At 35.7% G+C, this 72,089-nt stretch overlaps 3 protein-coding genes and 1 long non-coding RNA gene across 13 annotated transcripts; 3 read left to right on the forward strand and 1 right to left on the reverse strand.

Moving 5' to 3' along the window:
* Positions 1-15,582: 15,582 nt before the first annotated feature.
* LOC145108993 (uncharacterized) lies at positions 15,583-23,174 on the forward strand. 4 transcript variants are annotated; one of them, XM_079046087.1, is made up of 4 exons: positions 15,583-15,720; positions 19,630-19,856; positions 20,894-20,980; positions 21,115-23,174. In XM_079046087.1, the coding sequence occupies exons 2-4, from the start codon at positions 19,667-19,669 to the stop codon at positions 22,950-22,952; spliced, it is 2,115 nt and encodes a 704-aa protein (XP_078902213.1). In that variant the 5' UTR covers positions 15,583-15,720; positions 19,630-19,666; the 3' UTR covers positions 22,953-23,174. The 4 variants fall into 4 exon arrangements, with proteins under 4 accessions (XP_078902213.1, XP_078902214.1, XP_078902216.1 ...); XM_079046088.1 differs by having other exon boundaries at positions 19,694-19,856; XM_079046090.1 differs by lacking the exon at positions 19,630-19,856.
* Positions 23,175-24,122: 948 nt separating this feature from the next.
* LOC145108994 (uncharacterized) lies at positions 24,123-30,882 on the forward strand. Of its 7 annotated transcripts, XR_013708691.1 has the most exons (6): positions 24,123-24,398; positions 25,203-25,731; positions 28,124-28,235; positions 28,376-29,021; positions 30,010-30,095; positions 30,671-30,882. XR_013708691.1 is itself a non-coding variant. In XM_079046091.1 (4 exons), exons 1-4 carry the CDS (start codon positions 24,209-24,211, stop codon positions 30,701-30,703), a joined length of 384 nt encoding a protein of 127 aa, XP_078902217.1. In that variant the 5' UTR covers positions 24,123-24,208; the 3' UTR covers positions 30,704-30,882. The 7 variants fall into 7 exon arrangements, 1 of the variants encoding a protein (XP_078902217.1); XR_013708688.1 differs by having other exon boundaries at positions 28,124-29,021; XR_013708692.1 differs by having other exon boundaries at positions 28,124-28,716.
* On the reverse strand, positions 25,999-27,918 carry LOC145108995 (uncharacterized). Its single transcript, XR_013708694.1, has 4 exons — positions 27,791-27,918; positions 27,479-27,592; positions 26,694-26,765; positions 25,999-26,473 (listed from the first exon to the last, which is right to left on the reverse strand). It is a non-coding gene; the product is annotated as an uncharacterized LOC145108995 (long non-coding RNA).
* A 7,512-nt stretch (positions 30,883-38,394) lies between the features above and the next one.
* Positions 38,395-43,308, forward strand: LOC145108996 (ALG6, ALG8 glycosyltransferase family). Its single transcript, XM_079046092.1, has 7 exons — positions 38,395-38,604; positions 39,772-40,209; positions 40,518-40,698; positions 41,065-41,172; positions 41,320-41,481; positions 41,745-41,997; positions 42,777-43,308. The coding sequence occupies exons 2-7, from the start codon at positions 39,812-39,814 to the stop codon at positions 43,220-43,222; spliced, it is 1,548 nt and encodes a 515-aa protein (XP_078902218.1). The 5' UTR covers positions 38,395-38,604; positions 39,772-39,811; the 3' UTR covers positions 43,223-43,308.
* The last annotated feature ends 28,781 nt before the right edge of the window (positions 43,309-72,089 follow it).

Raw genomic sequence — 72,089 nt, forward strand, 5'->3', positions numbered from 1 at the left:
ATCTTGCTGCCTACAAGAAACATTACGATGATGCTACCAAAGTGGCGTGCATCATGGTGGCAACTATGTCCCCAGAACTGCAGAGGTACTATGAGGACCACTGGCCTTTCGAGATGAACAAGGACCTTATGGAAAAGTACCATAAGCGAGCTCGTCAAGAAAAGTTCGAAGTAGTCAAGTCACTCATGGCTTGCAAAATGAAAGATGGGGAGTCGGTTGTGTCACATGTGCAAAGAATGCAACGCTACATAGAGCGTTTGGTCAAGCTCAATATTCACTTTGATGAGGAATTGGCCATTGACATGGTCTTGAACTCACTTCCTGAATGTTATGGTCAGTTTATTCTAACTTACCATTTGAACAATACTGAGCAGACCTTGGCCCAATTGCACAACTTGTTGCAGATAGCTGAGGCAGGGATGAAGGGTAAAAGTATACCCTCCACACCTACGAGTGCCCCTGTTTTGGCTATTGGACAGGGAAAGGGTAAAAAGAGGAAAGGTCCTCCCAAGCAAAACTGGAAGAGCAAGGCTCAAGTTGGGTCATCTAGTAATGGCCCAAAGGCTAAGCCCAATGGTTCCACTCCCCATGTTTCTGATCCAAAAGAGGCAGTTTGCTTTTACTGCAACCAAAAGGGGCATTGGAAGAGATCTTGCCCAAAATATCTGCAAGATATCAAGGATGGCAAAGTGAAGCCATCTTCGGCAGGTATTTACACTATTTCTGCTAATAACTCATTATCTTCTTGTTCATGGGTCCTTGATACATGATGTGGTTTTCATATCTGTTCTGATTTGTAGGGTCTAAAGGAAAGTGAGGAGATAGAGCGAGGAAGGATAAACCTGATCATGGGAAACAGAAAGTCTTCACCAGTAACCAAGATCGGAGTTTATCAGCTTCTGCTTAGTAATGATGTTAGATTAGATTTAATAAATTGTTGCTATTCGTCTGAGATGACGAGAAACATTATTTCATTTCATGCATTGTTCAGACAAGGTTTTACATATTCTTTTAATGATTTGAATGGTTCAATTTCTGTTTATAAGAATGGTGTTTTTATGTTTGAAGCTTTGCCTTGTAATGGTGTGTATGAAACAATGAATTGTGTTGATAGCCTAGGAAATAGTGTACTTAATATTGACTTGTCTAATAGTGTAGACAAGGCATGCTTGTGGCATTGTCGTCTTGGACACATTAACAAGAAACGCATAGCCCAACTCCAAAAGGATGGAGTGTTGGAATCATTTGACCTAAAGTCAGATGATATGTGTGAATCTTGTCTTTTGGGAAAGATGACAAAATCACCATTCACAGGGTCTTGTGAAAGAGGTGAAGGTCTGTTGGATCTCATACACACAGATGTGTGTGGGCCCTTCAGATCAACTACAAGAGATGCTAATCGATTCTATGTGACTTTCACTGACGATTATAGCAGATATGGATATATCTACTTGATCAAACATAAGTCATAAACTTTTGAAAAGTTCAAAGAGTTTAAGCATGAAGTCGAAAATCAATTGGGCAGAAAGATAAAGATACTTAGATCCGATAGAGGCGGGGAGTATCTTAGTATCGAGTTTAACGACTATCTGAAAGAATGTGGGATAGTCTCACAATTGACTCCTCCTAGGACACCACAGTTAAATGGTGTAGCTGAGAGGCGCAATCGAACCTTGTTAGACATGGTTCGTTCTATGATGAGTCGGGCTTCGCTTCCTATTCACTTCTGGGGGTATGCCTTAGAGACAGCCGCCCACATCCTCAATCTTGTCCCTACAAAGAAGGTTGCCAAAACACCTCACGAAATGTGGACAGGGAAAGTTCCCTCGTTAGCACATATTAAAGTATGGGGTTGTGAAGCTTTCGTAAGACGAGAGACTCACGACAAGCTAGCAACTAGAAGTGAGAAATGTGTTTTCATTGGTTACCCAAAGCAGTCTTTTGGATATTTGTTCTACAGGCCTAGTGAGAACGTGGTCTTTGTAGCACGAAGAGGAGTCTTTCTTGAAAGAGAGCTCATATTCAAAGAGGACAGTGGGAGCACTATTGACCTTGAAGAAATTCAAGAGTCAGCCAATGAAGGAACCTTAGATGACACTAGCACTCAACCATAGGAAACAGTTCCTGTTGAACCAATTGATAACTCATTACCTCTTAGAAGATCCACTAGGGTGAGTGTGCCACCTGAGTTGTATGGTTTTCATATTACTTCAGATGGTGACACATTCATAAGTGACAGAACACTGGTAAACTTAGATGAACCAGTCACTTATAAGGAAGCAATGGCAGGCCCAGAGGCTTCCAAGTGGAAAGAGGCAATGGACATCGAGATTAAGTCCATGTATGACAACCAAGTTTGGAATTTGGTTGATAGTGCACCAGGTCGCAAGACAGTTGGGTGCAAATGGATCTTCAAGAAGAAGACAGACATGGATGGGAATGTGCACACATTCAAAGCTCGACTGGTTGCAAAAGGTTTCACTCAAACCCCAGGGGTTGACTATGATGAGACCTTCTCACCAGTAGCTAAGATTAAATCTATTAGGATATTGCTCGCCATAGCTGCCTTTCATGATTATGAAATCTGGCAGATGGATGTCAAAACTGCTTTCCTTAATGGGAAGTTGGCTGAAGATGTTTACATGAATCAACCAGAGGGTTTTGTTGATGCAAAGTTCCCCAATAGAGTGTGCAAGCTTGAGAAATCCATTTATGGATTGAAACAAGCATCTCGCAGTTGGAATCTTTGCTTCCATGAGAAAGTCAAAGAGTTTGGTTTCTCTAGAAGTGAAGATGAGTTTTGTGTGTATATCAAGGCTAGTGGGAGTATAGTAACTTTTCTGGTGTTATATGTCGATGACATATTACTCATTGGTAACGACGTTCCAACCTTGAAAGAAGTTAAGTCTTGGCTTGGAAAGTGTTTTGCCATGAAAGACCTTGGAGAAGCTGCTTATATTCTTGGGATTAGAATATTGAGAGATAGAAAGAAGAGACTAATTGGACTTAGTCAGAGCACATACTTGGATAAGGTACTAAAGAGGTTTAGTATGGAAAATTCCAAGAAGGGAGAGCTACCTATCCAGAGCAATACCAAATTGAGTAAGACTCAATGCCCGAGTACAGATGTTGAAATAGATGACATGAGTCGTGTACCTTATGCTTCCGCTGTCGGATCGATCATGTACGCTATGACATGTACTCGCCCTGATGTGGCATTTGCTTTGAGCATGGTCAGTCGCTATCAGGGAAACCCAGGTAGAGCTCATTGGATAGCAGTTAAGAATATACTCAAGTATTTGCGAAGGACAAAGGACTGGGTTCTTGTGCTTGGTGGCAGTGATACTTTGAGAGTAGATGGTTACAGTGATGCCAGCTTTCAGACGGATAGAGATAACTTCCGTTCTCAATCAGGCTGGGTATTTTTACTGAATGAAGGAGCAGTTACTTGGAAAAGTTCCAAGCAAGATACGGTGGCTGATTCTACTTGTGAATCAGAGTACATAGCAGCGAGTGAAGCGTCGAAAGAAGCAGCTTGGTTGAGGAACTTCATCGGAGATCTCGGAGTTGTTCCAACCATCCAGGAGCCTATGGAACTGTTCTGCGATAATGAAGGAGCGGTTGCCTTGACAAAGGAACCGAGAGATCATGGTAAGACCAGACATATCGACAGAAAGTACCATTTCATCAGACATAGAGTAGAAGAAGGCCATCTTATAGTAAAGAGGGTGTCATCTGAAGATAACCCAGCAGATCCTCTCACAAAGGGTCTGAGTAGGGCTAAGCATATTCAACATGCTCGGAGCATAGGACTGAAAGATGATATTAGTTTTAGTAGTTAGATTAGTTTTTGAAACTTGTAACAAAGTAAATGTAATTGACTTTTGGTGATTAAATAATAAAGTATTATTTATAAGTTTGGCTACTACCTTTTGTCAATTGTTTATTATTGTGTTTCATTTTTGCATGTTTTACTTCCTGAATAATGAGATTATTCAAACTCCACAGTCGCTCGTACTCTTGGAAGTAAGTAGTGAATTAAGACTGTCATGAATTGGATTGCAGATTGTCTAAGGATAGAGATGGCAATAGAATTGCTGCAACGTTCATGAGTACTCAGAAATTGAGATTTGAGTATTGGATAAACCCTCGCTCAGAGTATTACTTCATGGAATTCATCACGAGTAATACTGAGACGATAATATCTTATAATCTTGAAACGAAGATATATGAGTTGTAATTTACTAGTCGGTTGTGCATTGGTGATACGAAAACGCATCAGTAACTTGGTGTTATAAAACGTATTGTCATGCATAATTTGATGAGTAAAAGATACAAGCATATGAGTCAACGTTTATTCGTTCCTTTTGCCCTAACAGGAAAAGCGATATCTGTGGGCCCCTCGATGATTTGGTGTTGACTTATGTGTTGGGCCCAGCCAGGACTAAATTGATGGGTTCGATTAGAATCCTACATCATCACAAATCAGGAATCGGGAAACATAGATTATGGACAAACAGATTGATTACATTCCATGTCTTTTTTCTGGGGATATCAAGCAGAACGAAGGGTTATATGATCACTTATCTTAGGACACGTAACTGACTGGGTCAGAGTTCGGCAGCAGCTTTTTGGAAGCTACAATTTGCTGGTCAAATTTAGAAGGCGTACTAGCAATTATAGTTACAGACTTATCCAAGTGGGAGACTGTTGGATTAGGTGTCTAAGCCCATAACTATAATTGGTATGTACTTGAATTGATAGCAGCACAGTCCTTTTGGGTTGCCCTCAACCTAGCAACTGGACAAGGAAATTATGAAAGGAGAGATATTAATTTATAAGATTAATAAATTAATATATATATATATATAATTGATTTATTAATATGTTAATGGATTAATATATTAATTAGAAATCATTATGTTTAATTAATTGTTAGCCAGAAATTAATCAGAATTGATTTTGGGGTTAAAAGAATTAATTATAAAGTGCAGGGACTAGTTTGCAATTAACTGATAGTTGAATGGAAGGATCCAGAACTCCCTTGGAAGGGGGTGGACGAAAACCCTAGGGGAAACCCTAGAGAATTCGTCCAAGGGGTCCAAGATAAGGCCTTGGGTCTTGCTTAGGCCCTAAGCAAAGGATAACTAGGGTTTTCCCTAAACCCTAGTTCCCTCAACTATTTAAGGAGCCTCCTGGCTCACATTTTGGGTACTGATTTCTTTGGAAGAAACCCTAAGGCCGAAATTGCATACTCTCTCCATCCTCTTTCCTCCAAGTTTCCTTCTTGCTAGTTCTTGGGTGTGATTCCATTAGAGGCATTACATTTGTGGTGCTAAGCTTCCAAGAAGATCAAGATCAAGATCAAGAGGATTATCAATTGTTTGCTATAACAATTGAAAGGTATGTAAACCCTAAACCCTAGTTTGTTAATTTCGAAATTAGCCTCTCTCCTCTAGGGTTCTTATTTTGCAATTCAAAGTTGTATGTTCAATAGTTAAAACATAGATCCAAAGTAGGTTGCATGTGAACTTAGGAATTGTTTTCTAGTTTATTTGTTGTACCTAAAACCCATCATAAACATGTAATTGATACAAGATAATAGGCCACAAAACACCAAAAATTTAAAGGAAATAGATGTAGCATGGTTTGTCAAAAAAGAAAAAGAAATGAAGAGTCTAGGGAACATTTATGTAATTTGGATGGTTTGTGAATAAGATATAAAAATATGAGCGTTATTTCTATAAGCTTGATTCAAGAAATTCAATGAAATGTTTGTTCAATATAGTAAAACCTTGAAATCACCTAACAAATTACTTGGTTAGATCATTTTGGACTGTTATACCCCTTATGTTGGGATATATATTTGCACATAATGATTTACCTTGATACGAGTTTGACCTGATGTAGACAATTTCAATATTATCTTCTAGTGTTGCTCCCCAACTCAATGCCTTTGTACAAGGTTTTGCCCAAAATTGAAGTTTTGTGGTTATGGTGGAACGGGTAAAACATTTATATGGAAGACAATATCTAAAACAATTAGATGTGAAGGTCAGATTGTTTTAAACGTTGCTTTAAGTGAGATTGCTTCATTATTATTTTCCAGAGGCAGGACAACACACTCTTGGTTTATAATACCGTTGAATCTTAATGAAGATCATGTTTGTAAAATAAATCCAGATAGTAAACTTGCAAGCTTATTAAGAAAAAACTGATTGAGCATTTGGGATGAAATAACTATGGTCCACAAGCATGTATTTGAAGTTGTAGATCGAAGTTTGAAAGATATATTAAGGTGTGAAAATTCTAGCAACTCAAACATTCCATTTGAAGGGAAAGTGATTGTTTTTGGAGGAGATTTCAGGCATATTCTACTTGTTGCTCCAGGTGGCAGTAGACAAAAGATTGTTAATTCTTCTTTGAGTTTTTCATATTTATGACAACAATTCAAAATCCATAAATTAACAAAAAAACATAAGGCTCACTGTTGGAAGGGATCCATATGTTATTGAGAAAATAAGTGATTTTGCAAATCGGCTATTGGACATAGTAGAAGGCAAACTTGGTGGTCCGAACGATGGCAAAATGATTATTGATGTTTCGAAGGATATTCTCATTAATGAATCACATGATCATATAGGTTCATTAATAGAGTTTGTATATCCTTCGATTTTGGAAAAGTACAATGTTACATTTTATTTTCAAGAAAGAGCAATACTTGCTCCAAAGAATGAAGTTGTTGAGGAAATAAATGATCGTTTGCTATCATTGTTTCCAGGAGACAAAGTTGAATATTTAAGTTCAGATAGTCTTTGCCAATTCGAGTTTGTTCATGATTAATTTGATCCAAATATATACTCACCTGATGTTTTAAATGACATGAAAGTCATTAGACTGCCAAATCATAAGTTGGTTTTAAAAATTAGGGTTCCACTTATGTCGCCGAGAAACAGTGGTCAGAAAACTATGGCTTGTGTAATGGCACAAGACTGTAGGTGATGTGATTGAGAAAACGTGTTATTGAGGGAGTTGTCATATCTAGAAGTAATATTGGAAATCGAGATTTTATTCCAAGAATGTATTTAAGTCCTTCAACAAAAAAATTCCATTCAAATTCCAAAGTAGACAATTTCCATTAGAGGATTTTGGATGAGATGCAAGGATAGGTCCTTGGATTTCAAGTTATGGGTTAGACCGAGTTATGTATATAGTGGTATTCCATCGTGAGGATGACCGCACCCTACGATTGAGTGGAACTGACGTGTTTGGTATTCCAACCCGAGGGTTGATTGGACCAAACATGTGCGTGATACGAGGGTATTCCATCCTAGGGATGACTGGACCCATCGTAGGTATGCCTGGTATTCCAGCCCGAGGCTGATTGGGCCAGGTATGAGTATTTGTGCTTATGAGCCGGTTATTATATGTATGTGGTTCGGAAACTAAAGGATCATAGTTAGCAGTGTGGGATTGCGATTCTGTTTTCTAGTGGGAACCTCAGGTTATCAGAAGACGAGTAGCCAGTTGGGAGTTAAGTGCAATGCATTCGACGATGATCCAGTGTGGGCAGCCTGTCAGGGAGCCAGACCATCTCGAGACTTCAGATTACGGATTGAGTAAATGTGATCATATTGCAAGGGATTCGTTTATTTCCAAGTTTTAGAACCCTGCGAGGGTTGGTTACGGTTTCCTTGGAAAGGCTAGGGTCATGCTCGGGATTGTGGTTCAAGTTGTTTGGCATGTAAGGAATGAGAAGGAACGATTTCGAGGACGAAATCAAATTTAAGTGGGGGAGAGTTGTAACATCCCATTTAAATATAATAATTAAATAATAGACCTGAAACCCCGAGAAGTAATTTTTATTATTATTTTATATTATTATAGCCCAAAAGCAAGTAATAATTATCGGATGTTAGAAGTCGGGGGTTAAAAGTGTAAGTTCCGGATTAGTTTTGTAAATATTTATGAAGGCAGTGACTAAATGGTAACTTCTGGGACTTCATTTGAAAAGATTTTGGAGGCTAAGGGGCTATTGGTAAGTATTAAACTTAATTTGTAAAGAATCTCAGGAGGCTGGGTTTAAAAGGTAAATTTCGGACCTTATTTGGAAAGAATAATGGAAGGAGGGGCCATTTCTGTAATTAGGGGATAGATCTTAAAGGAACCGGGTATTTAAGCATAATACCACCGTAAACCCTAACCCTACTTCACTATTCCCAGCCGTCACCCTCTTCTTCATACCTTCGCAGCCGCCATCTCCGCGCCGTAGCGTGAACTTTCACTGCTCCGGTCACCGGCGAACTCGAGGACGCAAACCACGACCGACCATTGTCGCCGTCGAAGACGAAGGGTCGCCACCGTTGCTGCACTGCCGACGACGAAGACAAGTTCTCTTTCTTCTTTCTGCCAACGCGCCACAGCCACTACTCTCTTCACCGGAAAAGACGAGAGTTAGACTGATAGGGTGGTCGTGGGAGGGGCGGTAGAACCGACTGCTATTGGGTTTCGATGTAGCCGTCGTCTCCATGCGGTTGTTTCGCCACAAGCTGCTGCCGTTCACAAGCTCAGCCCACCGCCACCGTCGTGCGCCGCTAGGTGGGTTGTGGTGTTACTATTCCGGGCGTGGGTGTGTGTATCTTTGGATGTGTTTCAAGTGTAGGTCACGTGGGTATGTGTTGTTTGGACGGAATTCGGAGAAGACCACCACCACCACGTGCCACCGTCGGCCACCACAAGGTGGTTGTGTGTGTGTCATTTATTAGGGTGTGTGTTATTTTCTTGATCAAAGCATTGTAACATGTAATCAGGGATGCGAATAATGAAAAGAAAACTCAAACCACCACCGTGAGGTGGTGGCTGCCGCCACCAGCCGCCGTGTCGGGTGGCGGTGTGCCTTGTTTGTGTATTGGACTCGTTTGGGATGCTTGGACAAGAGTGGACCGAAAGAAACCCTAATGGCCCCAATGAGGCCCAAAGTGACCTAAAAGCCCAACCAATGGACTAATGGGCTAGTATTGGGTTGGAAAACCCTAATGACATAAAACCCTGATTTTGGGAATTGATCGGGACACATACGGGAATTATTTAATAAACTGGAAATATTAAATAATAATCATTGGCAAATTAACCTAAGGCAATATTGGACTTAATGGATTAAGTAAGAAACACTTAATCCTAATCGTCATTTCATGTGAAAACCCTAATCTCACCGGGGCCTTGAATTGGGCCTTCCTAGTGGGCTTTGGTGATTGGGCTATTAATGGGCTTCCCATTAACAAGTAAATGGTCTAAAATAATTAGATGGGATTTAAGGTAAGGCCCATGTGAGGACTTGGGCCCAATTTGGAAAATTGGGCCATAGATGGGCCATAATTGGGTCTTTATGATTATGTGATAATGGGCCATGGGAATTTGATTGGAATAATCGGATGGGCCTTAAGGAAAGACCATGTAGAGGTCTGGGCCCAATTTGGAAAATTGGGCTATATGTTGGGCTTTAGCCCATTGGTTGACTATTGGGCCTTTGGAGTGTGAGTTGGACCTTGGGCTTGGAACCCAATTAGTAATTAGGTGTTGTTTGATGTTGACAGCTTGGGAATCTATCAACCAGCAGCTGCAGTTTTGTCTGCGGGACTTCAGCAGTGCGCCAGGTGAGTTATCCTCACTATATCAACAGGGTCTAAGGCAACAAGGCCAGCCCTTTGGATTGTTATTCTAGTTATAGTATGCTTGTATGCTGTTATGATCTGTTAAGATCGGTATCCTGGTAGATAGGATGTTGAATGCTGTTATGATCTGTTAGATCGGTATCCTGGTAAATAAGATGTTGTGTGCTGTTATGATCGGTTAGATCGGTATCCTGGTAGATATGATGTTGTTATGATATTATGATATGTTAGATTGGTATCCTGGTATATAGGATGATGCTATGTTAGTGACATGGTTAGGTCGGTATCCTGGTTATAGGATGTTGCTATGATTGATGATTTGTTAGATCGGTATGACTGTTATATATATGCAAGAGTATGATATTTATGTACACATGTTTGTTTGATTTGGGGTTGGGTTGAGGCGGTCCTGCTTTGTGCTGAAGGCCAACATACCCAGGGCGACCCGGATAGACTGAAGGCCCTGCAAAGGGATTCAGTCAGACCGAAGGCCCGACGAGCGGTCCGGATAGGCTGTAGGCCCTGCGAGGCGGTCCAAACGTGCCGAAGGCTCGGAGAGCGGTCCAGATGGACTGAAGGCCTGCGAGGCGGTCCAGTCAGGCTGAAGGCTCAGTATGCATGTTGTTTTGTATTTGTTATATGATATGGTTATATTTGTATGACGTTGGTATTTTGGGGGAAACTCACTAAGCTTCGGGCTTACAGTTGTTGATTTTGTTTCAGGTACTTTTGATGATCGCAGGAAGACGAAGGCGTGATCGTGCACCTCCTCATATTTTCATGAATTGATTCTGGGGATACTCTGATGCTTAAACTATTTTGAAAACAAATTGTACTAACTTAATGGTTTTAAATGTTTTAAAAAAAGTTTTAAATTGGCTTGATTTTTATGGGTGTTACAATCAAACTTGGTTTCTACATGCTTAAACCTACTTTATATATATATATATATATATATATATATATATATATATATATATATATATATATATATATATATATATATATATAGAGAGAGAGAGAGAGTAAAGTTCTACTGAGATAATTAACTATTTAAAGATCTTTGGATTAACGAGAAAGCGACATGTGACACCAATGAAAAAGCGACACATGTCACCGCTGGGAAAAAGCCACAACGCGATGCGCTCTTTGCCAAGGTGCGACACGCCTGTCAAAAATGGATATAAATAGGGGCCAAAAACTTCTTCATTTGTTGCTATTTTTCAATCAAAATCTCTCTAGAACCTCTTCCCAAACCCTCGGGACCCGACATTCCTAGTCTTGAGCATTTTAGTGAGGCAATACGACGTCAGAATGCCCGACAAAAAGAATTCAACGTCGAAGTTCTGCTCGTAAAGTTTCTGAGTTTTTGATAGAAAACCTGTAAGTTTAGTTGCACTTACTATTCTTTAAGTGTAACTTATATTTAAGTTCATAGTATTATTATGAACTTATAAATAAGATTTATCAGTAATTCTAGTTGGTATACTGATTGATCTACTTACGAGAGTGATGTCTAGGAAAGATCTTAGTGAGGTCACCTACGTCCACAGGAAGGATGGGATTATTATTTATTTATGAGTTCTCAACCAGAGGTTACAAGTACAACCATCAGAGATTCGACCTATTCAATAAGGATACAAAAGACACTTTCAAATGACTAGCAAACATCCCTATTTATTGTGAAGGAATCAGACCTAAAACCCTAACGGGTCAAGCCCATAAATCCATAGGCCCATGAAAGGTGTTAACCAATCACATTCCACCATGGAACAACTTTTAGAACATTCATCCTTGATATGTATTTCATGAGCATCAACCATAAACATGATAGATCATCATGATCCATAATAGCTCATCATGATGCAAGAGTGACACATCAAGACCACCATGGCTCATCAACCATCATGGTGGCACATCATAAAATAATCCGTGAGCATCTGTAACTTCTGAGCATCCTTGGACAATCTTGAGCATCATAGAGAACATCATCACATAAATGGCTCATAAAGGGATATCATGGCTCATCAAGAACACATATGGCACACCAGGAACATGTGTGGCGCATCAAGCCACCTAATGGCGCATCATGATGCACAAATGGCACATCATGATCATTAGTGACACATCCCTGCTTAACAACACATCAAAAAAATGTCAATACTCTCGGAAACACCATGTAACATCTCAAAAATACAACAAATCTAAACTTTTCAAAACAACCCATTTACAAAAAAAGTGTTTACATAACCATTGTTTTCAAAACATTATTCAAAAACAGAGTCTCCCAAGATCAATAACATAAAAAAACCTAAGATGTGTATGATCACGCCTTCGCCTTGCCACAATCCTCCGAAGTACTTGAAACAAAACTAAAACTGTAAGCCAACGCTTAGTGAGTTCCCCCAAAGTACAACCACATAAACATAACAAACAACAACATGCAGCATGAGCGTACAACCTAATTGGACCGTATCGCAGGGCCTACAACCTATCTGGACCACTCTTCGAGCCTTTGACATGAATGGAGCGCCTCGTAGGGTCTACAGCCTATCCGGACCGCTCTCCGGGCCTTCGGCCTGACTGCACCGCCTCGTAGGGCCTACAGCCTATCCGGACCGCTTTGGGTATCTTGGCCTTCAGCACACAACAGGATCGCCTCAACCCAAAAAACTATAACATATCAACATACACCATAATAGTTAATAGCTAGCAGATACATGTAGTCCTACAAATCTAACAGACCACTACAACATAGCAACATCCTATATACAAAGATAAAAATCTAACATATCACTACAACACAACAACATCCTATATACCAGGATACATATTTAACAGATCACTACAACACAACAACATATGGTAAACCAGTATATAAATCCAATGGGTCGGCCTCGGTGCCTTCGATCCGTAAGTACAGACACATTCAGCAACAGACACATGAACTTGTTTGCTTTCAGCATTATCATTGATAAACTCTAAAAGGTTAATTAATGCAAGCTGAAACATAGATGAAATAGCAGTTAAGGGTCTATATTTGAAGTACAACTGAAAAGGAGTTAGACAAAACATAAATCAAAGGGTGAAGATTAAAGAGACACATAACCTTTAGACTAAAAACTCAAGATTTCTTGAAGATATTAATAGTTGTTGCGCATTCATGTAAAAATGAAGCATTAAAAACCGATTATCTTAATGTAAGCACAGAGGTTTAAGGGAATGGTACCGTCACTAACTGTATGTAGGAGTTCATACAATTAAATTTTCAAAAGCACTTTGGAACCACATCATGTAAAAGGAAGTTTGATCTTAACATAAAATGCAATCAACTCGAGTCGTGTCTAGCATAAAAAGAGTTTGATATCATTTTCTTTTTAAAGGAAATTACGATTACATAGCTCACATAATTGTAAGTGTAGTGAACAACTGTGTCTAATAGACGATCTGCAACAACACATCATCATAGGGCGAGGCTTGGTTTGTTGAGAATAGCATGTGTGAAGAGTAAGTCTGTTTTTTATGGATCATCTAGACCATGTTTTTGAGCCACTCTATCAACCACATCATCATATGTATACAACTTTTACTAATCGATTCATGAAAAATTAGTCAACGAACATCAACATCAGGCTCATTCCACATCATAATAAAAAGCAACACTTCCAAATTTCCCTAAATGTCACAATTTATGATTGTGCTGTTTTCTGAGAAGATCTTCGACAATGACATTTCGATACTGCAGGTCAGGGTATTTACCCGAGTTGAGAAAGAGAGATTAGATTAGAGAAGCTTGATGGTATGGAGTCGAGAAAGGGATAGAAAAATAGTGCCTAACGTAAGTTATATAAATGGGGGAAATCTACAAAAAAGTCCCAAACTTTTGAGAAAAGTTTCAAAAAAGTCGTAAATTTTTTTTGAACAGAAAAGTCTCATTATTTTGAGAAAGTCATATAATCTGTCATTTGTTGTTCAAATATAAAAAAAGACTTTTTTGTTAGTTTTGGCAAAATGTTAAATAATCAGGACTTTTCTGTTAAAAAAAAACTTTTAACACTTTATTGAAACTTTTTCCAAAAGTTTGGGACTTTTCTGTAGATTTTCCATATAAATGGTCCTTACAATTTAGAGGAAATAATTACAAAATACAAAAAGAAATGAAAAAGAAAAATAAAGGGTAAAAATGTCATCTGACAGAAAGTTAACGGTATTCTTTTGATGCCGTGTGTTGGAAGAATCGTTTATGTAATCTTGAAATAGCATAAGGACCGAGTTTGTTCATTTTATTGAAGTTAGATTATAGTTGTCTATTATGCCATACCATATGGACTATTTTTGTAATTTTCTCTATATACTAAAAGAATGTTTGGCTAAACTTATTTAAGGAGGTTTTTGACTTAGTGGTATAAACCAACAAAAGTAGTGTTTGGATGATAAATTTTTAAAAAATAGCTTATAGGTAACATTTTTCATAAGTTGGTAAAAAGTTGCTTATTTCACTATCTATCTTTACGAATTTAACAATATACCCTATTACCCTTACATCTTGTTTTCGAGTTGTAGCTGAGAAAAACAAAGAAGAGAAAAGAAAGCAATGAGAGAAAAGAAGAGAACGGAAATGAAAAAAAATATTTGTGTTTTGTGTTCCCAAAGTTGAAAAGAAGTGAAAGGAAAATTAAACATTTTATTATTCTCTCAAAATCCTTTCAAATCGAAAAGAAAATTAGGGAGGAAAAATGATAATTTTATTTGGGAAAATGACTTAAAAAGGTAACAAAATTTCAAAAATTTACAAAAAAAACCATTGTTTTTTTTAGTACACAAAATACCATTTTACCGGCTATTGTAGGTTACCCGGTTTCCAAATGTTCAAAAAATACCATTGTTGTTTTTTTAGTACAAAAAATACAATTAATATTACTATTTGTACACAGAATACCAACGAAGTACACATGTATTCAACTAAAACATTGTGGTAACCAGGTACTTCAGGTAAACGGAAAAATGACATAAAAGTGTAACGAAGTTTCCAAAATGTTTAAAAAATACCACACTTTTTGTTAATTGTGTTGTTGTCGGATTATGTAGAACAGAATCACCGGAAATCATGAACCGTCATATCAGTTCACAACAATTGTGCAAATCTCTTTCATTCCTTCACTCGATTGTTCTTGTGATAACAAGAGAAGTAAGTGAGTAATAACATTAGTTAAACATTCTTGTTTCTCGATCACATTATATGCCTCAAACCTAAAACATATATACGTTATATAGATGCACATATTATACATCAAGGTTAGCTGTTCATTAGTGTTGCGGCACAAGAGAGACACAAAGGAGAAACGAGTGTGACGTTATGTCATGAGAATTCCTAAATATGGATTTCGATACAAACTGATCGAGTGATGAAATGAAAGAGAGTACACAACTGGTGTTGAACTGGTACGATGATGACTAATCTCCGATGACCGTGTTCTATATAATCCGGAAACAACGAAGTTAACAAAAGGTGCTCTGAAAAAACAACAATGCTTTTTTTTGAACATTTTGGAAATTTCAATGGTATTTTTTATACTAAAAAATAATGGTATTTTTTGAACATTTTTGAAACTTTGTTATATTTTTAAGACATTTTCCGTTACCTGCGGTAACCGGTTACCCATAAGGTTTTATTTGAACACATGTGTATTTCGTTGATATTTTGTGTATAAAAAATATACTTTAATGATATTTTGTGTACTAAAAAAACAATGGTTTTTTTTATATATTTTTGAAACTTCGTTGCTTTACTTTAAAAAAAAGTCATTTTCCTATTTTATTTGATTCCATTTCCTGCTTTTTTTTTTTTTAGTGAAACTTTTAAAAACACAATTTCTTTTAATTTTCTTTTCACTTTTTGTTTTATTTTCTCTCGGTTGAACTCGGAACGGGGTATTCGTCGGCTCCTCAAGCGATTCTTCGCTGCCGATTGCTCTCTGCGATTGCCATCGCCGTAGACCGTCGCACCCAACAGCACCGGCGACCGTCGAACTCCACAAATTCGATTCAGGTTCGATATTCTTCAATTTCGTTCAATTGCATTTTGCTGCTCTCGGTCACTTCCTTTTTTTCCCCTGATTTTAGTTGAAATCGAAATCATATGAGTTGTAATCGAAATCTTTGTGATTTTCTTCAATCCTCTACTGCTTTGGATTTACTTCAATCGTTTTAGATGTATATGTGAAACTGCAATGTTCATAACTGTGCAACAGGAACAATAATCATAGCATACATTTTTTTTTGGTAGTATTTGCTATATCCTAGGTTATCTCTATATTCAAATAGGTTATCTCAGTGTGAAACTGCAATTGCTACTGTTAATAACAGGAACATACAGATTGTGTTCATAACAGTGTAACCATCTTGTCCTCCATTTTTGCTACACATTTGAACATATACATATAAATTAAGTAGATGTTTTTACTGGTTCATTTACAACCGGTTTTTTCTGGTGGATCCAATTGGATCCGGCTTTTTTCAAAACACTGAAAAGCTATGTCCATTACAATATTACAGTAACTTTAGCACAAACTCCAAATCAAACCAAATTAGCACCAAAAACATAAAGATCGAACAGAAACAGAAAATCCATTGTAAAATAACCACATATTTGGTTTTGAAACAAAAAATGAAATAATATTTGCTAACAATCTGAGTGATTGACTATATATCATAGGATCAAACAGAATGTAGTTTTCATTCTATATAATTTATTTTTTAACATTATCTCCATTTGTAGTTTTCATCACCAAGTTATCATAATTCTATCACTAATTTCGTTGACAGGAGAACACAACAGAATGTAGGTTTCATTGACAAAGTTAATATGTTAAATGCTGTTGAAACATTAGATATTTTATAAAAAAGTTACTAATTTAAACAAAAAATCTTATTTGTAAAAAAAATCTTATTAGAATTAAATTAAAGATTTTTTTTAATACTATGGATGTAAACATAATAAAAAACAATTATTATTAGTTTTCGAAAAATTGTTAGTTATAATAAGAAAAATAAGTCATAATATAAAAGGAAGTCCTTTTTGGTAATTTTACACATATTAGTTTTTTTTCCCAAACACTAAAAATGGCTTATCAGCTTATAGCGGTTTAACTCTGGATAAGCTAATCCAAACACTTTTTTAACAACTCTGTTTTGATACTGATATAAGCTAATAAACTATAAGTTAAAAGGTAATAAACATTTTTAATAAGCTTAGCCAAACACCCTCTTAGTATTTGGATGAGAATGCTCACTCTTTGATGTAGTAGTCAGTCTGGTAGAAATGATTGTTTTGTTCTTTATTTTAGGTTGAATTTAACAATGCAAATGTGAATAATTGATAATCAAGCTAAATATGCTTTCAGTTTCATTAAGAGTTTGTCCCCTTGTACTTCAGTATGAACATTTTGAGTTGCAAAACATCATGAGAAGGAAGTTGCTGAGTTTATATAGAAGTAAAAACCTAGGAGTCACTAGCCACTTAGTATAGATGGAAATGATATAAGATAAGTTAAGTAAGTAACCCTTACTCTTTGGAGATATCACCTCAAAAATGTAAATTCAACAAGACAAGTAGTTCTAATAGCATCAAAAACCTTTGAATATTGATATAAACCTTTTTGACTTGGTACAAAAATGAGTCAAACTGAACATATGTTTGTTATCCTTAGAAACACTCAACTTTTTTAGTTCATGCAATGTATTTTAAGAAGTCATCCTTCATTTTTAAACAAAGTTACAACTTTAAAAGGTACTATAATTGCCAACTTTTGCCCTTCCTCTAGTCATACTTCGATTTTTGTTATCCCCTCTACTATTATTTTGGAGATTAAGAAGCTTTGTAGGGGGTTCTTGTGGAATAAGATAAACTCTTATTCTTCCGATCATTGCAGTCCCTTTTAAACAACTTAGAGACAGAGAGAGGAACACCTAAATACTTCACAAGAAAATTTCCCTCTTGAAAAGGATGATACCTATAATCATGCTCTTCATTCTATCACTCAAACCACTGAAGAAAATTTGACTTTTGGGCATACTAACACACAATCCAGATACCTTCTTGAAATCATCAAGGGACTGATTAATAGTTCTAGCAGACTCACAATTGCCATAACAAAAACCAATAGATCATCTGCAAAACATAGATGAGATATATGAAAACAACCAAGATTATTATTTTACACTTTCTGAACCCCTGTTGCTCCTATCTCAGCTGAAATGGATACGTTCAAAGGATGCGAAAAACTTTCTACATTGAGGCATATCTACAAAAATTTGGACAATGGGTTTAAGGAGGCCGTTAATCGGAAAATTGGTAACAATGAGAGTGGCTGTTATTTGCTGAGATTGTTGCGGCTGACAACAGACGGTATCCAGACTCCAGGTGGGCTGCTACACCCATTACTGAATAGATATGACTTGGATAACCACTACTTTAATATTAATGGACATATTCTAAACATCACACTAGAGGATGTTTTGTATATAACAGTTTTACACATTAATGGTCGGGCAATAATCTCATCAATAACACGGGATAATAAGGCATTCAGTAGAGTTTTCACATTTCTTCTCAGCATCTAAAACTTTGTTTGTTGACATATCTTTCATCGACATCATCCAATAATTCAATAATGGAGCATTTTGGTTCTCCAACTCGATTTCAAATCCAAGATTTGTAGAGAGTTTTGGAATGCGTGTACAGAAAAAAACCTGCAATAGAAAAAACAAAAAAATAAAAAAATATATTATAATCTTATATTGAGATGCAAAAATATGTCTTACCAAAAGAGGCCAGCAGATGCCATCAACTCTCTTTTTGGAATTTAACTTATATTTCTCAATCCCAACGTACAGGGTAGCCAGAAACGCTGCTCCCCAAGAGTAAGAATTTACTTTATCCATGTGTTCCACAAACTGTACAAGATATTCATGGACCACATTATCCTCATAGACTAGGGAAACAAAGAAAACAATGACGAGCAGAAGCAAGGCAGTCAGCCGTTCCGTTTCATGTTTTCTATCGTCTAATGCTACTTGTTTCAAATAGGGTATGGTCACGGGCCCGGGAGGAAGATTTGTTAAAACTCTACTAAATGTCTTATTATCCCGGGTTATTGATGACTTTATTGCCCGACCATTATTGGGTAGCCCGTTATATACAAAGCATCCTCCAATGTGATGTTTAGAATATATGACCACTAATATTAAAGTAGTGGTTATCCAAGTCATATCTATTTTGTAACACGTGTAGCAGCCCACCTGGATTTTAGATACTGTTTGTTGTCAGTCGCAACAATCTCAGGAAATAACAACCACTCTCATTGTTGTCAATTTTCCGCTTAACGACCTCTTTAAACTCATTGTCCAAATTCTTGTAGATATACCTAAATGTAGAAAGTTTTCCGCTTGCTTTGAACGTATCAATTTCAGCTTAGATAGGAGCAACAGAAGTTCAGAAAATGTAAAATAATAATGTTGGTTGTTTTCATCTGTAAAGTCACAATTGCCATAGGAAAGATGAACCGGAACGACTGACTATCTTGCTTTTGCTCGTCATTGTTTGCTTTTTTTCCCCAATTTGTGAGGATAATGTGGTCCATAAATATTTTGCTCGTAATTGTTTGCTTTAACATATAATTAGAAAAAATAAATTTAAATTTTGAAGTGTTCCCTAATATATCTCTTTGACTTGTGGGATGATATTAATGAAGAGTTGTATTAGAGTGACACATGTCAAATGGAGATTAAAACTATTCATTTATTATATATATATATATATATATATATATATATATATATATATTTTGATGATTTTGCTTTTAAAAAATAAAAATGTTATTTACTTTAGGTCAAAGACGTAAGACTTGTTAGGTTTTTTTTTCTTGAATTCATTCTAAAAATGCCGACACTTTCTCAGCCTCTACTCTCTACTCTCGTTCTCGTTCTTGAGCTGAATGATCTTGACTCTGGTTCTCATTCAGTCGTTCTTCAAAATATTGAATGCTCATCAGCTCATGTTCACTTCACGTAACCCTCTTGTGAGTCTTGTTGAGTACTCGAGTTTGCAACATTCTATCCCGGGCAGTTCTTCTTCTTCATCGTATTTTCCTGCTCAATCGGCTCAATCGCATCTTCCTGTTCAAGGTTAGTTCCATGGCTTTGCATATGTTAGATTTTTTTGTCAATGATAGCATCGGTTACTTCCACTCGATTATTGCATATGTTAGATTTTTATGTCGATGATTGCTCGGTTCTATCGCTTTGCATATGTTACAAGAACTTGTTAAATTGTTAATTGTTAACTGTTAATGGTTAACTGAGATAAGTTGGTATTCAATTTCGATTTTCCCCAATTTCAATTTCGAATTTCTCTCATATGAATTGATAACCTGTTAACTGAGATGAGTTGGTTACCTGATGTTGTTAACTGTTAAGCATCTTTAAGCATATGCTACTTCCATTCATTTATGAAGTTTTCTCTAAGAAAAATCTATCCTTTGGACTTCAAGAAGGTTGAAGAACTATATGCTCAAGTGTTTGAGGTTTTGAATAAACTATATAATCATTATTCTAATGTTTCTTCAATAACAAAGAATGATGTTGTTGCTGTTTGGCTTGCTGTTTGCTGTTTTTTGCTTGCTGCTGATGCTGTTTTGCTGTTGTTGTTTGGCTGTTTTATTGTTTCCTGTTGATGCTGTTTTGCTGTTTTTGTGCTGTTTGAAAACTTGCAGAATGTTGTTTGGCTGTTTGCTGTTTTGACTTTTGTTATTGCTGAAAATTGTCATTTTGTTATATTACTTGCTAAATTCCAATTGTGTTGGGATGGTGTTTTGAGATCAAGTTTTTATGATTATTTTAGTTTTCTATATTGTAGTCCTAGTCTCCTATTGTTTATAAAAGTTTATTTCAATGAAATGTATACAATAAAAAGTGTAAATTATCATGAAGCCGGGTACCCGGAACCGGTTCCAATTTTCTAGGAATTGGTGTAGGCGGTTCCGGTTCCAATACCCAAAACCTAAGAACCGCCGGTTCCGGGAGCGGTTCCGGTTCTGGCTAAAATAGGCGGGTACCCGGTTCTGCTCATCCCTAGTTTTGGTGCATTGAATTTCTTAATGCCAAAAAATCAACTTTTTTAGTTAGTAGTTACACAATCTTCATTTTATAATTACTTTGTGAAGTGATGACAAAGACGACGAACATGTCAATCAGTTTACGACGGTCGATCACTACCACGCCTTTTCATTCTGAGAGAATTAAGCAAACAGGTAATGTGCATTGTTCTTTTTGTTCTCTTACAGCTTCAAAGACAGTTCATCATTTTCATTTCATTATCCTATGTTTGCATCATCTCCATCCATCTGTTGTATCTTAAATTGGGCATATTTATTTGTCATTGCAGAAAATGAAATCGTTCAAATGTTCCAGATGTCGCGTCCCAGAGAAGATTCAAGGAATTTGCCCACCAATCAAAGAACATCAAGAAAGAGCTCTGCAAGAATGTTGGATGAGAGATTTATCAGGATTTTGAAGATATTCAAGTGGGGGCCTGATGCAGAAAAGGCTCTAGAGGTACTGAAATTAAGAGTTGATCATCGATTAGTTCGTGAGGTTTTGAACATAGATGTGGACATTAATGTCAAGATGCAATTTTTCAAGTGGGCTGGAAAGAGACGACATTTTGTGCATGATTCCACTACTTACATGACTTTAATTTCTTGTTTATCTGACTCTGAAATGTTCGGGGAGATGTGGAAGATGATCCAAGAAATGGTTCGACAATCAGTTGTCATCGATCCTAAAGATTTATCAGACATTGTGAGACTATTAGGCAAGGCTAAAATGGTCAACAAAGCACTCTCACTTTTTTATCAAGTCAAAGGTCGCAAGTGCAAGCCAACTGCAAGTACTTATAACTCCATTATCCTGATGCTAATGCAAGAAAATCACCCTGAAAAAGTGTATGATCTTTACAGTGAGATGTGTAATGAAGGTAATTGCTTCCCCGACACTATAACATACAGTGCTCTAATGTCAGCATTTGCCAAATTAGGCCATGATAATCCTGCTATACGATTGTTTGATGAAATGAAGGAAAATGGGTTTCATCCAAATGCTAAGATCTACACGACTTTATTATCAATATACTTCAAAGCTGGTAAAGTAGAAAAAGCTCTAGATTTAGTAACAGAGATGAAAGAGAAAGGTTGTATGCCTACTGTATACACCTACACAGAGTTAATAAGGGGGCTTGGGAAAGCTGGAAGGGTAGAAGAGTCATATGGGATATACATAGACATGGTCAAACACGGTTGTAAGCCTGATGTCATTCTCATAAACAATGTCATCAACATATTGGGGAAAAGTGGTCGTTTATCTGATGCCCGGAAGGTGTTCGATGAAATGTCATCTTTTCAAATTGAACCAAATGTGGTGACATACAACACTATGATAAAAGCTTTTTTTGAATCCAAAGCTTCCCATGAAGCTTCTTCATTGTTTGAGAAGATGAAAACTAACAACATTGTTCCCACCTCTTTCACTTACTCCATATTAATCGATGGTTTTTGTAAAACAAATAAAGTAGAAAAAGCATTATTACTTCTAGAAGAAATGGACGAAAAGGGTTTCCCTCCATGCCCAGCTGCTTACTGTAGTTTAATCAACACACTTGGAAAAGCAAAACGTTATGAAGCTGCAAACGAGTTGTTTCAAGAACTAAGAGAGAATTGTGGGAATTCTAGCTCAAGGGTTTATGCTATAATGATAAAAAACTTAGGAAAATGTGGGAAATTAAACGAAGCGAAATATCTTTTTAATGAAATCAAGAAACTTGGATCTGTTCCTGATGTGTATGCATATAATGCACTCATGTCGGGTATGGTAAGGGGTGGATTGATAGATGAAGCGTGTTCTTTAATGAGGAATATGGAAGAAAGTGGTTGTGTAGGTGATATAAACTCGCATAATATTATTTTAAATGGAGTGGCTAAAAGCGGGGGCCCACATCGGGCGATGATTATGTTTGAAAATATGAAACGTATGAAGTTGAAGCCGGATGTTGTCACTTATAATACTCTTCTTGGGTGTCTTAGTCATGCGGGTATGTTTGAGGAGGCTGCAAAGTTGATGAGGGAGATGAGATCATGTGGTTTTGAATATGATGATATTACTTATTCATCAATACTTGATGCAGTTGGGAAGATTGATGATGAACATGGAACACATCAAGTTCAATGAAAATGAACAAATTGGATTGTATGATGTTGTTTACTCCAAGTTTTTGATGAAGGTTTTGTGTGGTTGGAGATAGTGGTCGGCTGCAGAAGAAGATATACTTTATTTTTAACCGTAATAGCAATGTGGTTATATCATTTTTACCCAAAACAGAAACATAATTACATTTTCTTGAAATGTGATAGCAATTCCTTATTCATAATAGCAGTGTACTTTTATCAAGAATAGCAATACGTAACAAATGTACTATGCCCATATAAGTAGTGAAATGTAAGTATGTTGCTTTTATAGGTAAACATAAAGTAGATTGCTATTATCAGTAAAGAAACATAAGTATGTCGTTATTGTGGGTAAAAGATAAAGCACATTGCTCATATCGGTAGCAAGAGTAAAGGATGTTTTGGTTAGGGATGAGCAGAAAAAGCGGGTACCTGCTTTCGGAACCGGAACCGCCTCGGAACTGCCAGTTCTGAAACCGGAACTGCCTTAAGCGGTTCCGGTTCCGGTTCCCAAAGTGTCGGAACCGCCTAAAGCGGTTCCGGTTCCAATTCTCAATTTCTTAAAACTGTTACCTGGATAACCGCCGGTTCCGATTCCAATACCGGGTACCCGGAACCGCCGGTTACCCGGAACAGGTATCGGCGGGTACCCACCTTTTCTAAAGCAAATACTATATATATATATATATATATATATATATATATATATATATATATATATATATAGTATTTGCTTTAGAAAAGGTGGGTACCCGCCGATATATATATATATATATATATATATATATATATATATATATATATATAAGTTTATAACCCGTGGGAACCACGGTTACAAAATAAATTAAATTTTCTTAGTAAAAATTCATAAATTATTTATCAATTATTTTAAATAAATCATTAATTATGAGATATACCAAATTTTTAAAGTTATTATAACTTCAAATTTATTTAGAAAAAATAAATTTAAATTTTGAAGTGTTCCCTAATATATCTCTTTGACTTGTGGGATGATATTAATGAAGAGTTGTATTAGAGTGACACATGTCAAATGGAGATTAAAACTATTCATTTATTATATATATATATATATATATATATATATATATATTGATGATTTTGCTTTTAAAAAATAAAAATGTTATTTATTTTAGGTCAAAGACGTAAGACTTGTTAGGTTTTTTTTTCTTGAATTCATTCTAAAAACGCCGACACTTTCTCAGCCTCTACTCTCTACTCTCGTTCTCGTTCTTGAGCTGAATGATCTTGACTCTGGTTCTCATTCAGTCGTTCTTCAAAATATTGAATGCTCATCAGCTCATGTTCACTTCACGTAACCCTCTTGTGAGTCTTGTTGAGTACTCGAGTTTGCAACATCCTATCCCGGGCAGTTCTTCTTCTTCATCGTATTTTCCTGCTCAATCGGCTCAATCGCATCTTCCTGTTCAAGGTTAGTTCCATGGCTTTGCATATGTTAGATTTTTTTGTCAATGATAGCATCGGTTACTTCCACTCGATTATTGCATATGTTAGATTTTTATGTCGATGATTGCTCGGTTCCATCGCTTTGCATATGTTACAAGAACTTGTTAAATTGTTAATTGTTAACTGTTAATGGTTAACTGAGATAAGTTGGTATTCAATTTCGATTTTCCCCAATTTCAATTTCGAATTTCTCTCATATGAATTGATAACCTGTTAACTGAGATGAGTTGGTTAACTGATGTTGTTAACTGTTAAGCATCTTTAAGCATATGCTACTTCCATTCATTTGTGAAGTTTTCTCTAAGAAAAATCTATCCTTTGGACTTCAAGAAGGTTGAAGAACTATATGCTCAAGTGTTTGAGGTTTTGAATAAACTATATAATCATTATTCTAATGTTTCTTCAATAACAAAGAATGATGTTGTTGCTGTTTGGCTTGCTGTTTGCTGTTTTTTGCTTGCTGCTGATGCTGTTTTGCTGTTGTTGTTTGGCTGTTTTATTGTTTCCTGTTGATGCTGTTTTGCTGTTTTTGTGCTGTTTGAAAACTTGCAGAATGTTGTTTGGCTGTTTGCTGTTTTGACTTTTGTTATTGCTGAAAATTGTCATTTTGTTATATTACTTGCTAAATTCCAATTGTGTTGGGATGGTGTTTTGAGATCAAGTTTTTATGATTATTTTAGTTTTCTATATTGTAGTCCTAGTCTCCTATTGTTTATAAAAGTTTATTTCAATGAAATGTATACAATAAAAAGTGTAAATTATCATGAAGCCGGGTACCCGGAACCGGAACCGGTTCCGGGAGCGGTTCCAATTTTCTAGGAATTGGTGTAGGCGGTTCCGGTTCCAATACCCAAAACCTAAGAACCGCCGGTTCCGGGAGCGGTTCCGGTTCTGGCTAAAATAGGCGGGTACCCGGTTCTGCTCATCCCTAATTGATATCAAGACAGGAAAAAGTCGTTGACTTCAAAAATTCATCATGATGTCAAATTTATTTGTTAGTGTCTTGAAAATAATACCTGCCCAAAAATAAATTTTATCTTTCATGAGAAAATGAGTATATAAGAATTTACAATTGTTATATATATATATATATATATATATATATATATATATATATAAGAATTTACATTTTATCCAATGGCCACCAAACCTTTATCCTATGTCCCGCCAATTGTTTATTATTTTCAAGACACTAACAAATAAATTTGACACTATTTGGAAAGAAAGACATCGAAACCCAATGCAACAGCTACCTCAGCAACATACATGTCATCAACTCCGGTTATTGCCAAAAACGGGTATGTTATCAATCTTCCTTAATACGTTTTTTATTAAAATTGTTAAATTAGCCATGTTTATTCAATATATGCTTATTGCCAAAATGCTTCTTACCAAACTAACAATAAGTTTTCCAATTCCTCAAAAACAAAACACTACAAACTCCAATTTATTTTAATAAGATGCCAATTTACTTTCCACTCTTTCCACTTTATATTTCTCTAAATTCGGATCCCATTAAAGCAAAAAAAAAAATGTTCAAAACATGTGAACTGGACTTTGACTACTTTCTATGAGAAGCCACCAAACACTCGTACTTTCATTCCAATCTCTTTTTCTCCAAACCAATACCCAATTAAATATTTAATGCATAAGTTACAATACAAGCTAATAAAATTTGACATTTAAGTCCATTCTCACCCCCATACACACATGCTTCAAGTCTCGTAAATACAGACCTCATCAATATTTTTATGACCAATATGCCCATCTCAGCACCATTACACATGAGAAAGTACCAACTACATTTTCGAAACATCAGTTTTAAACTTTCTTTTGACCACTGTATCATATATGTATATTTACATTAAACCAATATTAAAAATGCTATAAAAAAAGACAACAATACCCCTCAATCCACTTGTTTTGCCTTTGTCGAACATAGTAGGAAAAATTGCCCTAGATTCCATCTTGAAAAGGATACGATTCCTAAAAGATTCCAGAAAATGACAAAAATAACCATCGGTGACTCCTTGATTTCTCCTGCCAAGCATATTTTCGAAAACTCATATAGGTTTGAGAAATCCTTTTGTAGTTGACAATAACTAATAAAGGACAATAATGACCAAATCAAGGGTAAAAATACAAAATACACCTTAAATTTCCACTCCATGTCAAGTTTTTCAACAAAAATCCCAACATCTACATTATAAAGTATTTTGCATGAAAGTAAGATGCTAATTTCACATAATATCAATTTTACCTTTCTTCCAATAGCCATATAAACCCTTCTAAAATATGTTCCATAGACATGTTTTAATGCTATTAACAGTACCTGCACATAATAAGTAATTCATATAAATTTTAGAAAATTGAACTTAAAAAAAAACTCATAGCATCATGGGATGCTCACAAACTTAATACTCATAAAGTAAAAAGTAAAGATAAAATAAGCACATACATGAACTTAAGCATATATCATACCTATAGTTTATATATAGCTTGATTGCACACATAATACCATGCTTCTGTTTCTTTTTTTATTGGACATACCTTAGTCATGAATATTCACAAATAACCTATACAACAAATTCTGCTTGACATTCTTTTTAAAAAAAAATAAATTATAAACTCGTTATTGTTAGATCTACATCTCAACTTTTTTAAGAGCAAACTGTCCATTAATAAACAATTTTTTTTAAATGAGTCAGACATATGAAACAACATATATAAAAAGATTTAGGAGAAACTACTTACCATATGTTCCTTTATTTAAGAAATATACCTAAGGAGATTTCATCACGGTTCTTAATAACCAAAAGGCTAAAACAAAAGTAGAAAGATAATAAAGACAAAAACTTCCTTTAAGTGACATTTTCTGGTCTCACATGTACAGATAGTTAGCCCTGATTTATGAATTGATCAGGTATTTACCACCAATTTGAAGTTGAAAGTAGCTCGGTTGACATACAAAATGAAAGTGTATATATTTCTACATTTAAAAAAGAAAAAAGTATATAAAAATTAAGTCAAAGAATCATGAAATACCTCCGTGTGCATCTGTAGTATTGGGAGTCTGAGATGCTGAAGTATTTTCCCCTTCAATATCCATGTTTAGGGCAGTATTGAATGTCTCAGTATCCCTAAATGCATTATTTCATCCTACGAAAATACAATTACCATATACATAAACATATAAAACAAAGATATAGCACCAATTAGGATATAAGAAATTAAGAATCACAACAAACACACGAAGAGAGAAGGGGGTTGTTAAAAAATTTCAACATTAAAAAGAAACATGCAAAGTAGATACACATTAGATTACAGAAATAAATAAATAAATAAATAAAAACATACCTGGTTCATATCAGTGGTCTGGATTGCTTCTTAACTCAACTTCAACATTCTTTTGCTGACATAGACTCCACTAACTGTTCTCTAAAAAAGATTTATCCCTGCAAATCATCAATATAATGATAAAAAAAATGAAGCTATAATTTATTACCTTGGTGTAATGTAACACCCTGTTTATTCATTAAATAAATAAACAAATTAATGAACGAATAGAAGCCCTAAAATAAATAATTATATATCAAATGATGGTCTCGTAGAGCTAATTGTCACACTCTAAGAGATTGAGGGTTAAAAGTGTAAAATCTGGTCTTAATTTGTAAGTTTTATGGAAGGCAGGGACTAAATGGAAATTATTGGGACTTCATTGAAGAGATTTTGGAGGCCTAGGGGCTGTTTGGTAAATCAGGTATCAAATTTGAAGGGGATTTTCGAAGCTGGGGTAGAAAAGGTAAAATTTGGGCTTAGTTTGAAAAGATTAGAGATGGGAGGGGCTGGAAATGTCAATCCTCACGAAGTTTGTATGGGACACGGGTATTAAACCCGTTACCTTCTCCATGCCAAACCCTAAACCTAGTTGCTATGTTTCAGTCGCCATGTGAAACCTCGAGCCGCCACTCCCACTTACTCGACCTCCGGCGCCGCACCAGCACCTCCGTTGAGGTCGTCAACCACCTGATACCGCCACAGCGCTGCCGCCAGACGTCTTGGCCCGCCGAGAACAAACCTTGAAGCTGTAAACGGAGTCTGTTGCCACCGCTTCTCTGTCATCTCCTTCCTCTGCTGCTATCGTCTTCTGCAGACGAACGTCATCTGTCACCGGCGCTACTCCGACTGTTCTTCGCCACCTCCTGCCCAACAGACACCGACAAAGTCGCTGAAGCTGGTTCCGTCGCCGACCTCCTCCACCATGTCCGAGGTGTTGCTGCGTGGTGGGTGCTTGTTCTTCGCGTGTGTGCGTGAATCGTTGCTGCAATCATGTTTGTATGTGCGTTTGTTGGCTGGCCGGACGTTGAAGAGAGCCACCATGGCAGCCAACCATGGTGGTTGTCGCCATTTGTTTTCTGCCACCTTTGACCACCGTGTATGGGGTGGCTGTGGGTTTAAATTGGTGTGTGCATGTTCATTTCAGTGGAGATGTGTTGGGTGTTTTGTTAGCCGGAATTCACGAGAAAAAGCCACCACCACCACCGTGAGGTGGTGGCTGCCGCCATGCGCCACCGCCGGCCACCACAAGGTGGTTATGTGTGTGTGTTAGTTAGTGTGTGTGTGTTACTTTTGGTTTTTCCATTGTAAATTGTAACAAAAAAAGGAATAATGAGAAAGAAACCCTAACCACCACCGTGAGGTGGTGGCTGCCGCCACCGGCCGCAGTGTCGGGTGGCGGTGTGCTTGCCTCGTTGAGTTTGATTCGTTTGGGGGTGCTTGAAACCCTAATGGGCCTTGTAAGCCCTAATGGACCCAATGAAGCTTAATGGACCTAAAAGCCTAAGCATGTGACTTATGGGCTTAATGATATTCTAGTGGGCCTAATAGGCCCAATAAAATGCTAATTGACCTAAAAGCCCAATAAATTGATAAACGGGCTAGTATTTGGGTTGGAAATCCTAATTAGGGTTTGGAAAACCCTAATGCAATGAAACCCTAATTTGGGGAATTAATCGGGACACACGAGAATTATTTGATAACTTGAAATATTAAATAATAATCATTGGTAAAAATTAATCTAAGCAACATTGGACTTAATGGATTAAGTCCTTAGTGGATTAAGTCCTTAATGGGTTAAGTAGGAAACTTAACCCTAATCATCATTTTATGAGAAACCCTAATTTCACTTGGGTTTATTATTGGGCCTTGATGATTGGATTATTAATGGGCCATCCAAAGTCAAGCAATTGGACTAGAATAATTTAGTGGGCCTAGGGTAAGGCCCATGTAAGGGGTTTGGGCCTAATTTGGAAAATTGGGCCATAGATAGGCCATAGTTGGGCCTTAATGATTATATGATGTTGGGCCTTAGAATAAGACCATGTATAGGCTTGGGCCCAATTTGGAAAATTGGGCCATATGTTGGGCTTTGATTTCTAATTGACTTTGGGCCTATGGATTGGGCCTTGGGCTTAAATAAGCCAAGCTTGGGGTAATGTAGTAATTATCCAAAGTATGTACTTATGGTTATGTGGTGGAACCCAATTATTAACTGGGTGTTATTTTGGTGTTGACAGTTCGGGAATCTGTCATCCAACAGCTGGGGTTGAGTCTGCGGGACTTCAGCAGTGTGGGATTGTGTCTTCGGGACTTCAGCAGTGAGGTGAGTTTCCTTCCGGTAGGAACGGGTCTACGGCCACAATGCCGACCCGTTTAGATGTTAGTAGTTCTGGACTTTGGTCTGATGCCGGGGGTTAGCCCGATGCAGTTTATATGTTTTCGGACTTCGGTCCGATGCCGGGGTGGTCCCGAGAAGTAGTTATGTATGCTTGATGTCTTTGTGATTCATGCATGTTTATGTTATGTGTTATGTGTTCCGGACTTCGGTTCGATGCCGGGCAAGCCCGATGCAACAGTTACATGTTTATGTTATGTGTTATGTGTTTCGGACTTCGGTCCGATGCCGGGCAAGCCCGATGCAGCAGTTATATGTTTATGTTATATGTTATATGTTTATGCTCATGTTATGTTCAGTTTATTCCGGACTTCGGTCCGATGCCGGGCGGGGCCCGATGTAGTGGGCGGAGCCCAAATTATGTCGGACTTCGGTCCGATGCCGGGCGGGGCCCGATGCAGTGGGCAAGGCCCAATATTTGTTATATGTGTTATTGTATGGTATGTGGTAGTTTGGGGGAACTCACTAAGCTTCGTGCTTACGGTTTACAGTTTTGGTTTCAGGTACTCGTTTTCAAAGGAAATGAGTCGGCTTGATCGCAATGCATCACTTGTTTTCCGCACATGAGATCTTTGGGATTACACTCTGATACAGTTTTACGATAACATGTTTTGATTACTAACACTTTGGTTTTGACATGAGATGTTATTATGAATGTTTTCTTATACTGTTGGTTTTATAATAACTTAATAAAAATGAAATTTTTGGTCTTGAATTTTGGGATGTTACAAATAATATCATCAGCTTCATAAAAGTAAAAGTATGTAACAAAAAATCCACACCTTTCCCACATATTCTCCTTGCTATGTGTAAGAGCCACATATTCTCCTTGCTATGTGTAAGAGAGTTACACCTTAATCTGTTACTTTTTTTTTACCTAAAATTAGAACTTATTTTTCATGTTTATTGTTCCAGGGCCAAAAGTTTGACAAATGGTAGCAATATAACGATATGCAAAATTACCTTATTTATATTCTGACTTGAAGTTTTCAACATCTGTTCTTCTCAAACAATTCCATGATATCATTACCACATTCTTTTGGCAACTTAGTATATAAAATAGCCCAAAACAGAGGACATCAAACCGAATGAAGTAATTATAGTCTTGATCCTTCAGATTTAACTTCAACTTTTCCAAGTGAAATAATATTTTCCATCAAATAGAGATTAAAATGAATCAAATTAGGTTAAACATTGCAAATTGCAAGCTGAAAGTAATAAACTGAATTTATTGGATATTAAGAAATCATAAAAAGAAAAAAAGCATGACATTTGTATGACTAATAATATCATAATAAAATGATGATACCTCCTCATCCTCAACTAAATATGAAGTTTTTCTCGTAAGTCCTCTTGAGAATTGTGTCGGATCCACATCCTTTTCAGCCCACCTACCACTAGAAGGATCATGAATTACTATTTTTAGTTTGGGACGAAGGTATAGTTAAATTAAATTGATTAAAATACCTTTCTAGCGATGAATTCAGGATGACCAATGCAAATTTATGGTGGCTCGACTGATGCTCCATTGGAGAAGTTAAGTTATCTGGCCAAAAACCACCAAAAACAATTGTAGAATAACGAAAATGATTAAATATATTACCTGTAGTTTCGTTCAGAACATGCTCCTTTAGAAGACACTCCAAATAGCTGAAAACCACCTCCAAAATTTTGAATCTTGTGTGTGCTCCTGCCTTTGAAGGTATTCCCAATAGTAAGATCGTTAGATAAATAAGTGACAATTCAAGGAAATGACTGAAACATTGAAGGAATTGAGGGAACGGATGACAATAGGGTTGATTCACCGGTTTCCTTTGGTATTTAACTATTCATACAAAAGAGGAAGGGGAGATGGTGGTGGGAATTGTAGTCCAGAAAGTAAAAGGCCTAACCAAGAATCAAGAAGCTGTTTAAAAGTTGCTAGGAATTGTAGTCCAGAAATCAAGCATTGTGACTTTTTACAGATTGCTGGAAAAAAGAGAAAATCAAGCAAAAAAATTTATAGATTTCAAAAGAAGTACAATTCGTTGAAATTAAAACAGATATGAAGAATAGGAATGGATGAAAATTGACCGTACCTGCATATTTGGGAAGAGTTGAAGGAGCAGGAGTTTATCCCTAAGATTGGAATGTTACGGATTGCACGAATATTTGCCCTAAGACTGGAAATGTTAAAAAAACCAAATATATCAAACATCTAGTGTAGATTAAGGCCTTATCTTGATTTTATTGAGCAATTATGGCAATAGCAAGACTATATGGTGAGTCGCCGAGGCAGGGAAATTGATATGTCGCGTTAGTTCGGAATACAAACCCATAAACGCAGCTCGATATACATCAGTTTCCTTTGCTATTTATACAAGAAGGGAACGGGGAGATGGTGGTGGGGGTGACAGTTTGTGAGATAAGGGACCGAACGTGGGGAGGAGTTGAAGAGAACGGCGGAGGGAGAATGGACGATTGTACAGAAAGTGGGGAGAAAATGAACCGCCGAAAACCTGTAAACAACGAGTTTATGCGGTGAGCATGACATCTGAGCAAGATTTGACGGCTCAAAATCCTCAGACGGTTATTCAGTTGTTACCGGCATGAACACAATCGTGGGTAGAGATGAAATCGTGGGCAGAAGAAGTTGAAACGGATCGACTGAACTGCAAACAACCGCCATAAGTTGTAGGAGTTTTAAAGGTCAGGATGTCTGACGACGGTTTTTCCACTCATCGTCATCAATAGTATTAATAATTATGTGCATAAAAGAATAAAACTATAAATTCTGATAGAATATGATAGACAATAAAGAAGTGTAATTTATTTTTAAGTACACAATACAACCAATTCTGATAGAATATGAGAGATATTGAACCTTTGTATGTAAATTTGATCAGAATAAAACTATAAAATAAGATGCAACCACTCAATTTACTTTTTAATGTCAAACAATCAACTATTTTGTGTACACACTCAAACATTCATCCATTCGATTTTCCTAAACAACTATGGAACGAAAACGATTAAGTGGGAAGATTCAATTTAAATGATTTATCACACATTTTATTCTATACTGAGTTTCTTATATGAAAGCTAAGGCCTGTTCAATCTATGAGAATAAATATTACATAAAATATATGTTACTAGTAATTCTGACAGAATATATGTTATATGACAGAATACATTCTCGCAGAATATGGCATAATATATAGAATATGACATAATACATAAAATACATTTTGACAGAATACATGAAATACATAGAATATGACAGAATACATAGAATATTACAGAATCCATGTCTAAAATTACTAGAAACTATGTTTTAAATATGGAATTAGTCAATTACCGAGAATTTGGCTTGAAACATCTCTTATGCATTCTATCTAACACCTTCTGTGCATTATCCAATTGTCCTAACTTTAATCTGTAAGAATGATACTGTAAATATTCTCCCAGAATGGTTCTGAATTTTATTAAAAAGTATGAAATTAATTCAAAGAAATCAAATCAAATCATCATGTTTATGGAATAACTAATCATAAACAAAGTCAAAATAGAGAAAATAAAAACCTCATTAGACCAACACCAAATCATATTAACAAAACTACATTGGCTGATTTTCAAATGCGTATAAATACTTGAATGAGCGAAATATTTGATTCAAACATTTTAACAAACAATTGGCGAGCAAAAGCAAATGCCTTCTGAATCTGAAGCTATGTGTGCAAAAAATAGAAATTTCTTTGCTGAAATTAATATTAACTAATATGATTTCATAATAAATTTCTAAAAAAAATTATGGAAAGAAAATACTCAAAATACATACCTTCAACGATGATGAAACCTTAAGCTTCAAGCCTTGGAAATCGATTTAACGGACTGAGTTTTTAAGAAACTAATTGCTTTGCTTATTTCACTTCGATTTTGACTGTTTATGTTGTGATTTAAACGAACTGATTTTGCAGCTGCGATTTGGATCGAGTACGCACTGAATAGTTAAATAGTGATTACGATAATGGTGGTTCTGGACGTTGAAAGCCAAGATGATGGTGGTTCTAGACAATTTTCAAAGAAAGAGAGGGGATCGATGGTGGTGTTATAGATTTGTGAAACTGATAACCTAAATTAATGGGATATTAATTGATTTTGATTTATTTTACCATAATTAATTATAATGTAGATTACTCTTATACCCTTCTATTATTTATTAATGATTTAATTATTTCCAAAATTCTCATTGGTTCTTACAAGCACACACACAATATATATATATATATATATATATATATATATATATATATATATATATATATATATATATATATATATATATATATATAGGTTTAGGTTGTATGGAAAACAAAAAACCCTAAAAATCATAAAAATGCATAAAAAAATATTTAGAGATCACAAAACTTTTTTTTGAATTTTTTTTTATAAATAATCGCAGTTTTTTCTTAAAATTTGTTGAAAAAAAAAAATTAAAAAATCAATTTTTTTTATATAATTTTTTTTTCAAATTTTTTTTCAGTGAATTTGTCTATATATATATATATATATATATATATATATATATATATATATATATATATATAGGTTTAGGTTCTATGGAAAACAAAAAACCCTAAAAATCATAAAAATGCATAAAAAAATATTTAGAGATCACAAAACTTTTTTTTTGATTTTTTTTATAAATAATTGCAGTTTTTTCTTAAAATTCGCTGAAAAAAATAAAAAATCATTTTTTTATATAATTTTTTTTTCAAAATTTTTTTTCAGCGAATTTGTCTAGAAAGCTGCGATTTTTTCAAAAAAAATTCAAAAAAAGGTTTTGTGATCTCTAAGTATTTTTTTTATGCATTTTTATGGTTTTTTTATTTTCCAAATAACCCTTCCGTATATATATATATATATATATATATATATATATATATATATATATATATATATAACATTATATTTGAGTGGATTTTCAAAGTACAATGTCTTAATAAGCAAAAATTTTGAATGTTATAAGTAAAAAAAACAAAATTTGATGTTATAATTGAATGGATTTACAAAATTAAAGTATATTATAAATTTCACAATAAGCCAAAACTTTTGTGGTCACATGCCGGTTTAGAGCAGCAATTCCGGATCGGTGGAAAACCTTCTTTAAGTTGGTGAAATGGAGCAAACGGAGTTAAAGTGAGTTGTTAAAGGCAATTGTTTTCTTTTAACAAGGAACATGTATTATTAGAAATTTATAAACAAATATTCCAAAACTCCATAAAGAAACAACCTAAAAAAGAGCATTTTTAGCAAATACTTTCGGATTTGAGTCTAGTTTCCAAATCTTACAAAATGTAAATGAAATAGAAGATTTTTTTTTATGGGAAATAGAAACTCCTTAAATCCAAAGTTTCACGGAAACATCCCATGTGTAGTGGAATTTAAAACAATACCTAAACAAAAACCATATCACCTCTTAAGTGAACAAACTTGATATGTAATTGTAATAACTAATCATACTAATAACAAACTCTTGTTGTTCAAATATAAAAATGATTTTTTCGTTAGTTTGCGCAAAATGTTAAATAATCGGGACTTTTCTATTAAAAAAAAACTTTTAAGATTTTATTGAAACTTTTCCCAAAAGTTTGGGACTTTTCTGTAGATTTTCCATATAATGGTCCTTACAATTTAGAGGAAATACTTATAAAATACAAAAAAAAAATGAAAAAGAAAAAAATAAAGGGTAAAAATGTCATTTTATAGAAAGTTAACGGTATTCGTTTGATAGCGTGTGTTGGACGAATCGTTTATGTAATCTTGAAATAGCATAAGGACCGAGTCTGTTCATTTTATTGAAGTTGAAATAGCATAAGGACCGAGATTATAGTTGTCTATTATGCCATACCACATGGACCATTTTTGTAATTTTCTCTATATACTAAGAGAATGTTTGGCTAAACTTATTTAAGGAGGTTTTTGACTTAGTGGTATAAACCAACAAAAGTAGTGTTTGGATGATAAGTTTTTAAAAAATAGCTTATAGGTAACATTTTTCATAAGTTGGTTACAACTAAAAAGTTGCTTATTTCACAATCTATCTTTACGAATTTAACAATATACCCTATTACCCTTACATTTAGTTCTCAAGTTGTAGCTGAGAAAAGCAAAGAAGAGAAAAGAAAGCAATGAGAGAAAAGAAGAGAATGAAAATGGAAAAAAAAATTGTGTTTCGTGTTCCCAAAAATTGAAAAGAAGTGAAAGGAAAATTAAACATTTTATTATTTGCTTCAAATCTTTTCAAATCAAAAAGAAAGTTAGGAGGAAAAATGATAATTTCATTTTCTTCCGCTTCCTCCTTTTTAATGAAACTTTTAAAAACATCGATTTCTTTTAATTTTCTTTCACTTTTTCTTTTATTTTCTCTCGGTTGAACTCGGAACGGGGTATTAAGAGGGTGTTTGACATTGCTTTTTAAACAACTTTTAGACTTTTTACTTTTAGGAAAAGTCAAAAAAATCTAAAAGTTATTTGGGAAGTTATAAAAGATCTTTTGAAATAACTTTTGGTAAAGAACAAAATCCTCCTCTTTGAAAAGTCATGGAAACATGACTTTTTTGTAACTTTTGAAACAAATAGAAAGTAAATTACATTAATACCCTTAAACTTATCAATCATTAAACACTCTCCCACTCAACAACATTAAATATCATTTTTTCCCCTGCTAATCCAAACATAATTTAAAAAAGACTAAACTGCACAAATAGTCCCCGTGGTTTGCTCAAAATTGTCACTTTGGTCCAAAAAAGTTTGGACTAGCACCAGGTGTCCAAAACTTTCACTTTGTTGCGTTTTTGGTCCACTCTATTATGTCTTTTTTCAAAATGACGCATTTGCCCCTATTAATATGATTTTCTTTTTTTCTTATTTGCTTTTCTGATTTTCAGATTAAAAAAAATTAAAAAAAAATATACAGCTAATAACCCACCAAACCCCACCCCACCTCTCTCTATCTCTCTCTCTCTCTCGTCAAACTCGTCAGAACAGGAAAGCAAAAGCAGCAGGGCTGCCATTGCCGCCCTTCGTCGCCGCTGCTGTGGAATCCCATCGGACACCACCAACCTCTTGACACCACATGATGATCCCGCCTCGATGCATGTTCACAACTCAGCTCGTCGGAACCCTAGTTGTAGGGACGTTGAATCTCGCGGGGCTTCATCCCGAAATTCCATGGACATCCCCCAAATTCAAAGTTACATTTGATACTTTTGTGATTTGGGGAGTCATCGGACCTGAGCGAATCTTTGGTTCCGGAGGTTTGTATAGAAATTTGATATGGTTTTTTCTAATCGGTGGCGTTGGATGCAGGGACGACGTTCATGGGTGTGTTGTTGTTCTTCGCCTTGCAAAACGAAGTGGTTAATTTGAAGTGCCCTACGCCCTTCTGGTCGGAATCGGCGATGAGCAACAAGGCGACAACGATCTACTGTGGTGGTCGGAGTCCGTTCCAGCGGCTCCGGTTACTATGTATCGGGTCGGAATCGACGGAGAAAGTGAATGGGTGTGGAGAGGGGCCCGGTGGTGGCCGAAATCTATGGCTGCGGGTTGTCTTCCTTGCCGGAAAGTCTCCACCTTCATTGGTGGTTTTCTCAATTCAGAAAAAAAGGAGGGGAAATAGATTAGAGGTCAGGGGATGTTTGATGGTGGTGGGTCACGGTGGCAGTGGGTGGTCGAGGGTGGTAGCCCTTGACTGCCCTTGATTCCCTCTTCGATCCTTGACAATAATTCAGTGAGAGGGAGGAAAAAGGAGGCAAGATGGTGAGGTTTTTTTTCCAACATTGGTGAGAGAGAGAGAGAGAGAGAGAGAGAGAGAGAGAGAGAGAGAGAGAGAGAGATTTATTTTCTTGTTTTAGAGAGAGATTTATTTTTATTTTTGTTTTTTGTTTTTTTTTTTAAAATTAGAAAATCAGAAAAACAAATAAGAAAAAAGAGAAAATCATATTGACAGGGGTAGATCCGTCATTTTGAAAATAATCAGAACAGATTGGACCAAAGACGCAACAAAATGAAAGTTTTGGACCACTGGCGCTAGTCCAAACCTTTTTGGACCAAAGTGACATTTTTCGACATACCACAGGACCATTTGTACAGTTTTGTCTTTAAAAAACTTCTTTTATCAAAAGCATTTTGCAAAAAGAACTTTTGAAAGCTAAAAATAATCCCAAACACCTTGGCTGTTTGTTTTGCACTTAACGGTCCATCGAAATATAGCGGCTGAACCAAAAAGAAATTACCCCTCGCTGTTTTATGCCCTTCGCCCTAAAAGAAAAAAGTGAGATCACCATTCATCTTCAGTTGCGCTACCTTCGACAAAAATTGACGACTGCACCTGCGCTTCCTTCGACCGGTGACACCTCATTTGCAACTGCCGGCGGCGACCTCCACAGCTGCGCAGGTACGCTTTCTTCTTTTTTTTCTCTGAAATCAGTTGAGACTTGAGAAGGATTTGTAGGTGCTATGTATGAAATCAAATGATTGTGTATGAAATCCGAATTTGTGATTATGAAATCAGACCACGTGATTGAAATTCGATTTTTTTTTTCTGAAATCAGTTGACATGGTTACATGTGTATGACTTTGTGATTATTATTGTTTTAAATCCGTTGAAGAACCTTTTTTTCCTTTGTTTCATTCACTCTTATTCTCCCATCCGTGATTTCTCAGAATTATTCTGCTGTTTGGATGCTATATTTATATAAACAGAGTATAACACAAAATAGATACAAAAGAGATAGAGATGACAAAAGACACGTTGATGTGCCTTAAGTAAAACCATAACTTTCTATGATTTTTTTTTTGTTTGAAAAGTGTGAACCTCCTTTTTACAGAGACAAAAGGAAAAAGGTTTCAGTATTACGTATGATGTATGATTGTATGGTGTATGATGCTCTCCATAGCTATTTCATAATTGGTGTTGAAGTATAAACCCCTATAAGTTGGTGTCTTCAATTTGTTAAAGAAAAGGTTGGAATGGATCAAGTTTAGCTTAAGGGGAAGTGTATATATATATATATATATATATATATATATATATATATATATATATATATATATATATATATATATATATATATATATATATATATATGCAAACCTGATGTAAAATGTTGTTGGGTTATATCAATAAAGTTCTTTGTTTGTGTACACACCCACCCTCTTAGTTGCTTCCCTTTCTTTTATCTTTTCTGCACTTTTGTTTTAATCTCTATTTGAACCCAACAAGGTTTGCTATTTGATGCTGATAGAATGCTATGTACTTGGATTGATGGAATGGATGTGCTCTACATTAATATAACATTCATGTTTGAGGGTCATATAGTTATTTTATACAGTCAATCAGATGCAAAATTAAACAATAAGTTTTACTCACAAGTTAACTAAGTCAGAAGTTAACCCAGTCAGCTTCTTTGTGATTTTCTTCAATCCTTTACTGCTTTGGATTTACTTCAATCGTTTAGATGTATATGTGAAACTGCAATGTTCATAATTGTGCAACAGGGAACCAAACAGAATGTAATTTTCATTCTGTATAATTTATTTTTTAACATTATCTCATTTGTAGTTTTCATCACCAAGTTCAGTATTGTGTAATACTCAAAGAAATGGAAAAGTCAAGGGTAAAAAAGGGAATAAAAGAAGAGGTTGACAACAATAGTGATTGGTTGTGGTTAATGGACAAGGGTATATCTGGTCCATTCATTTGCATTAGTCTATTTTCAATTCTTGTTCGAGTTGCTGTATCTATGCATCCATATTCTGGAGCTGGTGATTCACCAAAATATGGAGATTTTGAAGCACAAAGACATTGGATGGAGATCACAACCAATTTACCTGTCAATGAATGGTATCACAACAGCACTTGTAATGATCTTACTTATTGGGGACTTGATTATCCACCACTTACTGCTTATCAAAGTTATGTTCATGGGATTTTTCTAAGATTCTTCCATCCAGATTCGGTTTCACTTTATTCCTCACGTGGCCATGAATCTTATATTGGGTTAGTTGTTTTTCATCTTTTGTGTTTTTCTTTTACACTATTTAAATTTACAAATATTTCAATATGTTAGCATATACATATTAGGGGTTGTTTGGTTTGTACTTTGTAGAATGTTTTTGGAAGGATTGAAGGGATTTAAAGGGTTCAGTTGGAATTGAATTCCATTCATTTGGCAGCTAAACAAGCCATGGAATGGAATCTCTGATTCCAATTACTGCGAACCAAACACACCCTATATTGATATCTAACTGAAAAAAACATTACCAACAAATTTCCAACTTCTTTTCTTTTCTATGTTCTTTCTGCAGAAAACTGCTAATGAGGTGGACAGTTTTAACCTCTGATGTCCTCATATTCTTTCCTGCAGTTCTATGGTTTATTATAGTCTATGCAAGCCAATCAAAAGGGTATAAAAGTAACTTACCATGGCATGTTGCAATGATTCTACTTAACCCATGCCTCATCCTTATTGATCATGGTCATTTTCAGGCATGTATTAGATATTGGTCTAAATGCTATAAATATCAACATATATTTCTTTCTATTACAACATTGAACTTCCAATTTTTTCCTTATTAAGGATGCATTATTGCACTTTGAAAAATCTACCTGATTTTGGCGTTGTACTTTGGGTTTTGATTTTTCTTATTATAGATGTGAAAAATCTTTTGTATTTTGATGACATTGCTATAATTGGGTTGATTATTTCAATTTTCAAAACAATGCTGTAATTGGAAAGAATGAAAGTAGGATTATGTTATAATAAATATTTGCTATTTCTTGCATTTAACCCTAAAACTTTCTATTTACATTCTAAAACCTGTAAAATATATTTATATTTTTTTATGATTTCAGTATAACTGCATAAGCTTAGGACTTACCATTGGAGCTGTTGCAGCTTTACTTTGTGACAAAGATCTTGTTGCTTCATTCTTCTTCACTCTTGCTCTCAACCACAAACAGGTTTCTTCTTCTTCTTCTTCTAACACCCAACTTTTCCCAATTTACAAAACAGCCCATCTAGTTTCTTTTATTAGATTTTTGCCCCAATTTTTATTTAGGTTTATTACATAATACATATACTGAGTTATGTTTTGGATGTTTGTGCAGATGAGTGCTTATTTTGCTCCTGCATTTTTCAGCTATTTATTGGGAAAAAGTTTAAGGTGTAAAAATCCAGTTTTGGAGGTTGTGAAATTGGGCATAGTTGTTATAGGAACATTTGCTCTTATTTGGTGGCCATATATTCACTCCAAAGTTGCAATTTTTGAGGTACATCTGTTTTCTTTTTTCTTTTTTCTTTTTTCTTTTTTGAGTTAAATGCAAGAAATAGTAATGTTAATGTTAATGTACTTCCATTGATGTATTTGTTATAGCATTCTATTACAAAAATTGTACTTAACTGTGTCCTAATAAGAAAAAAGTGAAAGTTCAATGCTATAATTCGCTTTAATAAGAAAATAGTTTAAAGTACAATGTTGATGAGTTTTTGAAATTGTGACATTGAGATATATATATTTTGTATTTATATATAGGTTGTGTCACGTTTGGCGCCTTTTGAGAGGGGAATATATGAAGACTATGTGGCTAATTTTTGGTGCACAACTTCAGTCCTGATTAAGTGGAAACAATTATTTACAACACAATCACTGAAGCTGTTAAGTCTTACAATCACTCTTTCTTCATGTCTTCCTTCCATGTTTCTACAAATAAAGGCACCAAGTAAACGAGGTTTCCTCTATGGACTTCTTAATTCTGCTTTCTCCTTCTATTTCTTCTCATTTCAAGGTATGTATCTCATCATTCCATATTTATTTTATCAATCTGTAAACCTGTTTTTTAAGCCAAATTTGAGAGGTTTTTGATCCATGCACTTAAAATTAAGATGATTTGACTTTTATACCCTCTTTTTAATCCGAGAGAGAGAGAGAGAGAGAGAGAGAGAGAGAGAGAGAGAATCATGATGGAGATATAAAAGTCAAATCACCTTGTTTTTAAGTGGAAAATACACCATTATATCATTTTAGCTACTCAACTTAACTAATTTTTAGTAGTGATTAAACCTTTTTTTTATTTTTTATTTCTTGTCTTGTTTAAGAAAATATCATGTCAAAATACAGAAAAAGCATAACGTACTTTCACCATTTTATTGATTTAACCAAGGAACTATTAATTTTTTAGATTTAGCCACATAACTTTATTATAATAATTATAAAAATTATTAATCTAGTGACTTGAGAATACGTTGTGTTTCATAGCAAAAGTATAATGGTTAAATCACAATAATGGCAAAAATATTTCAATGGTTTTCTTGAAATTTCAAAAAAAGTATAATTGTTTACTCACTACACTACAGGAAATAGTTAAACTGAACCAACAAAATCGATAAAATGATGTAAAAGCGTGTTTTCTATATGTTGCATTTTTTTTTTTTTTTTATCTTAAAAATCTCAAAAGACAGCATAATTCATATTATGTATGATAAATATAAATTGCATATTGAAATTGATCAAATATGGATATAATATTATAATAATTTTTGAAGGATGATTTTATATTAATTACAGTACACGAGAAGTCAATTCTTTTGGCAGTGTTGCCAGCAAGCCTGTTAGCAGTAGAAGAGCCTTTCCTTTTTCAATGGCTAACACAATTCGCCTTATTCTCTATGTTTCCTCTTTTACTTCGTGATAAATTACTTCTCCCATATATCGCTCTTTATGGCATCTTCATCTTCATTCACTATGGAAAACCTAAACCCAAACCCAAACCCAACACACAAAAACCTATTTTTTTTGTATCATTTCTGATTGTTTGTCTTCTTCTCTTGTCGCTTGTTCTTCACGTAATTTATCTGAAAGTAAACCCACCCAAGAAATACCCTTTCCTCTTTGAAGCCATCATCATGCTTCTTTGCTTCTCACAGTTTGTTTTCATTGCTGTTTATTCCAATCGAAAGCAATGGATTTTGTCAAGGCAGTTGCTAGTTGAAGTCCAAAAGAAGAGGATTTGATATTTGTATTTTCCATTTTAGTTTTTAATTACTATTGACTTTTTGATTATTATTCTAATATATAATCTCTTAAACTTTTACTCAAAGACCATTTAACCACATTTATTTCTTGCAATGATTATGATTTTGTTGGCATACAGAAGTAGCGCAACATAAGAAGAACCTTTTCCTCTTTTAAATACCTATTTGCAACCTAAACTTTTCAGTCAATGGAAAGTGGAACAATCTTCCAAGTGTTATTCAATTCTAAGGTCCTTAATTCATCATTCATAACATCATGTCATTACACTGATTTATTCACTTCATTAAACAAAACCAAACAAAGGATATCGACATTAAGAATGCATGTTTGAATTCACAACCATGTTACAATGATCGTCCTTAAGATAAGAGAAACGAGTATGAGTTCGTAATGATCTAGTAGGAGGAAGTGTTGGAGGATCAATCAAATCAGTTATAGAGGTGTCATTTGTCACCACGTTACCATTTTGACATAAAGGGCTATAATCATCTCCAAAATAGAAAGTGGCCAAACATAGTCTGATTATTCTTAAAAATGAGATGTTGGATTACGAGTCTATCCCTTTTAATTAAGATGTAACATTCTTGTATGAGGATGAAAGTTTTTGAAGAGATTGTTATTGATTGTCAGACCGAAAATAGAGAAGTTGGAAAACAAAATGAATGTCTTCAAAGATAAAATTAAAGCTTTAAAATCCAACTAGACATGAAAATTTCACCCGATTCGGTGGGGAACCCGTTTGATCCACCCCAATCAGGGACAAGTATTCCCTACAAAAATCAGTACCAGGTATATCAAATTATGTTCCTAATTCCAAGAGTTTGTCAATTGTCACTTCGTTCAACGGTCTGTATACCAAATCGTCACTTTTCATTTTTGTTATTTGTTAAACATTATGATTGATATAAAAATAATCTGATTATGACCTTTGGGTTTGATCGCTTATTAAGCTTGAAATATATATATATATATATATATATATATATATATATATATATATATATATATATATATATATATATATAGTGCAAGTTGAGTTTATTATGTTGAAATATTGAGGATGGGCCAAGGAAAAACTCAAAATCTAAATAGGAGGCATTCGATTCTTCACATCCGTTGGTGATGGGGATCAGGATATGGATGGGACATCCGTTGGTGATGGGGATCAGGATATGGATGGTCAACCCCTGCCCATCCCCGCCCCATTTCCATCCTTAAATCCAACATTAAAGTTTGGAATTCAAATTTGAGAAGTAAGAAAACAAGATTTGAAAGGTGACATCGAAGAAAATGAGTGAAATCACTAGTAAAATTGACACGTCTATTGCTAATTGAAGAGGAGATTAATAATCATATTGTTTTACCAAACCTTTAGCGTATATGGAACACTTGGAAGCGTGAGATTTGGCATAAAAACCCAAAAAAAATAAAAATACAATGTGATATAGAAGAGGTGGAAAATTCAAAATTTATAACGAGATGATCAATAAAAAATGTTGTTAGTTGTTTATTCGAGGTCTCTTGATCGACAATGAACGAATTATGAATCTGGTTCACGTGAATAATATGGTTTTGTACTTTTAAGACAATTTTTTTTTGGCTTGGAATCAAGGTGTTAGTTTCAGACCAATCTCTTATGTTCACTCTATTTTTACTCCACAACAAATTAAAGATGGAATGTGGTTGTGTGGTAATGACAAGGCTCAAGTCCCGACGTTTATTTATTTATTTATTTTTTTAAATGTTGTTAGGTAGTATTATAGCAGCCATGGAAATGGCATGGTATATATATATATATATATATATATATATATATATATATATATATATATATATATATATATATATATATATATATATATATATGATGCAATTCCATGACACAAATCATATTCCGACTACGTGTAATGTTTCGTTTAATCTCATTCCCAAAGTCTCGATTCCTTTGTTTGTAATCAGCTTGAGTGGATTGTACACAATTACTTCTAAGATTTTAGTTAATAGATTGGCGAAATCAGTGGGAAGCAGGGTGAGTATTGAGAAATATTCGGTTGTTAAAGGTTGCTATATTTTTTATGATCCTTTAATGGTTAATAAAGTGACTTATTGATACAAAGCGAAGATTTTTTTTTTTTTTTTTTGTGGTTTTCAAGTCCGACTTCGAAAAAACTTATGATTCATTAAGTTAAAAATATTTGGATCTTATCATTTTTTTGGGTTCTATCATAAATGGAAGATTGGATCAGAGTGTGCCTTTTTTCTTCTCGTGCTTCTGTCTAATTAATGGAAGTCCTACCTTCGAGTTTAAGTTAGGAAGAGACTTATGGCATGGTAATCCACTTTTGTCTATTCTTTTTATTTTGGATAAGGAAGGTCTTTGTATTATTATTGAAGATGCTTTGACAAATAGGATTTTTTATGATGCTCATGTTCGTATCCATAAATTTCAGATTTATCACTTCTTTTATGCATATAATGTTCTTTTTATTGGTGAATGCTCTGAATGGAATGTAAGAAATATGTTTCGAGTGTTGAGGTGGTTTATTTAACTTTTAAATTGAAAATTAATTATAGATTTGGAATTTTTATACGATTGGGGGTTAAATAGGTTGAAGTCGAAAGTTTGGCTATCATTACAAGCTGTTTCCCAATGAAGCTTCCTTTTATTTATTTTGGGTTGCCAGTCAGATCTAATATACCTCGTGTGGAAGGCTAGAATGATATGACTGACATATTCAAAAGTAAAATTTATAAACAGAAGATTAAAACCCTTTGATCATACTACTCTATTGAAGTCAATAGAAGGTTAAAATCCTTTGGTAATACCACCCTCTTGAAGTATGTTCCGGGAAGCCTAGGGGTTTTTATATGAATATTTTCAAAGTCCATCTTAAACTTCGTAGTATGATGGAAAACTTGGTGTAAATTCTTTTAGGGAGATGAAGATGTAAAAGTTATATGGAAAAGATGGGAGAAAGGTTTAGCTACTAAAGATAAAGGTTATATTTGTCTTGGAAGCTTGTTTGTTTTTAGTGGGAGTGTGTGAGTATTTTTTAAAATGACTTATTAACTTATTGGTTTTGCAAAAAGCCAACAAATTAAAAAAGTGTTTGGCAAACACTATCTTTTTAGGAATTCATGGCTTTTCCAAAAATTCAATAAAAAGTTTGACAAGAATTCCAAACATGCACTTAATCAGACATTTTTGCAAATAATGGCGGTGAAAGTTTCTTAGTATTGGATCTTCATTGTGGGTTAAAATTGTGTCAACTATTCATGGTGACGGTGGAGGTTTTTGCAGAATTGAAAACGGGTACAAAACACATGGTGTTTGTTCTAAAATTATCAGATTATCAGACTGATTAAATAACTTCATGAAGAAAAATATTATGTTGCATTCTTTATTTATGAAAAAGTGGACAATGGATCTTCTACTAGACTATGGAAGGATGTGTGGACAGGAGAAAGTCGACTTAGGAATGAATTTCTTAGACTTTATGTTTTTTAGATTGAAATTGTTTGATTATGGATCATTTGTAAATGGTGTCTGGGTTTAGGATCTTTTTTTTGAACCGGCAAATACAAATATATACTCTACTCCTAAACTAACACCTAATTCCATCTATGTCCACGACGAGACTTGAACCCTCGACCTCAAAGAGGAAGGGCACCACCAGATACCACTGGGCTAGAAGCCCTTTGTATATATATAACATGTTCGTAACATTTAAAAAGATAATTTTTTATCTAGGTAAAATCATTTCCTACACTATAGAGCATCATAAGTCTTAGGCATAATGTTATAGTTTACAAATCAGCATGGTATCTATATTATCCTAAATTTTTTATGCATTTATATAAACTACTAATATATAAAAATATACTTTGATAAAGCAGTTTGATAAGCATGTATTCCCCCTCCCCCCACCCCCTGCGCCCCTTTAAAACCTTTAAAACAGTAAAATGAGGCCATGAACTCACCCTTGATGCATGAAACCGCTGATGTAGGGTTAAATCGGGCCCGGGACTCCAAGAAACGCCTAGGGTAGAAGATACTTCGAGATTGTGTGAGAGAGATAATGTCACACCCCAAAACCGGAACGACGGAAACGTTCAGGGGTGGAGGACGTCATGTATAGTATCACAACAAAACATAGTAGTAAACAAGCAACAACATCATCCATTGCATTAATAATATAATTTCATACAAGTGTGTTCTGTAAAGTTTATAAGACACCAAAAATGTAAATAAAAAATAAGAGATGAGTCTTGAACGAGCTCCATCTTCTCAAAACCTGGCATCGGTACCTGTCTACTGATGACCTGAGAATACAAGTTATTTTGAAAGAGTTTATCAGCTTTAAAGCTGGTGAGTTCATAAGCATTTTAGTGTCATTGTTTGTATGAAAGTGTTTGTAAGTACTTGATGTATAAGTTTGTAAATGTTTGTAAATCTCCTAGAAAATCCTATATTTTCTACTAAACGTAGCCTTCTACCAAGGCATCAAATGAAATGTATGTTTGTTTCTTGTAAGAATGTATATTTTCCCAAGGGTGACTATCATTATCCAAAAATATAGTTTTACATTACCTTTTATGTGAAAAGATCACAATGTGAATGCAATGGGGAAATAATAAAGTACTGTAGTGTTGTATTATAGTAACTACTGCTATACTTTCTACCTTAATCCTGCCGTTAATTAAGGTTAAATGTGAAATGGTTGCACCATACTATCGACTAATAACACGACGATGAAAGACGTCGGAAGAAATGACATTTGGCACCCGTAGACTTGCAAGTCCCACTGTAGCTAACAACAAGGTGTAGGATAGTCAATCCAGTATAGATCTATACGCAAATTCATGCTCTCCCTCTAGGATATTCTGGCTACAAATCGAGCCATGACAGGTGATGCCATGCCCCGAACGATGGTTCACATTTATGTTATTGTATACTTGTATATGTAATGTATGTACTAGCTGTATTGTATGTTCTCTCTGTCTAGTATGTATGTATGTTCTCTCTGTTTCTCATAATAGTATGTTCTCTTGTATATTGTATTGTATGTGCTAGCTGTATTGTATGTTCTCTCTGTCTAGTATGTATGTATGTTCTCTCTGTTTCTCATAATAGTATGTTCTCTTGTATATTGTATTGTATGTACTAGATGTATTGTATGTTCTGTGACAACCGTCAAATTCAAGTCAAAGTCAAACAAGTCAAACCGGTTGAATTAAATTAGTGCTTGTATGTTAAAGGTTATTCTATGTATAAAAATGTGCATTTGTATGTCAAAAATTAAAGTATCCCGAAGAATCTATGTGTTAACAATGTAAAAACCCTAAAAAGAGAGTTAAACGCATCAAAACACGACTAAGGACCGTTTCAGGGACTTAAAGAAATCATAAACGAAGCATGACGAGGTTCACGAACCTTGCATTACGAGATTATACGATAATAATGGCTAAGATTAAATCTCTCCCAAATCTCTCCAACTATGTGAAATCTCTCCCAAATCTCTCTAACTATGTGAAATCTCTCTCAAATCTCTCTAAGTATGGGAAATCTCTCCAAGTATGTGAAATCTCTCCCGAATCTCTCTAAGTATGTGAAATCTCTCCATGTATGTGAAATCTCTCCCAAATCTCTCTAAATATGTGAAATCTCTCCAAGTATGTGAAATCTCTCCTAAATCTCTCTAAGTATGTGAAATCTCTCCAAGTATGTGAAATCTCTCCCAAATCTCTCTCAAAATCTCTCTCAACTTTTTATAGTCATCCCGACCCTTAACTTGGCCAAAAACCGCTCGAAACGGGGAGTTATATCGAAAAACAGCTAAATAGGGCTGAAACCCCTCTTAGGAACCGAACCTCTTAGGAACCAAACCTCTTAGGGCCGAACCCTTCTAATAGGACCGAACCCTCTCGGAGCCGAACCCTCCTGTCAGAAGCGAACCTTGTCAGAAGCCTCTCGGACCGAAGCTCAGCAGACCGAAGCTCAGCAGACCGAACACGAACTTCGGCCCCCAATTCGAGAAGCCTCGCAGCTTCGCCTCTTTCACCCGGTTTTCGACCACGACTTCGTTTTAAGCCCGTTTTTCATGATTTTAACGTGGGATTTTCACCCAAATCCATATTTTATCATTTTAAAACCCCAGAACTCATATTTTATTTATTTCTCAAGGATTTATTAATTTAAAAATCATTATTTTATATTAAGAGGATATTTACCCCACAAGTGGGTCAAGTGTGCCCACTTGCCATTCCATGTGTCATCCTCTCATTTACCACCTTATCCACATCACACAAACCAATGCACACATCACTTCAAACTCTCAAGTTGCTCCATCAATCTTCTATATAAAGAAATCCCTGGAGGATTTCTTGATTTACTTGCTCATTTCAAATACTTTCACACTTCTCAAACCTTCAAGAGAGCCTCTTTTTCTCTCTACTTCCCACTACCTTGTGCAAGTGTTCTTGAGTTGCTACTGCACTTTTTGGTAAGTATTCCATCTAAACTCAAGTGTTATTCCCTAATTTCATAACACTCTTGGATCATTGACTCATATCTTAACACCAAAAATCGTTCTTAGGATCATCCAAGTCTTCCCGTGTTCATCAAGTGCTCTTGACTTGATATTCCTTAACTTCAACCTTCCACTCTTCAAGTCATCACTCAAGGTGAGTTCATACCCCTACATTTTATAGTTTTCTTCAGTTTTCAGGGGGGGGGGGGGGGGAAATACAAGTTAAAACACCAAAACATATTCAAAACTCAACTTGACAGCTTACAACAGAAAAGTTGTGACCTGTTCACGAACTGTTTTACCCAACTTAAACTTAATATTTTTCAAAACTGTATAATATGCAAGTAGTTCAGGTTTATACCTTTAAAATGACTACTTTCACATCTCCATACGATTTTTCTACAATTTATGGTGATTTTTACAAAACTGACTATCACTGCAGCAACAAAATCAGATCAGGTCGTGAAAATGAACATTTTCACACTAGTTTGAGACCACCAAAAATTATGGGAAAATTTATGAACACAGTAGACACTTTTTCCAAATACTCAAAGTTTGCGGATTCAGTTTTCGACTTACGATGATTTTTCTATAATTACTCAAAAACAGTGACAGTTAAGGGTAAAACTGTCAAATATATATTTAAGAGGTATTCACACCTTGTAACATGTTGAGCAAGGTGTGTAAGTTTTACACTTAGTATTTCCAATGTCATTTATTTGAAATACATATACATGCATAACAAGGTTTCATACCATCATACAACACTTTTGATAAACTATAATAGGTATAGTTTTGAACACTTCACTTAACAAAGAAAGCGGTAACACTATCGATTTACAAAACGAATTCTTTTTACTACACACTATGTGAACTCGTTAATGAATATTTGTGAGACATTCTCCTTCGGGGTACTCCAAGTACCACAGAAAAGTCCTTTAGTTATAATCAGAATTTCCTGGAGAGAGAACGTGATAGTTGTGTATAGATCTATACTGGGTCCGACAAACCCGCACCTGAGCTGCTTGCAACAGCTAGACCGGCAGGTCTGGGGTGACAAGTGTCATAACTTTCCGACGCCTGAAGAACGTCGCATACAAGGCCATCTAGTCTTTAGTATGATTATAACATCTCGCATGGAATATTAACAAAACATACAGTTCACGGAAATTCTAAGGCTTTACCCAAAGGAGTTTTATTTAAATATAAAACACACACATAAGTATGGCGATTTACTTACACATACTAAGCCTTGTTTCAATTTAGTCTACAACAATTCTTTTAGAAAATATTGGATTTTCTGGAAACAAACTTGTAACAAACGTTAAGGAAACAACATTCATTTTTCATAAAATACTTATGAACTCACCAACTTTATGCTGATACACTTTCAAAACAACTTGTATTCTCAGGTAATCAGTAATACAGGTAACAACAAGATTTCTGAAGTCAAGACGCTAAGGCGTGGATTCTTTTGCTACATTTTATCATCATGTGTAATTTATTTGGAAAACATGTATTATTTTGAAACAATGTAACCTTTTAAATTATATCTATGATGGTTGTGTTTTACTTTCTTCACTATGGTTATGATACTGAGCATGACGTCCTCCACCCCCGAACGTTTCCGCCGTTCTGGTTTGGGGGTGTGACAGATTGGTATCAGAGCTTTGTTTATAGTGAACTAAGTATATCGAACCACGTAAGATATACAAACTATAAACACAACGGGACAAAAATTCTCTGACGTAACTTTTCAAAAAGTACTTTAAAAATAAAAACTTGTATTTTTATAAAAAGTACACATACAACCACACTCATCAATTCAGTATCATAAAAGTATCAAGACAGGTTGGACACCACGGTCCAGCTTCGGGGTATGTAGTCAGATCTTGGATGAATATAGCCTGATCAACTATATTTAGCCAAGGTAGGACCAATGTATGCCGAAGAAGGATCATGATGAGCAACAAGTCTGCAATTTACCAAAGATTTCAAGAATCAAACTTAAAAAAAAATACTATAGGAGTATTTTAACACAAAAAGCCATAATCACAACTTCGACAACTAACTTCTTGTTCCCAAAGTTTCTCGCAACATTCCTCCTTATCCCTATTCTCGCACAGGTACGATAGCAGGATTTCATTTGCCAGGTGATCCCTATTTCCCCAACCAAGGGAATGCCGGCTGGATCGAAGAAGACCCAGAGGAGGATCCCGAAGAGGAACCCATGGAAGACGAGGAACCCATGGAAGAGAAGGAATCTATAGACGGTGAAGAGGAAGAAGACTCAGATGGAACCGACTCCGAACCCGAAGTTTACAATCCACACCCTGCCCCTATTCCTCCGCAACACTTCCAGGGCCCGACGCCCCAATGGGCTGAAACTATACATCGATGGAGCCGAGAGCAAGGTCAACGACCTTCCTATGGCATATAACGAGGTTTCTACGATCTCAGCAGAGGAGGGTCAGCCGACCGAGCTCTCCCTGTCATAGTTCACCGTGTCACACGCCACGAAGAGCAAACAAGAGTTAACACCCGACACCTCATGGAAGTTGGTGCCACCAGCCAAGTCAACTCCGTTCGCATTCGCCGTTTGGACGATGAACACGATCGAACTCGAGACCGCACCGAGCTTCTTCGACGGGAAATGGCCGCGACCCGAGTCGAAGTGCAAGAACTCCGAGAACACCGAGCCACTTTTGAAGGACGCCTGGCCGAAGCAGAGCGCCAAGCGGCGGAGTCCCGAGCTGAAATGAGGAACTTCGTGTCTAAACTTCGTGATCCTCAGAGCTTCAACCACCGCAAGTAGTGTTTGCACTGCTCGCTTTAGTTTAACCTAGTTTGCGGATAAATATTGCTATCATTTTCTAGTATTTTATGTCCGATCTCGCGATTTAAGTGTTTTCACTTCCGGGATCAGTTAGGCGGTCAAAATTTTCCGTACATTGATGTAGCATAGACCCCTGGTAGGGTCAAAATTTCCCAAGTATTGTATACTAAGTTATATCAATGATATTGACACGCTAATTGTTTTATTGGGAACACTACATCAAATCCATAACATGAACTATTTCCAGATAAAAATTTATTGGTGACCAACCTATGATCGCCCGAGGTATAAATCAAAGTTATATGTAATTGAGACCATGTCGACCTAGAAATGGTGGTTCCGCCTTGGATCCTGTCCCTTGTTTGGTTGTGGGCCCAGGGCAGACCCATTAGATTCGAAAGTTTATTTAATCTTAATTACATGTAAATATTATACATCAAGTGATTGTTGGTTGGAACCGGTATGGATACTATCACAGACATTTCATGAGAATCAATACTATCGAAATTCATAAAGTCTATATTTCATTGTTTAGACTTCTAGTATGAATGAATTCTTACAACATTCTTACAAGTCGGAATCATGATGCATATAAAGAACTAATAATGTTTAGTTTAACACTCGACTTGTATCAAAGACTTATTGTCTTTTCATTCTTGATTATGGCAGAAAATGCCACCTCGTAGAAATCCTAGACGCGGCGACGCAGCTGAGACTGCACCACCCCCACCACCACCTCCTCAGTTCGACCCAGCCATGTTCCAGGCTGCGGTGGCGGCCGCAGTGGCAGTCGTGATAGCCCAAATCAACCCCAGTAACTCAGGAGGTGCAGGCAGTGGTGCCTCAAATTCTAATAACGGGGACGGCCAGGGACGCTCGAGAGAGTATACCTACAAAGACTTTACTAACGCCAAGCCCAAAACCTTCAACGGAAGCGGAGGTGTCATAGCGTTGCTACAATGGTTCGAGAAAACCGAGACCATTTTCGAAATATGCGCATGCCCTGAAGCAAGCAAGGTCAAATTTGCTTCATGCACATTCTCCAAAAGAGCCCTCACCTGGTGGAAGGGTCACGTCAAGGCACTAACGCTCCCGGTGGCTAATGCGATAACATCGGAAGATCTGAAAACCATGTTAATGAAGGAGTACTGCCCCAGGGGTGAGATACAGAAGCTGGAAGAAGAATTTTGGGGTCTTAAAATGACAGGCTCTGACATCCTGTCGTACACCTCAAGGTTCAGCGATCTAGCCATGCTGTGCCCCGGGATGGTTCCTACTGAAGGCAAGAAGGTGGAAAGATACGTATGGGGATTATCTCAACAACTCCAAGGACACGTATTGGCCTCAAAGCCAACTACCTTCGACAGTGCCAAGGAACTGGCACAACAACTCATCGACCATAACGCCAGCCATGGCACTGTAACGACCACCTCCGAGCAAGCAAAAGGGGGAAACAACAAAAGAAAATTCTGGAATAAGAAAAAGGGCCAGCCTACTCAAGACCCTGCCAAAAAACAACAAGTGGTTGCAGTGCACGCCGCCACAACCACTGCCAACCCCACTCCGATAAGGCAATACGCCGGGAACCTGCCCAAGTGCAACAAATGCAGCTACCACCACAACGGTGCATGCTGTGAAATGCATTGCACCAACTGTAACAAAAAGGGGCACACCGCTCGATTCTGTAGAACTCCAGCCCAACTGAACGCACAAGCTGCCAACGCCGGATCAAGCCGAACCTGCTATGGATGTGGAGAAGCAGGACATCTCAAACGTAACTGCCCGAAGGCAAGAAACCCCAACCCCGGCGAAGTGGGCAGAGTTCTGGCGTTAGGTCATGAGGAAGCCGTCGCAGATCCAACTGTGGTTACCGGTACGTTTCCCCTCAACAATACCTATGCATGCATTCTTTTCGATAGTGGCGCGGAGAAAAGCTTCGTGAGCCACCAATTTAAATGCTTGCTTAATCAAACACCACAAACACTAAAAGACACATTTACCGTAGAAATGGCTAACGGAAAAACAGAGAACACTAACGATATTTACACCGGGTGTATCACCATAAAAAGTTTTGACGTTATCATTGGCATGGATTGGTTATGCCATCACCATGCGGAAATCCTATGTCACGAAAAGGCCATTCGCCTTAACCTGCCAAGTGGCGAAGCTCTCGTTGTTTATGGCGACAAACCTAGCTCAAACTTCCCAATCATCTCTTGTATCAAGGCTCAAAAGTATCTCCGCAAGGAGTACCACGCCTTCCTAGCCCATGTCGTAGATAAGGGTCAAGGAATGAAAGACATCAAGGACATTCTGGAGGTCTGCAATTTCCCCGATGTATTCCCGAAAGACCTTCCAGGAGTGCCCCCTCCTCGACAAGTCGAATTCCGAATCGACTTAATTCCCGGAGCTACCCCCGTAGCCAAATCGCCATACCGTCTAGCTCCAGCCGAGATGCAGGAACTGTCCAGTCAACTGAACGAACTACTGAGCAAAGGCTTCATTAGACCAAGCTTCTCGCCTTGGGGAGCACCGGTTTTGTTCGTTAAGAAGAAGGACGGATCGTTCCGTATGTGCATTGACTACCGCGAATTAAACAAACTCACTATCAAAAACCGATACCCTTTGCCTCGAATCGATGACCTCTTCGACCAGCTACAAAGAGCGAGTTTCTTCTCGAAGATTGACCTTAGATCTGGGTACTATCAACTACGAGTTCAAGAGGAGGATATTTCCAAGACAGCTTTCAGAACGCGCTATGGTCACTATGAATTTGTAGTGATGCCTTTCGGCTTAACAAACGCACCCGCAGCGTTTATGGATCTGATGAATCGGGTGTGTCGACCTTACTTAGACAAGTTCGTAATTGTATTCATCGATGATATACTAGTTTACTCCCGAATTAAGGAAGAACACAACCAACATTTACGTCGAGTCCTGGAGACGCTGAGGGCGGAGAAATTGTACGCAAAGTTTTCAAAGTGTGAGTTCTGGATTCGAGAGGTGAATTTCCTCGGACATATAGTCAGTAAGGAAGGAATCCATGTGGATCCTTCAAAGATCAAGGCAATTGAAAGTTGGGCAGCACCAAGAACACCCACAGAGATCCGACAATTTTTAGGGCTCGCCGGTTACTACCGGAGATTCATTCAAAACTTCTCCAAAATTGCAAAACCACTCACCAACCTAACTCAAAAAGGGGTGACATTCGTCTGGGGAGATAAGCAAGAGGCTGCATTCCAAACACTAAAACGAACTCTATGCAGTGCTCCGATCTTGTCCCTACCAGATGGAACCGAAGACTTTGTGGTTTACTGTGATGCATCAAACCAAGGTCTAGGGTGTGTGTTAATGCAACGAGGAAAAGTCATTGCCTATGCCTCAAGACAACTGAAGACGCATGAGGTAAACTACACGACGCACGACCTTGAATTAGGAGTAGTGGTTTTTGCCCTAAAAATCTGGAGGTATTACCTTTACGGCACCAAGTGCACCATCTTCACCGATCATAAAAGCCTCCAGCATATCCTCAATTAGAAGGAACTCAACATAAGACAAAGGCGATGGGTGGAATTACTAAACGATTACGAATGCGAGATTCGTTATCACCCCGGAAAGGCCAATGTGGTTGCAGACGCTTTAAGCAGAAAGGAGTACTCGGGCCGCCGAGTAAAGGCATTAACCATGACCATCCACTCACACCTGTCCGCACAAATCAAGGAAGCTCAGGAGGAAGCCTTGAAGCCAAAGAACGTGACAGGTGAATCATTAAGAGGAATGGACAAAAATCTTGAAGTCAGGGATGACGGAGTTCGTTGTCTCATGAACCGGATCTGGACACCAAAATTTGGTGGATTCAGGGACGTTGTCATGAACGAAGCTCATAAAACTCGCTACTCTGTGCATCCCGGCTCAGACAAGATGTACTTAGACCTCAAGAAGATGTATTGGTGGCCGAACATGAAAGCTGAAATAGCTACCTTCGTGGGCAAGTGCCTGACTTGTGCCAAGGTTAAGGTAGAATACCAAAAGCCCTCAGGATTACTTCAACAACCAGAGATACCCGAGTGGAAGTGGGAGCGGATTACGATGGATTTCATTACCAAGTTACCTAAGACCACGGGTGGGCTTGACACCATTTGGGTAATCGTCGACAGATTGACCAAATCCGCACACTTCCTACCAATAAGGGAAACAGACAAATTGGAGAAGCTGATAAGGATCTACATTAAAGAAGTTGTGGGACTTCACGGAGTACCGATATCCATTATCTTCGACAGAGATAGTAGGTTCACGTCACGATTCTGGCAGTCACTGCAGAAAGCTATGGGAACTAGGCTGGACATGAGTACAGCCTACCACCCACAGACTGACGGACAGAGTGAAAGAACCATTCAGACGTTAGAGGACATGCTAAGGGCTTGTGTGATAGACTTTGGTAAAGCTTGGGATACTCATTTACCTCTTATTGAGTTTTCCTACAATAATAGTTATCACACTAGCATCAAAGTTGCTCCGTTCGAAGCCCTCTACGGCCGTAAGTGCAGATCACCCCTGTGCTCGGTCGAGGTGGGCGATACGCAACTAGCAAAAGGGCAAGTCCCTAAAAGCGTACTCACTGGCCCGGAGATCATAAGGGAAATAACCGAGAAGATCGTCCAAATTCGAGAGCGAATGAACTTCCCAAGACCGACAAAAGAGCTACGCGGATAAGAGACGAAAACCTTTGGAGTTCCAAGTTGGAGATCGAGTACTTCTGAAATATCACCTTGGAAGGGATTAATACGTTTTGGGAAACGTGGTAAATTAAATCCAAGGTATATCGGGCCATTCGAAATCCTCGCCAGGATTGGCCCGGTGGCATACAAGCTACGATTACCACAGGAACTCAACCACGTCCATCCTACCTTTCATGTGTCAAACCTGAAGAAATGTTTGTCTGATGAGACCTTCGTCATTCCGTTGGAAGAAATTGAGATCAACGAGAACCTCCACTTTGTAGAGGAACCTGTTGAAATCATGGACCGAGAGGTCAAATCGACGAAACAAAGCCACATCCCCATCGTAAAGGTCCGGTGGAATGCCAAGCGAGGACCCGAGTTTACTTGGGAACGTGAGGACCAAATGAAGCAAAAATACCCACAACTTTTCCCCGACCCTTGAAGTCCCACGCAAAATGCAAAATTTCGGGACGAAATTCCTTCTAACGGGGGGATAATGTGACAACCGTCAAATTCAAGTCAAAGTCAAACAAGTCAAACCGGTTGAATTAAATTAGTGCTTGTATGTTAAAGGTTATTCTATGTATAAAAATGTGCAAAAACCCTAAAAAGAGAGTTAAACGCATCAAAACACGACTAAGGACCCTTTTGGGGACTTAAAGCAATCATAAACGAAGCATGACGAGGTTCACGAACCTTGTATTACGATATTATACGATAATAATGGCTAAGATTAAATCTCTCCCAAATCTCTCCAACTATGTGAAATCTCTCCCAAATCTCTCTAACTATGTGAAATCTCTCTCAAATCTCTCTAAGTATGGGAAATCTCTCCAAGTATGTGAAATCTCTCCCGAATCTCTCTAAGTATGTGAAATCTCTCCATGTATGTGAAATCTCTCCCAAATCTCTCTAAATATGTGAAATCTCTCCAAGTATGTGAAATCTCTCCTAAATCTCTCTAAGTATGTGAAATCTCTCCAAGTATGTGAAATCTCTCCCAAATCTCTCTCAAAATCTCTCTCAACTTTTTATAGTCATCCCGACCCTTAACTTGGCCAAAAACCGCTCGAAATGGGGAGTTATATCGAAAAACAGCTAAATAGGGCCGAAACCCCTCTTAGGAACCGAACCTCTTAGGAACCAAACCTCTTAGGGCCGAACCCTTCTAATAGGCCCGAACCCTCTCGGAGCCGAACCCTCCTGTCAGAAGCGAACCTTGTCAGAAGCCTCTCGGACCGAAGCTCAGCAGACCGAAGCTCAGCAGACCGAACACGAACTTCGGCCCCCAATCCGAGAAGCCTCGCAGCTTCGCCTCTTTCACCCGGTTTTCGACCACGACTTCGTTTTAAACCCGTTTTTCATGATTTTTACGTGGGATTTTCACCCAAATCCATATTTTATCATTTTAAAACCCCATAACTCATATTTTATTTATTTCTCAAGGATTTATTAATTTAAAAATCATTATTTTATATTAAGAGGATATTTACCCCACAAGTGGGTCAAGTGTGCCCATTTGCCCTTCCATGTGTCATCCTCTCATTTACCACCTTATCCACATCACACAAACCAATGCACACATCACTTCAAACTCTCAAGTTGCTCCAGCAATCTTCTATATAACGAAATCCCTGGAGGGTTGCACCTAAGGGGTACCAAAGGGTTGCACCTAAAGGGAGTATGGCCTCTCATTGGAGTTTATGGCCAATATGGGTGTATCACATGAGTTTACGGCCCATGGTAATTTCCCCATGAGTTTACGGCCGTAAACTCATGGTATTTTGTACCAATTTGTGATATAAGGTCTTACAAGTCATAATGAAGTATCCTTTGATCAAGTCTAAGCCTTAGGAAGGATTGGTGGCACATATGCACCCTTAACTAGTGTTTACGGCCCAAGGTGATTGCCTTGGCCGTAAACACCATTTGTTCTTGTTTCTTTTGATATTTAAGGTCCTATACTCTTCTTAGAAGCGATCTAGACTTGGTTCCAAGGCTTTGGAAGGGACTAGGGCTCATATTGCCCTCTTTATTAGGGTTTACGGCCCAAGGAGATTGCCTTGGCCGTAAACACCTTATGATCTTGTGTTCTTGATGTTTTCTAGGTGTAATCTAAGTGATTCAAGCACACAACAAGCTAAGTTAAGAGTACTTACAATATAGAAGCTTGTAAGGGTGTTTAAAGTCCAAGAACACTAGTGTGTGTTCTTGGTGTTCTTGGTGAAATGAAGAACACTTGAAGATCTATCAAAATGAAGAGATTTCATGGATGAAATCATGTACAATCACTAGATGTTGTAGTATATCAACTAATCAAGGAAAGAAACACTTACAAAGTTGAAGATCAAGAAGAAAAATCGGATGCTACTTGAGAGAGAATCACTTCTAGGCTTGAAAATGGTAAAAATGACTAAAATGACTAAGTGCCATATTTATACTCTTAGAGTTTACGGCCGTAAACTCCATTTTATGGCCGTAAACTCCAAACTCTTGGAGTTTTGAGACTTAAATGTTGCACAATAAACTCTAGAGTATACTTCCTATAATTACCTCTTGAAGGTACTAGGCTTAGAACACTCAAACAGACTCTAAACAGTGCTAAAAGTTAGCAGAAATAAGTCTGACTTCAATTGAAGTGAATGGTTGTACAAGATAGAAATTTCGAGTTGTCACAGATAATGATGGTTTCAAGGATGCAGAATGGGTTGCAGTCCCTACTATTTATAGGTAAGATTTTAGGGAGCTCGCGGTGGAGGATCTGTGCTCGTTTTGCATGATCATCGTGGCTCCATCCATAAGTCTCCACATGTCACATCCCCTCTTGCCCACGTCACTCACAATCTACTTGAATCCGATGTCAGTTGTGTGACGGCTGTAGGCACGCACGAAATGATTTTGTAAAAATCTTATCTCTTTCATGCGAGCTCCGATTTAAGCCCTCTTTATATATCTGTGACGATCTCAAAGAGTACTACAACTTTCCTTTAGGTTGGTTTAGCTAATTTTGACTTCTAGTTTTATGTCTAACGGGGGTAAAAATAAATGATTTTACTAAAATCATATCTCTCTCATACTGATCCCGTTTTCAACATTCTTTTTTGTAAAGTTTATAGCTCAAGGAGTACTACAAATCTCCTTTTGTCGACACTAGCTAAAACTCAACCAATCTCTTAATCTAGTTTTGACATAATTAACTTCAACTACGCGCTGGATTTTTATGAATTTTATATCCTTGAGATCACATCGACGAGCACTTTCTAACTATGTCAATCATTTTAAAAGACGACACGACTTTTTGAACGTTAATTTTTGAGCCCATCAGTCGATTTTCACTCTAAATGTAACAACATATTTGATTACATTAATTTTTAAAAATCAAATATTACGAATCTAAGCTATTACATTTATCTTTTCCTACTCTTTCCTATTGGTGGTCTGTGACGAAAATTTTCTCAGTTTTCATAATTAAGTCAAAGTCTCCAACTTTCAGATCTGCATTAAAATGACAAAAAATGTTAACACAACTTGCATGGCTTAAAGAACAAACAACAAAGCACAACTTTCTAAGTCCCAAGTCCAGATCCACAAGAAAGAATACTCCAAAGACATTTAGTAATGATAAAGTCACAAGATTTATCCAGAGTTATTCCTTGAACTCAAACCAAAACCACAAAAAGGGACTTAAATACCATAATATGCAAGATCTAGCAAGCTTGAATCACAAAGTTGGGAGCTTGATGACTTACACAAGTCCACAAGATGGACAAGAAGCTGGATCTCTTCCAAAAACACTTACACAAGCTCCAAGCATGGTGAACTTCCATGCACACTCTCAAAATGGCACCTACAAGAAGCAAAAGAAAGGAGGAGAGGGGAAATTCAGGCTAGGGTTTTGAGGGAACGTTTAAGGAGGGTGGAGGTGGAGAGTGGGGATGGTATCAAGGAGTTAGAGTCCTTAAGTAGGGCTCAAAACCTTAGATTTATGAATTTGGTTTGCAGTGATTACGCACCGCGTAGCATAAGCTACGCCATGCATAGATCATTAATCATGCGTTCAAAATTTTGCACCTACTCCTGCGTAGCTTTTCTACGACCATAATGTCTTCGTTTAAACTCCATTTTCGGCGATCTTTATATCCACGGAAAGGTATTGATGAGCCCCACAACTCTATATAGTTACTTTGACTAAAAAAATGTCGAACTAAAATCCTTAGTTAATGCAAGAAGCCCGAAATACTACTTTTCCCATTTTACCCCTTGAGCTTCCAAAGAATAATTCAGGATCTAAATCACTAATCTCACCTCATCCACATCCAATAGAGTCTAAACTCTATTCCCTTGAAGTCTAAGGCCTTCACATGATCGAATTATGGTCCAAAATCCCTAAATAGGAAACATCTAGAAATAGCATGTTACATCATTCTTAGGGCGTGGTATGTGGAATCTAGACTAACGATATTTCGGTCTCATGAAGTTTTTTTTTGGACTGGTTTGTAGTTATAGTTGCAAGAGCTTTCTGGGTTGAGTGGTCTTCGTTATAATTTGGGTCTTCAATTAGGGAATAGTGATGTAGTTGTTGCAAGCGAGCACTTTCAAGTGATTGGTTATTCACTGAACTTGGTGGGGTTTTTAGTGGTCTCTAAATTTCTCTTTTTAGATGCCTTGACTTTTGAAGGAATTTGGAGGGTGTCATAAGAGTAAGTGGTAAAGACAGATTTCGAGGATGAAATCTAACTCAAGTCGGGTTGAGTTGTAATATCTTAAAATTTTGAGATAAGTTATATTAGGAATTTAGTGGCCACGACGTAGGAGAGGTGCCCCCACGACGTGGCATGGTAAAGAATGTCCGAATGTTCATTTAGGTCGCCACAACGTGGCATTCTATGGGCCACGACGTGGCTGCCGTCTGAAGACAAAAACCCTAATTTCTGGGTCTTAAGCCTTATTTAAGGAATAAGTGAGATATAATTTGCTCATCCTCAACCTCCAACAATCTATTTTCAAACCCTAATCAGATCTAGCCTCCTTGGTCTTATTTTTTTTGAAGAAACATGTAGTGTTTTGACCTCTTGAATGGGAAGGAAACTCTTTTGGTGTGTTGGTTCACCTTGTAAGAATCACCATCATCTTGTAATATATCTTATGGAACTTTGTAAGTGTTCAAGATCAAAACTTTAGGTTGCATTCTTATAGATCTTGGCTTTTGTCCCTTATTCTTCACATTATGGAAGTTGGAATGGATGGATTCCATAAAGTTGGAAACTTTATGGATCCTTGAGGTCATTTTGGTGACATGTGTTCCAAATCTAGGATTCCTTGGAGTATTTAGACTCATGCACAAGTTTGAGCTCTTTCCTTGCATGGTTTCGACCTATTTTGGATGAGACATGCATGTCTATAAAGCACTGATTTTTATGATGCATTTGGAGTATAATAGTCTTCTAAAAGTTTGGTTGTGTGACTTTGGTGATTAATAGCTTAATGGATGGCTCATGACATGAGGGGTTACTAAGGACTTAGGTTTAGGGATCTTGCCTTATTGGGGTGTCTTAATGGATAAAGTTGGAAACTTTATACATCTAGACCTTAGGAAGAATCAAATATGCGCTTTGGAGCCCTTGGTTTGGATACAAAAAATCTTAATGCATTAATTTGTTGAGTTATGGTCCCTGCAATGTGGCATCTTGGCATCCACAATGTGGAGACTAAAGAAAATCCAAATGTTTTGTATGTTGTGTGCCACAACGTGGCCAATAGCAGGTCACGACATGGTAACTCCATAAAGTTGGAATTTGGATCGTTTGCCTTTGACCATTGACGCGTTGACTTTTTGACTTGGTATACTTTTGGTAAATTTGCTAGTTTGGGTTGGTGGACTAAGGGTTTACCTTGTGTGGTTTACTAGGTGGTGTTTAGCACCTGTTTTGCCTTCAAGATCTCGACAGCTTGTACGACGTGTTTGAGTTGAGTGCTCTCACTATACTGTAGGATGCAAGACTGTCTTTGTGACTCTTTCATGTATGTATGGGTTGGGCCCGATTGAATGGGTTGGGCCCGATTATGTGGGTTGGGCCCTATTGCAAGGGTTTGGCCCAGATGAATTGATTAGGCTCGAATGCATGTATGATGGGTTGGGTCCGTTACTTGTATGGTATGTGGTATTTTTGGGGAACTCATTAAGCTTTGTGCTTACGATTTTGTGTTTACATGCTTCATGTACTTCCTTTGAAAGGGAAGAGTTCGACTTGATTGCACTGCATCTACTTGGAATTATTCCACACTTTTTATGTTGATTCCACCCTGATGTTGAAAATATTATATGTTTTGATTGGCTTTTGGAAAACATGATATATGTTTTGATGGTTTTAAAAAATGAAAATTTTACTTGATGTTTTAGGACGTAACATGTTGCCTTTCCTGTTGTGAAACTTCATTTTTCCTTTTGAAACTTCAGAAGTAGTTGTTGTGAAACTTCAGAAATGATTTTGGAGAGACTTCATGCTTTCTTTTGTTTTCTTTTGTGTCTTCCTTGTGGCTTGAATGAAACTCATGCTTCATCTTCCAATTTTCAATTGATGTTTCTTGAAGGTGAAACTTTAGAGCTTTGTTGACAACAAATTTTCTATCTTTAATTTTGGGCTTTGAACTTCTCCAATGTCTCATTTTGAGTGTATTCTCAGAATTGTTTTGAAATTGAAAAAGAAACAAGATCTAACTTAGGTGATTAAAAGATAAAAGTTGTTAGAATCAACATCCAAGATTGAATTCAATTAGATAATAGATATGCTAGTGTTGTTACGAACATGGTGAAGTGGCTTTACTCTGGTTCGGAGAAGGTGAATATACAATAGTGTATTATATATGGAAATTCAAGAAGGGGATCATCTGTTATCATTTTGATATTTGTTCTATATGAGAACTAAGTATCAAAGTATAAATATTGTAAAACCTGTAAGAAAATTAATAGAGCCTATGCCCACATAAATGAAAACCACTTGTCACCAGTGGCGAGTCTAAAACGTAAAACCACATGGTTCACTATTTAAATAAAACTAGTAGAAAAAAAAGTAGTTGCGGGTTTGGATCGAGTCGAATTGTATAAGGGAAAAAAATTAAGTTCTTACAATTGTACCCATCGAATAATAAGTATTAACAAAAGTTCAATAGCTTTGATGCTCATGGAATAAATATTAACAATGAATAATAATTAAAAAAACAACTGTGAATGCAATTAAACCTACAACCAAATTATCAATTATCAATTCACCCGATAGTTGTCCTGGTGGACTTTTTGATGCTCATGGATAGAATTTCGACATAGTTTATTTAACTTTCACATAGTTAACAAAGTAAAATATTTACGGGTGATGACAAATTGGTTTGACGGTTATGAAGATAGAAGGTTTGATGGGCTATGAATATTGAATTATGCCTCAAAAAATATTAGGCTATTATAAATTATGAATTTTAAAAATATGATTTATATATTTTTTGTCATTAAGGTGATTCATTTAATTTTTTTTAGGGATGTCACAATTTAAACTTTATACAACTTGTTATTAAAAAAAAGGTGGGTCAAGTAACACTTAGCCTCGCCACATCTTGTCACTATCAACGAGACTCGAATAATCTCATTTTGGATTTCCTGTACTGTCGAAATCGTCTAACACGTGTCCCATAGTTAAATCTTGGTTTTAAAAATAATCTTAAAATGAATAGTTTCCAACATATCATGAAAATAATTTTCACCTAAATGTGAAAACATTGTAGCCCATAGCCAAAATTTAATCCTACTACCTGAAATATGTTATAACCCTAAAGAAAGGTATAATAATGATCAGTTTGTTAATGGTCACCAAGCTACAAATATTAGTTATGTACTTAAGTAAAAAGAAGAACCTCACGATTTGGTATTTTGGAAAACCATTAGAGTAATAAGCAAACACATGTTTTTTTTTTTTTTTTTTTTTTTTTTTGTAAAAACCTTGCATTCATATAACAAAAGTAGAAGTAAAGTATTTTTCTTGTTTTTTTTACTGTTTAGAGTAGGCAAAAGTCTTAAACCTATAAACAAGTAAATTTTTTTTTGAAATTTTCTAGAACTAAAAAAATGAAAAAAAAAATATTGTTTGAGTTTTTAAGTGATTGTCTAATTTTTTTTTTAAAGAAAAAAAAAATAAACATTCAATGTGTAAAGAGTTTGGATTAAGCATGCCGAGATGTCCTAAGAAATGTAAGAACTTAGACAAACTCTCTGTATATTTGGTAGGTTTAGCTAGTGTTCGAGTCTTAGGTGTTAGAAGTTGGTCAGGAAAAAGTATACGACGTACTTGGAATACATTATGTTAAGGTAAACGGCCACATGCTAGTTCCCTCTTTGCAAATTGCAATAGATTCTAGCTATTTAAAAACCATTTTAACCATTTGTCAATATCTCGAACTTTGTACTCGATTTTTGTATGGATACAAATGTATCACCAATTAACTCTGAAAATTGAGTAACGAAGAATGATGAATCAATACATTTTAACCAACACTAACCAATACAAAATAATATATGTTGACAAACACAGATTAAGAAAATTAAGAACCATTAATTTATTTTAATTGTTGAAAATGATGTGAATGCATAATTTTGTAGCAGATGAATTTGCTTTCCAAAGAAAACTCAAAATGATGTTTCATTATGCTCTCTCAGGTTAACAAATCAGTGTCTAGAAACTAATTTGGAGGATACTTAAGAGTAAGACTAAATTACATCAAGGCCCATGAATCACAATATTACATCAAGTAAATCGCTCTTTTCAAGAACCAAACACTCCAAATAAACTGTGCAAGTCTTATCGATGAACTAAAGTCAAGACCTGATCATGGAATGTCGACATATAGGGCAACTAACTTGGATTAACCAACAACCACTTCTTGATGCAATGGCGGTGGAATGAATGTTCGCAGGACACCAGAACACCGATTTTCTGGTCATTCGTGAAAGCCTCAAGACATATTACACAGTCATCGTTCTTGCATGTACTACTATCATATATTTGCTTCTGCACAATTTCACCATTAAGATGGTCGTTGACAGAGGTGGTTGTTGGCATTAGGGTTGGTGGTATCGCCACCACCACATGGTCGTTAACATGGGCTGTTGTTGGCATTAGGGTTGGTATGGCTATCCATTATCCAATCATGAATCATGGAAGGAAGGGAAACAAGAAAGCGAAACAGAGCAACAACACAAGGCAGCACAAAGAAGTTGACACACACTAACGCTGGAAACAAACATAGCAAGAACATGGCGCAGTACACATGTATGGCTATCCAATCAATCATGGCTGATCGATTAGCTAACGTTAACGTTTCAATTCTAATTGTGATCATATATATTATTATAATATAATGGGATAAAGATCCATATAAGGAAAGAATTAATAGGTTGACGAACTGAGTCGGAGGCATGCGGTTGTTAATGTATATTTATAGAATTATCTTTTTACAACTATAATTTTGAAGGAAACGAAAACTACATGCACCTTAATGAGGCAATTTTGTTTTAGTGGGTAGAGTCCTAAGATGGAGAGGAATATGAAATTTGGTATAAACCGAGACTGTTTAGGAAGCTTTTGTAAATGTGTCAGAAAAATAGGTTACGGACCGTGATCGGGTAAAGAAAACCAAAGGGTTTAGTACTTTATTGCCCATCTTCTATAGTTCTATTTCATATTAAATATTTAACAAAAGATTTTAAAAATATAATAAGTTATTGTTTATTGGAAAGATATATTAACCTTGTAACGTTTTCCTGTTAAGAAATTTATAAGATTTGAAAATTTCATATCTATATAATCGTGAAAAATTTCTAACATGTTATATTTTGTTATATATTACGCTTTATGATAACCAAAAAAATATTCATAGCAATATAAGTAAAAATATGCAAATTAGCTAAATGAGGTTGTAAATACCAAAAATGATTTCCGGTGTGTTGAAATCTCCAACTATATATATATATATATATATAAAAGGTTGAGAATGAGGGACTCATTCTCAGCCACTCATTTATTTTTGCCGCAAAAGTCTTCGTTGTACCAGCAGAAATGGATAAGGAATACACATGTGTTTCCAACAAAACATGTTTCCTTAAACTATGTTAATCATTACATTAATATATACAAAAACATAGTTTTTTTTTTCGTTTTTTTAACTTTTAAAAAGATATTTTTATCGAAAAATGATTTTAAATATACCAAAATTCATGATTTTTTATTCTCTACAAATAGATATCCATATTGATATACTTTTAAGATAAAATAAATTTTTTTTTTTTTTATATTTTTAGCTATCGTTATTCATAAGTGAATAAAAATGTATCAGATTTTTGCTACAGTACATTCGTTATTCACTTATTAAGAAAAATATATAATTAATTTTTTTACAGTTTAAGTATCATTTATAGTATTTATTCATATATGAATAACAAATTAACTGTAACAAAAATCTGATAAATGTTATATATATATATATATATATATATATATATATATATATATATATATATATATATATATATGACGACAACTAATACACGTTTTATTCATATATAAATATAATATATGACGAAAGATGATATAAAAAATATATTTTAAGTAAAAAAACTTTATTACGTATCATATTCATATATGAACGATACTTAAACTATAAAAAAAAGTTAAGCATACGTTTTATTCATAAGTGAATAACGAATGTACTTTAATAAAAATCTGATAGATTTTTATTCACTTATGAATAATGACAGCTGAAACTCTATAAAAAATAAATTTTTTATTTTATCTTAAAACTATATCAATATGTATGTCTTTTTATAAAGAATAAAAAATTATGAATTTTGATATATTTAAAATAATTTTTCGATAAAAATGGCTTTCTAAAAATAAAAAAAACAAAAAAAAATGTTTTTGTATATATTAAGGTAATGATTAGCATAGTTTAAGGAAACATGTTTGGTTGGAAAGCACACATGTTTATCCGTTATCCATTTCCGACGGTACGCCTAAGTGTTTTGCGGCAAAATAAATGTGTGGCTGAGAATGAATCCCCCATTCTCAACCTTTTTTTTTCTCAATTGAACCCTCCTATATATATATATATATATATATATATATATATATATATATATATATATATATATATATATATATATATATATATAATTTGTAAACATATTATATGTTATTGTACCCTCAACTAAAAAGATTATACCATGTTTTTTAATATACGAGATAGGATAACTACATAAAATATATCTTGACAATATTTGTACCCCGTATCAAAATTTCTGGCTCCGCCACTGATCAATGACCAAAGCTAACAAGCGAGAGAACGCTTGAAGAACAAATGACGAACATCACCACATATCGGGCACAATATTGACTCCACTTCCACGATGTGTCTATCTAAATTCCTTCGTGTTGGAATACGATCCATTATAACTCTCCAAATAAAGACATTAATCTTTATCGGTATCCATCTATTCCAACGAGTCACAAAACTACCGGTCGGAAGATGTGTGTCGTCAATATGGAATCTGACAGATCGAACCGAGAACTTACCAGAAGATCTAACTCCCAAGATGTGACTAGATTAATTACAAAAGTTAAAAGATGCACCAATTCAAGGAAGAAGATACATCAAAAATTGTGTTCTTAACTAAAAAAAGCCAAAGGGCGTCGGCAATTCCACCAGCCAACATCTTTTGCATTTATTGTTGGTCTATATATGGAAAATGAGAAGTTTCAAGGGTTGAATCAGAAATTGGATTTCGGCATTAAATTGTCAAATTTGGGTGACTGAATCACCAAACCAAGTCGTAAAATGAACTATCCAAGACAAAGAGCACGAATTCTGGCAAGTGCTGCTCCCAATCCACATGGGTCTGCAGGTGTTCGTCCTCAAATTCATAGCAAATCACTTGGAGCTACGTTCAATGCTATTTACAGATATGCAAAAGTTTACACGATTCGAGGAGCGGTATATATGATTTTTATTCTTACCAACACTTGCAACATATACGTGATCAGTTTCACTACAATATACTGTATATAATATATTTAGCGCCAATATAAGTCATGGCAAACAAAATATGGATTGCAAAGAGTCTTCATCATTTACAATTTAAAAAAGTTTTAGAAACAAAAATATTTGGCCACAAATAAAGTCGCCAAGATTTTGGTGCATATATCTTTCTCGTAAATAAGTACTCACGTTTTAGTTTTAGGAATTTTGCCACCAATTATACATTATATCTGATACAAAGTGTTAATATGCATGATCCTTTCTTGTTTTCTTTAATTTACGTCCAATATGTTGTTCGTGAAATTTATTTAACCATGTCCTTGATCGAGTAGGTGTTGTCCATCATCTCAACGTCTTTACTTGCCGTCCACAAACTTTCAGATTTTACTCCATCTTTTTTCATTGGAGTTTTGCAGGTTGGCCAGCTTCTTCTTATACCATAATTACTAAATTTAATTATTATGTGAATATATATATATATATATATATATATATATATATATATATATATATATATATATATATATAAAAGACGATTCCATTGATATTCTGAAGAAAATAGACATCTTAAAATTCAAATTGAGCCACATATTTTTAATTTATTGCTTTAACGTTTCAGCGTGCCGACGTGACGAGATATGACTAATCATAAATGATTTTATGCCGAATATATATATATATATATATATATATATATATATATATATATATATATATATATATATATAAGGGGCGTAGCCAATATAAGGCGATAATGGCCTTGGCCATTAAAGGCCAAGATTTGATATTAATTTTAGGTTATTGATAGATCCTACCAAAATAGCGTACAAAGAGGTGATGCGAATGGCCCACTATGGTTTATGGCTTTGGATGTACACCATATATATATATATATATATATATATATATATATATATATATATATATATATATATATATATATATATAGTTTCAGATATTTTTTGATGATAAAAATCATACATTATTTTATAAAACTGTTTTCTATCTTTGCTTATAAACTCATGATTATGGATTAGAACTTGTAAAGCTTTTAATTGATTACAATAATAATGACGATTAGCTTGTATCTTTGAATCAGACATAATAAAAGAACAAAAGTTATTTAAATATTTTAAGCATGAATTTGATTAATTTGATTATTATTAAATGCAAGTATTATTTTAACAAAAATTTCAAATTTCGTAGAATTAATAGTTAGAATAACTCGAAAAGAGATTGTCATAGCGATAACAGAGATAAGACAATAGTTGAATAAAATTCTTTATATATTACCTTCTTTTAAATTACAATCAGCGCATCCGTCTGGAGCAAGTATGATTTGAAAATCTAAAGATTTTGAACACCTAGAAGTAGATAGGAGAACTCTTTTCTTAGACATGAACTAAACATTTGAGAGAAGTTTTATAAGAGAGATTTTTAGATAACTTTGAGATGCTCTTCATTAAAACATATCTCTTCAATATATAGGAGTCTTGGAGTCTTGAAACATCTTGAAACGGGAAACCGAAGGATTACCGGATCATCTTGAGAATTATTGAATCAACTTGCATTTGTCGGAGTGTAGATGTGGCAGACAAAACTTTAAAGCTTTTGACAAATTGGCATCATATTTTGTCATTTTTTGATAATGGAAATCTTCTTTGGCGATAATGGAGCATCTTCTTTCATCTTTGTAAAAGTTGTTTGTTTTCATGCAATAATTTAGCATCGTATCTCTGCAGAAGACATGATAATATTTTTGATAATTGATGTACTCACACAGTGTATAATTGATAATTGATGTACCCACACAGTGTATAATTGATAATAGTTGAACAATTTGATAACACACGTATTACCCCCCTTTGAATAACAAACACATATAAAAGAATACCTTACATTGAAGGTATAACACCAAAATTAAAAACTTAATTAATCTGCAAATGGATCATCAAAAGGATCTTGAGCATCTTGAAAATTATTTTTAACAGATGTGGGAGAATGTTCTGAATTAGTTGGAGAATTGCGAATTTCTTGAAGTAATTGTTGTAGATCTTCAGGGGAAGAATTTGCAGCGGCACGAATTTTGCTAATAAGATTAGCATCTGGAGAAGATAGACTCTTGATAAGATTTGCTTCAATTTCTGGCTTTTGATTATACATTGATTGATAATGATTGAAAACAGCTTGCTCGTTTGCTTGAGAAATTGTGACTTTATCCCACCATTTTAGACGAAATTGTCTATTGAGCCAAGGGGGATTGAAGTCTGTTGCTTCTTGATAAGAGAATGTCCAGGACATAATCCATGGAACTTTAAATAACATGGTGAATTGTAACAAATATTCAAATTCTGGGATTTGTTGAATAAATAGCTCTTTGAATTTAGAAAAGCCTTTGAGAATTTCAGTGGGTAAACAACTAGGAACAAGTCCCATATAACGATACCAATTGACAAACCATCTGGGATATTCACAGGTAAAATTTTTATCAAAGAAAATGAACCATGAATGAGAATAGTTGCGAAGAAAAAATGCTTTAGTCCAAGCTTCTTGGTAATCATAATATGAATATCTTGGATAAGCAGGGAATTGATAAAGGGGTTTTTCGAAGGAAAGATTGGATGACCAATTTTCTGGAGAAATGATTTTAAGAATTCGGGCTTTGCTAAAATCAATAGATCCT

The sequence above is a fragment of the Lactuca virosa genome, chromosome 4 (assembly GCF_052849685.1).
Source record: "Lactuca virosa cultivar CGN04683 chromosome 4, Lactuca_virosa_CGN04683_v6, whole genome shotgun sequence".
Lineage (NCBI taxonomy): Eukaryota > Viridiplantae > Streptophyta > Magnoliopsida > Asterales > Asteraceae > Lactuca > Lactuca virosa.

Coding starts and splice junctions, on each gene's coding strand:
- LOC145108993 (XM_079046087.1), top strand. CDS start 19,667: ATGATCTTGACTCTGGTTCTCATTCAGTCGTTCTTCAAAATATTGAAT. Junction 19,857..20,893: donor ATCGCATCTTCCTGTTCAAG/GTTAGTTCCATG, acceptor TACTTTGTGAAG/TGATGACAAAGACGACGAAC. Junction 20,981..21,114: donor TGAGAGAATTAAGCAAACAG/GTAATGTGCATT, acceptor TTGTCATTGCAG/AAAATGAAATCGTTCAAATG.
- LOC145108994 (XM_079046091.1), top strand. CDS start 24,209: ATGATCTTGACTCTGGTTCTCATTCAGTCGTTCTTCAAAATATTGAAT. Junction 24,399..25,656: donor ATCGCATCTTCCTGTTCAAG/GTTAGTTCCATG, acceptor CTATTTGGAAAG/AAAGACATCGAAACCCAATG. Junction 25,732..30,009: donor CCGGTTATTGCCAAAAACGG/GTATGTTATCAA, acceptor TGGTGTTGACAG/TTCGGGAATCTGTCATCCAA.
- LOC145108996 (XM_079046092.1), top strand. CDS start 39,812: ATGGAAAAGTCAAGGGTAAAAAAGGGAATAAAAGAAGAGGTTGACAAC. Junction 41,173..41,319: donor TTGCTCTCAACCACAAACAG/GTTTCTTCTTCT, acceptor ATGTTTGTGCAG/ATGAGTGCTTATTTTGCTCC. Junction 41,482..41,744: donor CCAAAGTTGCAATTTTTGAG/GTACATCTGTTT, acceptor ATTTATATATAG/GTTGTGTCACGTTTGGCGCC.